This window comes from Phocoena phocoena, chromosome 6, assembly GCF_963924675.1.
Source record: "Phocoena phocoena chromosome 6, mPhoPho1.1, whole genome shotgun sequence".
NCBI classification, from domain to species: Eukaryota; Metazoa; Chordata; class Mammalia; order Artiodactyla; family Phocoenidae; genus Phocoena; species Phocoena phocoena.
The window spans coordinates 111,911,564-111,963,963 of NC_089224.1; the positions used below are offsets into that span (position 1 = coordinate 111,911,564).

At 58.2% G+C, this 52,400-nt stretch overlaps 3 protein-coding genes across 3 annotated transcripts in view; 2 read left to right on the top strand and 1 right to left on the bottom strand.

The window, feature by feature from the left end:
• GTF3C5 (general transcription factor IIIC subunit 5) overlaps window positions 1-210 on the top strand; it is a 14,579-nt gene extending 14,369 nt beyond the window's left edge. Inside the window, exon 11 of the mRNA XM_065879037.1 lies at window positions 35-210. Within this exon, the coding sequence (XP_065735109.1) occupies window positions 35-210 (176 nt within the window). The remainder of the gene's footprint in view (window positions 1-34) is intronic.
• Window positions 211-5,866: 5,656 nt separating this feature from the next.
• Window positions 5,867-14,880, top strand: CEL (carboxyl ester lipase). Its single transcript, XM_065878522.1, has 12 exons — window positions 5,867-5,943; window positions 8,163-8,313; window positions 8,391-8,513; window positions 8,695-8,892; window positions 9,471-9,601; window positions 9,770-9,877; window positions 9,980-10,097; window positions 11,654-11,840; window positions 12,025-12,228; window positions 13,713-13,910; window positions 14,224-14,440; window positions 14,697-14,880. Exons 1-12 carry the CDS (start codon window positions 5,878-5,880, stop codon window positions 14,793-14,795), a joined length of 1,800 nt encoding a protein of 599 aa, XP_065734594.1. The 5' UTR covers window positions 5,867-5,877; the 3' UTR covers window positions 14,796-14,880.
• An 8,238-nt stretch (window positions 14,881-23,118) lies between these two features.
• Window positions 23,119-46,773, bottom strand: RALGDS (ral guanine nucleotide dissociation stimulator). The gene is made up of 18 exons (XM_065879048.1): window positions 46,591-46,773; window positions 36,750-36,860; window positions 35,623-35,816; window positions 35,008-35,067; window positions 34,005-34,198; window positions 33,577-33,815; window positions 32,611-32,826; window positions 32,328-32,431; window positions 31,803-31,887; window positions 30,447-30,515; window positions 29,946-30,032; window positions 29,426-29,458; window positions 29,007-29,128; window positions 28,739-28,834; window positions 28,227-28,428; window positions 27,855-28,097; window positions 25,792-25,906; window positions 23,119-23,294 (listed from the first exon to the last, which is right to left on the bottom strand). Exons 1-18 carry the CDS (start codon window positions 46,771-46,773, stop codon window positions 23,119-23,121), a joined length of 2,529 nt encoding a protein of 842 aa, XP_065735120.1.
• Between the last annotated feature and the right edge of the window lie 5,627 nt (window positions 46,774-52,400).

A 52,400-nucleotide genomic window follows, 5' to 3' on the forward strand; every position in this document is an offset into this window, starting at 1 on the left:
CGACGGGACACACACGGCCTGTCTTTTGGCCCAGCTCTCTTCTCCAGCCCAGCCAAAGCTGACGACGGGAAAGAACAGCTGACCTGCGGATCTGGGGACGAGGACGCAGAGGACGCGGAGGATGAGGACGACGAGGACGACGAGGACGACTTCAAGCCGTCGGACGGGAGCGAGAACGAGATGGAGACGGAAATTCTGGACTACGTGTGATGCAGCCCTGGGCTCCAGGCTGGGCCCCCCGACCGGGCCTGATGAGGGACCCAGGACAAGCCGGGGCCCCCTGCTGCTGCCCACAGAAGCCAGAATGTCCTCAGGCGGCCCTGCTGAGGAAAGCAGCCGGGTACGGCCGACCCTGGGTGCCCGGGCCATCCCGAAGGTGGTGCCCCGGCTTTGCACAGCCGCGAGCCAGCCCGGTGTCCCTCGGGCTGAGCCAGCGCCCAGCGCCTCCCTCTGGCCGAGACCAGCAAGCGCTGGAGGTGGAGATGGTGCGGCGGGGGAGGGCCGGCCCTGGCTGCCGCTGAGGCAAAAGGACGGGGCGAGGAGCCTGGTCTGTGGTCACAGGCGGCCAAGTCTGCCATCGTGTCTGGACCCCATCCGTTTGGGGTAACCTGGCAAAGGGCAGGCCCAGCTGGAATTGTCCGTATTAAACACATTTTCCCAAGGAGCCTTGGTGTCTCAGTGGGGATGTCAGCCAGAGAGGGGTTTCCTCTTGCCTCTGGGCTTGGGCTCCGCGCTGGACGTCGTTTGTCCCTTCAGTCGTTCATTCAGTGACCTCGTGGTGGGTGATGTTGGGATGGTTGAGAACAGGCCTGATGCCCCTCGGCAGTTGGGCCAGGTGAGAGCAGCCAGGAGTAACTGCAGCCCCGGGGGGCCCTACGGCCTCACGTTCATCCCTTCCTGTTCCAAACGGATGTGTTCTTGAGAGGTTCACGGGAGACAGACCCTGTCTCAGGGCTGCCTGGTGTGAAACCAGAGGTTTCCAGGGATTGCAGGGTCCCTGGTAGGGCTGAACCTGCCCTCCCCGGGGAGTACCCCCACACACAGTGCCTGAGCCAGAGATGAACCCCATCACCCACTTCCTCAGCCGGCAGGCTGGGCCACAGAGTGTGACCACAAGCTCCAAAGTCAGACAGAAGCCCCCTCCCACGACAGGTAAGAAACCCCAGTGGCTCACAGTTGGCCTGAAGTGGTGAGTTCTGGGAACCGGCCTTGTAGAGCTGAGCACCCCGACGTGCCTGTCGCTCCCACTGGGGGTGAGGTGCAGCTGCCTGGGCCTTCCCCCTTCCCTCACCTCTGTACCGCTTTCACTCAGGCCGAGGTCTCTGCCGGTGGATCTTAGCTGCGGCTGGTCCCACTTCTTAACCGTGCTGCTAACCTCAAAGCTCAGAGGGAGAAGGTCTGGGTTCTGGCCCCCTCTCCCGGAAGCTGCCTTGGTCCCTGTGCAGAGCTGAGAGAGGCATGCCGAGGGGCAGGGACACTCCCTCTGCAGCTAAGCCCCACCTTACCCAGAACCTGCCTTCTATGTGCCGAATTGGACGGGCTTCCCAGGTTCTTGAAAAGTATTCAGGGGTTCCCTACTTAGAAACCGAAATACCTACACACAGCCCCTTTTAAAAAGCATTTTATCCTGGAAAATAGCAAATATACACAGAAGTTCTGAGTATTGTATAATAAGCCCCTATTTATCCATCATATGGCTCTACCAGTTACCATCCCATACTTCAGTGTGTGTCTAACACATCAGGACTTTTTGTTTTCAAAACACGGTGACGCTGTCATCACACTTAACAAATCAACAGCAACTCAGCTTCGAACGCGCCCATCCAGTTGGGAGGCACCGATGTCTGCTGGGTCCCTTTAGTGACACGAGCGCTGACTGACCCTCAGATTCGGGTGCTGTCCGCCTCATCCACTGGCCTCATTTATGGCTCCACAGCAATGACCAGTGATGACCAGGGGGACGCTTTTAGCTTTGTGATGATCTGTTTCAATCAGTTGCAGTCATGCTTTTTGCTGCCCTACTTGTCTCATGTCTGGCCTGAGAGCAGCCCCGGGTTGGGTCCTGTGTCCTTTGACGCACCCTCTGGTCTTCCAGCCTCCTTGCTTCCAGCCACCATGATGGCCCAGGCTCCTCCACTGCATTTCCTGTCTTAGATCCAGCCTAGCCGTTGCTCCAGGGTGCCACCTTCCTTGGTGTGGGAATGGTGTTTAGACACCCCAATCTGGGCACCAGGGGGTGCTTGTTGCGCCTGGGTTTTCTTTACCTCTAGGGCTTTGGATTACACAGCTAGGAAATGGACACTTTTTTACCCCCCAAAAAATAATGTTATGAGTTCATATAGATATCTCCCAATGAAAATGTAAGATTATAAGGTTTTACTTCTCTGCGCAGCGTGTGGGATCTTAGTACCCCGACCAGGGATTGAACCCACACCCCCTGCATTGGAAGTGCAGAGTCTTAACCACCGGACCGCCAGGAAAGTCCCTCTCTGATCTTATTCATTTCTTTTTCCACCTATGCTGAAAATCTTACACCACTAGCATGATTACTTTTTCTCCTGTAACATACATATATTTTCAAAATAGAAAATATTATAATAGATCATATAAATTATCAAGTATACAAATTTAAATAACAAGTGATAAATTATATAAAGTAATCTTTGATAAAATAATATGACCATCAAAAATCATTTAAGGTTGTGTTGCACTTGCTTTCTCCTTAGGATAAATGCTGCTATGAACATACAGTCACGCCTCCAAGTCACTTGAAGTAACTTTTCTCTGTGGCTAGAACATCTACTGATATAGTTAGGTTCCCTACAACTTAAAATGGACATTTCTCTGCCTGAAAACAAATTTTAAATGTTCCTTTTGAGCACCTTGTAAACAGTAGACCCTGATAATTGTTGTGCTATGAACCTCTCAGACATCGTTCCCTGAGCAAAGGTATCAGTGGGGAAGTTAACAGAGGTAAAGACACATGTCCAGATCCCACAGCTATCGAGTGGCAGTGTCAGGGTTGGACCTGCGTCTGTCTGATTTACAACATCTGCAAATGTTAACACAGGTGCATATGCCCTTACAGAATGTGCTCAGAAAAACATTTAAAAAAGTATTTGTGCCATTAAATCAATTTCGTTAGTTTTCTACTTTGTCAGTTATACCAATTCAGAACTTTTGATACTTCCAACGTAGACTCTTCGGAAGGTCATAGATGCTCCGAGCACACAGTGATAACCGTGGAGTCTTTCTGAAGGAGGATATGCTTACCCACAAATATGTGCATCAAGTTTCAGGGGCATCCAGGCTCCCACGGCCTGTCCTTAAACTTCCTAACAGGCCCATGGACCAGGATTCAAAACTCCCAGTTCAGACATTTGGATTAAGTTTTCTCCACCGAATTACCATAATGCGGCTGATACGTAACAACCACACTGCTCCAAGTTTTGTCTGATTTTCCCAGTTTTCTTTTGTGAGAACCAAGGAGTCAGAAGATTGCCTGAGAGAGGAAAAAGCTACAGCCGAGGCCACGCACAGCAAATCCCACACAATCCACAGCAGGGGGACCGAGGTGGCCCAGGCAGGCAGGCCAGCCCCTCTTCCAGGTTAGAGTCCCAGGGCTCTTGGGAGATCTGTCAAAGAAAAACCAGACTACACTCCAATAAAAATGATTAAACACACACACGGACAGTTGTTAAAGCAGTAAGAAGACTTTTTTTTTTTTTTGGCCGCGCCGCATGGCTTGTGGGATCTTAGTTCCCCAACCAGGGATGGAACCCAGGACCCTCGCAGTGGAAGCCTGGAGTCTTAACTACTGGACCACCAGGTAATTCCCCAAAACAGATTTTATTCAGGATTATTGCGATAGGGAAAGAGAGACTTCCATATAGAGCTGAGCTCAAGTCCAAATACAGCCTGGGCAAGTGGGGTTTCCTAGCCAAACAAGGCTGAGAGAGAGTCTGTGGATGGAAACTTACTAAGAGGAAACACCAGGGCTTCCCTGCTGGCGCAGTGGTTGAGAGTCCGCCTGCCGAGGCAGTGGTAGCGGGTTCGTGCCCCGGTCCGGGAAGATCCCACATGCCGCGGAGCGGCTGGGCCCGTGAGCCATGGCCGCTGAGCCTGCGCATCCGGAGCCTGTGCTCCGCAACGGGAGAGGCCACAACAGTGAGAGGCCCGCATACCGGGGGAAAAAAAAAAAAAAAAGAGGAAACACCAGGGGAGAGGGGGCTTCCGGAGAGACTGACCTAACAGGATTCTTGCTGAAGACAGACCAGGGCGGTCAGCGATCATCGGTGCGGGGGACGGCAGAGGATGGGGACCCCGATCAGAGATCGAGGCAGATATGGAGGGTGGGGCATTCCGGTTAAAGCAATTTAGCGAGATTCTTGCTAAAACCGGACGATGCAGAGTTGAAGAAGAGGTCTGGGAGCCTGAGTAGAGTTTGGTCAAAGAGAGGCTCTTTGTCAGACCTCAGCCAGTGGCCGAAGCTATCTCGGCTGAGATGAACGCCCCTGCAGTTGGTCTCTAACACAGGGTCAAGCAATGCACACATTGGACAGACCCAGCCAGGAAGCCGGGGCGGATTTTTTTACTGGACAGACAGTGTTAGACTCTCCCAGGCACTTCTGGGCATGCTCGTCCTGTGTCTATCGATCACCTATTCTGTGCAGGACCATGTGAGGCCCTCGCTATCCAATGAAGAGGCAGCGACCCCCTATTAGTGAACTGCAGGTCCCCTTCCCTCTCCTGCCCCCTTCCTTTCCTCCTCGGCTACTATAAATAACACTGCACTGAACGTCCTGGAATGTTCCCCTCCCCCCTATTTAGAATTACCTCCTTTAGAACAGATTCTTAGAACTGGAGGAGACGGGCAAAGGTGTGAGTCAACAAGGGCGTTTCCTTGTCACTGGCAGCACCCCTCAACACCTTTACACCCCGGCCCCACACTCGCCAGCCCAGCCTGCATGGCCTCTTCTTCCCAGTGTCCTGACCCCCTCCCGCCTGCAGCCGCCCACCCCTCCCCACCTTTCTCCAGCCTCTCTCCATTCACTCTGCGTCACAAAAAATCTGGGCACAGGAAATGGTAGGCGGACAGGCAGGCAGACAGACGGACGGCTGTGTATCTGCAGGTTCCCTGTGGCCAGAAAGCCCGGCCCTTCCTTTTCCCCGGGAAGCCCTCAAGGCTGGGCTGGATCTCTCGTCCTGCCCTCCCAGGACTGCGCTGCTGACAGAGAGAAGCCCCCATACCCGGAGGGCGGGACGATGCTCAGGTCCCCACCCCACCTCGAACTGCACAGCCAGCCGCTGCCCAGTAGCCCGTGGCCCTCTCTGTTGCAGAAATCACGCGCCCAGTCGCCTATCAGCGCCCACTGCAGAGCTGCAGGCACGGCATGGGGACGAAGCGTGCCCATTTCCCCAGGAGCGAAAGCAAGCCCTTGTCGAGGCGCCCAAAAGCAGCGCACTTAGCACCCAGCCAAGCCCCAGGCCTCCCCACACCCCCTGCACCCGTGCCATCTGCCTCTGTTCCCAGGCAGGCAGTAACCTACACAGGTGCACTGTAGGGACCAGGTCACAGGGCAGCAGCCGACCCTGGGAAAGATGGACTGTCCCCACGTGTGTGTGTGTGTGCGTGTGTGTGTGTGCGTTTGCGTATATATGCGTGTTTGCACGTGACCTTGGCCCAGCCCGACCCCGGCTGAAAACAGCAGGTGTCTCCTGACCCCAGGTACACCACCTGGAGTTCGGCCAGCCTGGAGGAAAGGGTAACGGTAGGAGGCGGGGGAAAGGGTCCCTCCTCAGGCACCTGTGGGCCGGCTCCAAGCCCATAAATACCGCAGGCCCAGAGCGAGGGCCACAGAGAGGCAGCCACACACCATGGGGCGCTGGGAGCCGGTGGTCTTGGGCCTCGCCTGCTGGCTGGCTGTAGCGAGTGCGGCGAAGGTAAGCGAGAGCCCAGCAGAGGGGTCGGGCCAGGGGAGGGGTCCCTCTCTCCTCCGCTGAGCCAGACCTGGAAACTGGGGACAGGGCCCAGCCGAGGGAAGACAGGCAGAGTCACTGGCAGAAAGAGCCAGACTGAGAAAGAGAACCCGACGACAGACTGTCAGCCTCTCCCGGCACTTACTCTGCGTTTCGTGTTTTGCCCTTCGCAGGATGACTCAGGCTGCCAGATAAAATACTGGGTGCCCAATTCAACTTGAATTTCCCATAAACCACGAGTCATTTTTGGTGTATGTTCCACCCAATATTTAGGACATACACTAAAAAAAAAAAAAAAATCATTATTTATCTGAAATTCAAGTGTAACTGGGCAACCTGAACTTTTATTTGCTGGGTCGGCAACCTGACCCACAACACCCCTCTGGCTCCTTCCCCTCTCCAGAGATGTCAACACTGTCCCTCTTTTCCGGAAGGGGAGACAGGGGCCCAGAGCAGACAAGGGGCTTGCCCAACATCACACAGCCACAGGGGCTGAGCAGGAGCCTGGAACCTGGGCTAGTCCAACCCTGGAGTCTGGCTCGAAGTGTAACCTCCATCTCCCGGTCCCCCACCCGCCTGCTTGCTACAGCTCCCCTCCCCAGTGAGAGTCAGGAGGCCCAGCCAACCCTCCTGGGGCAGCCATACCGTCTGAGCTCCCTCACTGCCCTCCTGCAGCGTGAGGGCCACAGGGCGGGGAAACACTTCCAGGGCGGAGCGAACAGCCACGCGCAGAGCTCACCGTGCGGGTCCCACCACCCTTCAAGCTGCTCTCTCAGGCCCTACTCTTTCCACCCTCTGCCGTCCCGAGGTTCGAACCCCTGCTGCCTCGTTCTGGGCGCCGTCTGCCCCCGAGAGAAGGTCACTCTCCTTCAGGGGGAGCTCTTTTCTGGGTGCTGAGGGGGCCCTGGTTCCTTCCGTATTGCTCCAGAGCCAGCGACGCCCCTCCCCACCTGCCTCGATGGATGGCCAGGGTCCCCATGCCCTGCCCCGCCCCGGGGCCCTCAGGCTGATCTCAGTCACACAGAGCCACTTCTGAGCTACTCCCCGCCAGGTGCTGACCTGGTCCGTGCCCTCTCCCAGCAGCCAGGGAGGCTGATCAGGAAAAATGCCTCGAGGCTGGGGGTGTGTGAGGCTCCTCCAGGACAGGAAGCAGGGAGAGAGAGAGACAGGGGCCAGCCTGGGCTTGCCGCCTGGGCCCAACCCCCAGGCACCTGGCAGGTGTTGCTTCCAGCCCCTTCCTCTCCAGTTCCAGCCCACCTGATCCCCACCCAGCAAGGCAGGGGGCCCTTCTCAGCATAGACTTCAGAGGGCAGCTGGGATCCCGCCAGGCCTGGGACGTGGGGCTGCCCTGCCCCTGCCCACCTGGAACCGAGCGCAGGTGAGAGCCAGGAAGCATGGACTTGTGCTCACCCTGGGCCACGGGGTGAAGCGCTGGGAGGGGAGAAGGGCCAGCCCTGAGTTCAGACAGTTTCCCAGCGGCGAATGCAAACAGGAAAGCCTCAGTGTTCCCTCCAGGAACAATGGGTAGATGAGCACCAGCCCCCGGGATGCTGGAGAGGATTGGACGCATTGGTCCGCGGGGGGCCGGCTCCGCACAAGGGCTAGATATGCAGCAGCGGTGCCGGCGGCCTTGGGGGGCAGGGTTCTTTCCCGGCTTGGAGCACAGGGGCTGTGAGGACTTGAGGGGACACCGTCGGGGGAGATGAGCGGAGGAGAAAGGCCCACCGCTCAGGGAGCGCACAGCTGGGCGTGAAACATTCAGTGTCCATGGTGCACCTGTCACTGCTGGCAGCTGGACAAGCAAACGGGCCACGAGGGAGATACTGTCGTCACCCATCTTACAGGAGGGAAAACTGAGGCTCAAGGGCATAGGTGGCCACAGCAAGAATCCAAACCTCCACCCCACGTGTCCCGGCCTTCTTGGAAGGCTTTCCTGAGGACACACTGCTTGAACCAGCCTCCTTTGAGATTCAGGGAGCAGGACACCCAGGGGGCGGGTGGGGAGTGAGCCCCCTCCTCAAGCAATGGGAGCAGGTGGCAGGGGCCTCGGTCACAGGTACAGATGGGCCCCTCCTTGAAGCTGTCTCTGGGGAGCCTCTGGGCACCCGGGGCCTGCGGGTGGGCTCCCTGCCCCCAGGCGCTGACCAGCCCAAGCCCCCCTGATCTCCCGCCTCCCATCCCAGCTGGGTGCCGTGTACACGGAGGGCGGCTTCGTGAAAGGAGTCAACAAGAAGCTGGGCCTCTTTGGCAACTATGTCGACATCTTCAAGGGCATCCCCTATGCCGCCGCCCCCAAGACCCTGGAGAACCCACAGCGACACCCCGGCTGGCAAGGTGGGAGTGGGTGAGGGTGGGGCAGGCCCTGTGGCTGGTGGGCCCAACCTCACCCCAAACCCTCCGGCCGTCCCCAGGAACCCTGAAGGCCAAGGACTTCAAGAAGCGTTGCCTGCAGGCCACCATCACCCAGGACAGCACCTACGGGAAAGAGGACTGCCTCTACCTCAACATCTGGGTCCCCCAGGGCAAGAAGGAAGGTCTGCTCTCCCCACACACCCTCCAGCTCCCCTCGCCCTGCAGGAAGCCCCCAAGTAGCCAGAGGCCCTGTCCCTGCCCCTGGGTTGTGTCTGGGGGCTTCAGAGCTGCACTTCCCTGACATCAGCACAGAGCGGGGAAGGGGCTCATCTGGGGTCCCCGGGCCTGCTCCCCCCGCCTCAGTCTCCCGGAACCTGCCCGTCATGATCTGGATCTACGGAGGTGGCTTCCTCGTGGGGTCCAGCCAAGGGGCCAACTTTCTCAGCAACTACCTGTACGACGGGGAGGAGATCGCCACTCGAGGCAACGTCATCGTGGTCAGTTTCAACTACCGCGTCGGCCCCCTGGGCTTCCTCAGCACCGGAGACTCCAACCTGCCAGGTCCGCTGGGCACCGGGGGCACTGGGTGTGGGAGTGAGCGTGCCCAGCCCCTAAGCTCTGAGCCCAGCGGGGACACCCCTCAGCAGCCCTTGTTCTGAAACAACTCCCGACATCCCCCCAGAAAGGCCCAGAATCCTATCTGCAGAGTGAGGGAGCTGGAGCTGGACCGTGAGACACAGCTGTAGCCAAAGAGAAGAGGTTGCCAGCCAGACCCAGAGAGCGCCGGGGGGAGGGGCAGGGAGCCAAGTGAGAGAGACAGGGGCTGGGACACCGAGGCAGTGACTCGGGACACGGAAGCCCCAGGACAGACAAGAGGGAGCGTGGCCCAGCGGGAGACAGCGGAGCGGCCCTGGCCCTCCGCGCCCCTTCCCGAGCCTGGGACCCGCTCCCACAGCTCCCAGCCCACCAGCCTCCTGGGGACGCTGCAGGACGTAACATCCTGGGGCTCCAGAGGGTCTCCGCACAGTCAGGGACGTGCTCATCCCACCCACACGGACAGCGCACCTTGTGTGGGCCAGGCCCCTAGCACCCCGGTCTGGGCTGAGGGTCCCCGATGAAGGCCCCTGCCCTGTCCCCAGGTAACTACGGCCTTCGGGATCAGCACATGGCCATCGCTTGGGTGAAGAGGAACATTGCAGCCTTTGGGGGAGACCCTGACAACATCACCATCTTTGGGGAATCAGCCGGAGGGGCCAGCGTCTCTCTGCAGGTCTGGGGACCCCTAAGGGGGGGCCTGCCCCCAAGGGTGTGGGAGGGGGTGATGCAGATAGGGAGTAGGGGGGCTGGAGCTGACGTGTGGGGTGTCCTTGGCCGAGCCCTGGAGACGGGGGCGGGGGGGGGGGGGCGAGGTTGGTGACAGGACCTCTGTGTATTGCAGACCCTCTCTCCCTACAACAAGGGCCTCATCAAGAGAGCCATCAGCCAGAGTGGTGTGGCACTGTGCCCCTGGGCCATCCAGAAGAACCCCCTCTTCTGGGCCAAAAAGGTAAAAGGAGGAGCTGTGGGGGGGAGGAGACTTCCTCCTTTCCACTCTCTGTCCTGGACCCCGTGTTCTCTGCCCTGAGCACTGCCTCTCCCCAACCCCCAGATCGCAGAGAAGGTGGGCTGTCCCTTGAACGATACTGGCAGGATGGCCAGGTGTCTGAAGATCACCGACCCCCATGCCCTGACATTGGCCTATAAGATGCCCCTGGCAGGCATGGAGTGTGAGTAGGGGCTGCTGGGCGGGGGACACGGGGGCTCCACATTGGGCGCCACGTCTGATCCTGGCTCTGTCGCCAGCTCGCTGGCGTCCCCATGCAGCTTGCTGCCACCACTGCCCTTGCAGGCCTCAGTGGCCTCGGCCGTAAGGGGAGGAGGGACCGTTCTTTCCTCTTGTCTTCGGTGGGTCACGACCCCTTCGAGGAGCTGATGAATGTTTGGTCTCCATCCCCCAACAACGCACACACGTGCAGTCATCCGTACACAATTTTTGGCAGACTCGTGGACCCCAGACCAAGAGCCTCTGTCCTAGACGAACATTCATTCTTTCCTCCACTCATTCATTCAACAACATTTCCTGAACACCCACTGTAGCATTTGGCCCTTCCAGCTCTGCTACTCTGTACCCCAGGAAGGTCAGGGGGACCCCAGCAGCAAAATCCTATGAGTGTCTGTCTCATCAGCCCAGTAGGTGAGAATTCTCTCTTGCTCCTCCTTCTAAGGCAAAGCATGATGGGACCCTATCATTCGTATTTTACCTAATGTGAATTAAACCATAAGTGCTAGGCAAGATGAAACCAAAGCAAACAACACGGCCCCAAATGCAAACCAACTTCATGTCTGAGGGTTCCACATCTGGGGAGTCAACCAACTGAAGATGGAAAACGTTAAAAAAAAAAATTCCAGGAAGTTCCCAAAAGCAAAACTTGAGTTTGCCTCTCCCTGGCAACTATATACATAACGTTTGCATGGCATTTACAACTATTTACATAGCATTCACATTGTATTAAGTATTATAAGTAATCTAGAAATGATTTAAAGTACGCAGGTAAATGTGGGTAGGTTATATGCAAACACTGCACCATTTTATATAAGAGACTTGAGCACCTGGATTTTGGTGTCCTGGTAGCAACACCCATGGATTTGCAGAAATGCGACTCTATTTCCTTTTGAGCTGAACTGGAGGGAAAACGGGCCAGGCCTAATGAAGGCAGGGCAACCCTCTGCCCTAAGCCAGCCATATGGTCCTTTCCCGGCCAGTTCAGGGGTCTCGCGCCATTTCCGGCTAACACACTGGAACCCAGCGTGGAGAGGGGGCACTCTTTCTCCATCGGTCCCCTCAATGATTTCGAGGTCTTCCTCCCCCCTGATTGAGGCCCAGCAAGAAAAGAGGGACAGGAAAGGGACATCAGCTGCAGCGAGAGGACAGTCTTGGCCCCTGGACCGGTGGTTCTCAACCTGGGCGATTTTGTGCCCAGGGAACACGTGGCAGAGTCTGGAGACACTTTTGGTAGTCGCAGCTGGGGAGAGGGTGTTACCTGGTGTCCAGTGGGTCAAGGCCAGGGAGGCTGCTAAACACCCTGCACTGTGCAGGACGGCCCCTACGACAGAATGATCGGGCCCGAATGTCAGTCGCGAGGAGCCCTGGTCTCCATCAAAGGAGGTAGATCTCCACCGCGGCCTCAGGATGGAGTCAGCTCCTGTCCTGGAGGTTGAGGGGCAGGGCAGGTGGGTACCGGAAGGTGTGAAAACCTGCTGCTCTCCCCCGCCCCCCCCCCAGACCCCATGCTGCACTACCTGGGCTTCATCCCTGTCGTCGACGGAGACTTCCTCCCCAGTGACCCCATCAACCTGTACGCCAACGCTGCGGACATTGACTACATAGCAGGCACCAACGACATGGACGGCCATGTCTTCGCCAGCGTGGAGATGCCGGCCATCAACAAGGACAAACGGGCCATCACAGAGTAAGGGGCGGGGGGTGGCACAGGGACGGTGCCCCGGGGCAGCTGGGGGAGGCATCGACAGAATGAGGAAGGGAGCACCGTGGCAGGGATGGGGGGGTCGCCCGTGGCCTTCTGTGGCATAGGGGTGCAGATACCCTCCTGTGGGCATGGGGTGGAGGATCCAGTGTCAGCCTGGACTCTGCAGGGAGGACTTCTACAAGATGGTCAGCGGGTTCACCATCACCAAGGGGCCCAGAGGTGCCAACGCCACCTTTGACTTCTACACCAAGCCCTGGGCCAAAGACTCGTCCCAGGAGAACATGAAGAAGACCGTGGTGCACTTGGAGACTGACATCCTCTTCCTGATGCCCACGGAGATCGCTGTGGCCCAGCACAAGACCAACGCCAAGTGAGGAGGGGGGCGCGGGGCTGGCCCACCTGGGATCACGCACCTTGCCAGCGAGGTCTGGCAGGTGGGTGGCTCCCAGGTGTCCGAGAGGCCTGGGAAAGGCATGCTCAGTCCCCGCCTGTGCCTGCACCATCTACCAGGCCTGACGGGGCTTGGGAGGGCCCCTCTTCCCCTCCCAGCCTTGAGGGCTTTACAAAACCCTCCCGTGAGCCTCTGCCCAGTGCAGCCCTGCACGCTCTCCCACACCCCATAGCTCTTCCCATCGGAAAGTCCTTGAGTCTGCCTTCCATCCCTCATGCTGTGTAGAAGGAGGGCAACACTGGGTGATGTTCTCTGCTGTGGGTTTCGAATTTGCCAACTTTCAAAATAAGCCTGTGGCCACATTAAAAACCTCCATATAGTAATAGCCGGTGAAAATAAAAAATAAGTTAGGAATGCTTAAAAAGTAGAAAGATAAAATTACACCTAGGGACTTCCCTGGTGGCACAGTGGCTAGGAATCCACCTGCCAATGCAGGGGACATGGGTTCAAGCCCTGCTCCAGGAAGATCCCACATGCCAAGGAGCAACTAAGCCCTAGTGCCACAACTATTGAGCCCGTGTGCCACAACTACTGAAACCAGTGTGCCTAGAGCCCGTGCTCCACAACAAGAGAAGCCTGCGCACCTCAACGAAGACTAGCCCCCCCTCGCTGCGACCTCGCATAACAGTGAGGAACTCGCGCGGCCAAAAATAAATGAATAAATTTATAAAAAAAAAAAAAAAAAAAAAAATTACACCTAGAAGTCTGGGATGAAAGCTTTGCAATAAATTTAGCTCTGAGGTTCCTGTCAGTCAAAGCAAAAAGGGAAACATCTGAGGGCATATACTACCTTGTCCAATCAAATCAAGAACACAAATTCACTTGCAGAGAAAAAGAATCTGTTGTGCTTTTTTTTGGCTGTGCCATGCAGCATGCGGGATCTTAGTTCCCTGACCAGGGACTGAACCCGTGCTCCCTGCAGGGGAAGCGTGGAGTCTTAACCACTGCACCGCCAGGGAAGTCACAAAAACAATCTTTCTTGATACTGAATTGTGAAGGGAAGACGCCTCCCTATGTTTGGTAGAGGCGAAGTATAAATACAATTGAAATCGTAGAACCCGTGAAGTCATAAATTTGGCCACAGCTTTCCTTCCCCCAGGTGTAATGATCCAGATCCTTCCTGAGTCTTTTTTAAAAAAATACTTTATATTTATTTATCTATCTATCTATTTATTTATTTTGTCCATACCACGTGGCTTGCAGGATCTTAGTTCCCCGACCAGGGATTGAACCCGAGCCCTCGGCAGTGAAAGCGCCGAGTCGTAAGCACTGCACCACCAGGGAATTCCCCTTCTGAGTCTTGTGGGAATTCCCCAGACCCTTCCCTGCTCTCCCCATGGCCTTCCCCTGGGGCCCCAGGTGAACACCCTGCCAACGTGGGTGGTCTCCACTGCCCTCCTCAGGAGCGCCAAGACCTACTCCTACCTATTCTCCCAACCGTCTCGGATGCCCACCTACCCCCGCTGGGTGGGGGCTGATCATGCAGACGACCTCCAGTACGTCTTCGGGAAGCCCTTTGCCACCCCGCTGGGCTACCGGCCCCAAGACAGGACTGTCTCCAATGCCATGATCGCCTACTGGACCAACTTTGCCAGAACTGGGTAAGGCGGCGGTGAGGGTGGCCTCCTGCCACCTTGCCCTGCAGGGCTGGGGTCCAGTCCCTCTTCGCTCACTTACACTTAACCTCCCTGAGCCTCGGTACCCCCGTCTGTGTAAGGCTCAGAGCTCCTGGCCGGGCCTCAGGGTGCGTACGTACCCAGCCAGTGCCCAGGAGACAGGGAAGTGCTTACGGGGCAAAGGGTGGAGAACTGCCCAGGAGAGCCGGGGCGGAGCCGGGCCAGGGACCTGGGTCTCCAGCCTGCCGTGAGCCCCTGGGCCCCAGCCAGCTACCCAGCCTTTTTTCTCACTCTGCAGGGACCCTAACATGGGCCACTCGCCTGTGCCCACGCACTGGGATCCCTACACCCTGGAAGGTGGCAACTACCTGGAAATCAACAAGAAGATGGATGGCAGCTCCATGAAGCAGCACCTAAGGACCAATTACCTGCAGTACTGGAACGTGACCTACCAGGCACTGCCCACGGTGACCGGCGAGGGGGCCACTCCCACGCCCCCCACAGGCGACTCTGAGGCCACCCCCGCGCCCCCCACGGGCTACTCTGAGGCCACCCCCGCGCCCCCCACGGGCTACTCTGAGGCCACCCCCGCGCCCCCCACAGGCTACTGAGGCCACCCCCGCGCCCCCCACGGGCTACTCTGAGGCCACCCCCGCGCCCCCCACAGGCTACTGAGGCCACCCCCGCGCCCCCCACGGGCGACTCTGAGGCCACCCCCGCGCCCCCCACAGGCTACTGAGGCCACCCCCGCGCCCCCCACAGGCTACTGAGGCCACCCCCACGCCCCCCGCGGGCGACTCTGAGGCCACCCCCGCGCCCCCCGCGGGAGACTCTGAGGTGGCTCAGATGCCCATAGTCATTGGCTTCTAATGTCCTTGGCCTCCAGAGGCCACAGGGTGTGACCCCACAGCCCACCTTCCCTCCCAAGCTCTTCCTGAATAAAGCCTTATCCCTCTCTGTCTGGCATCTCTTTTTGCTCCCAAGACCCAGCTGGAGGAAGGGGGGCCCTCAGCTCTCATGACAGCACCAGGAGCCCGGCCCAAGGGTTTCACCCTGATCTGTCAGCCCTCAAGCTCCAGGAAGCCGACAGGACCATCCTCATTTTGGAGAGGAGGAAACAGGTTCAAAGAAATGAAGCATCAGGGCCAGGACTGGGATTCCGGTGTGGATCCCTCCACACAAGGCTGCTGGCTCCGAGGGGCTGGGCTCTGCAGGCGGTGGCCGCCTCTGGACCAGTAGAGCCCAGCCACGGCCAGGTCCTCTGGGGTGCGGGGAGGGACCTCTGTGTTCTAACTACAGTCTGCCTCCAGCTGGATGCGAGTCAGTGAGAGGGTAAGGCATTGCACTGGAAGGATCAGAAGCAAAGGGTGCGAGAGAACTGGGCGTTGGGCAGTGCCCGATGTCTCTGGCAGAGTCGGCGGCGGGGGGGAGGCAGAGGTCAGAGTCGGGGTCATCTCCACCTCTGGGAGTCTAGCCCAGGCACATGCCCAAGGTCATCAGAGCAAGATTCAAACCCAGAGACTCCACAGCCAGCGCTTGCGACAACGTTGGGGCTTCCTCTCCCCGCTCCCCTCCATTCTTCAGTCACTGTGGGGTGGGGGTGAGGGATCAGAGATTCCGGAGTCCTGAGCAGCTCAGCCTGGGGAGGGGTGGGGGGAGTGGGTGCAGTAGCACCGGGGGTCAGCCGGCCACCCTCCCTCTCCAGCAACAGATGGAAGGCTGAGCCCGGGCAGCGAGTCCTGCAGCCCCACGCAGCAGAGCTGAACAGGGGGCAAACCTGGCCCCCCGAGGAGCAGGGGTCACCCCAGGCTGGCCTGTGACCACCTTGGCGGCTCTGGGCTTCCTGGCCTGGTCGGGTGTAAAAGACGGAAGGAGACAGCCCCTCGCTGCAGTGTGGGCTCTCCCGGTCACTAGCCCTGCTCTCGGCCGATGGAGCCCAAGGATGCAATGTATCCCTGCTCTGCACGCACGTGACTTCTCTAAGTGTTTCTACGTGCTGGGTCTGCTCTCAGGCGCCTCCTCTGGGCCTGGACAGTGCTGCAACGTGGTACTTCTCTCCCTTGCTGGGGGACAGAACAGTTGTGCCTATCATTCAGGAAATCATGTCCCTGGATGGCTGGGCCACATCACAATGGCCGGCGTCCGGGTGTGTGCTCAGTCCCTAGGCTGCATGGGCCTCCCTGGCAGGGGCGAGCCCTGCTGTGTGTCTGGGTGACACCCGCAGCCGTCGGGACAACTTGGGGAGATGCCTCGTAATTCGTCTGGCTCTTGCCTTTCCAGGCTTTATCCAGGGGATGAAGCTGAAAATACCAAGGTGCAGGCCAGAGGCCTGTCCAGAGTCCTGGAGGCTCCCTGATGGGCCAAGTGGTAACCCTTTAACTCCTCTCATGATGAAGCCCCGGGGGAACACGCAGGTGAGCTCAGGTCAGAGTCTGTTTACCACCCTGACGAGACTTGGTGCTTCAGTATGTCATTGGCAAGGCTGTGCCCAAGCGTGTCTGTGGGTTGGCAGTCTTGGGGTCATCCCCCCTCCCCGCCCCCATGCCTCATCTTTCAACCTTCCCCGCGGGAAAGGTTCAAACAACCACAACCCCCCTCCCCGTGACATAACCACAACACAGACTTGGACAAAAAACGCAGCCATTCTGGGGGACTCTGCAAGCTCTAAGGGCTCCGGCCCAGCTAGCCTTTAGGACATAGTCAGTACCAACACAACTGCCTTTGTAAACTGGTGATTGTGTAAGACGGTGGACCTCAGAACCACACGGCCTCTGACTTTATCTTGGCTAGAGAGGGACAATGCAGGGGTCCTTCACTGGCAGGAATGAGTCTCCTTATCCTGGCAAACCAGCACTCACCCGGGATTCATCAGACGCCAGCCCGGATGAGTGGCCACCACATGCCGGACAGAGAGAGGAAGGACGCCTTCTAGCGAGTTTCTGGGTGAAATCAATTGTGTGAAGAATTGTAGAAAATCCTAGAGTTGCTGGAAATCCTAGTTCACAAGAGCAGAAATGCTTAAGGAACGAGGCCCAGCTGTAGCCTTAAAAGCTGCATCACAAACACTTCCCCTGGATGTGAAACCAGCAGGAAAAGGAATTCTGATGTCAGAGACAAGGATTCCAGGAGGTCAAGGGTCGATCACAGGGCCCTGGAGGATGCAGAGCCCCCATGCTGTCCATAGTCCACTGGCTAATAATGACCCCCTGGCCTGTTCCTTCCCACATCGCACTTTTTGATCTGTTGACAATTTCTGCCCACTTACTGCTAATGAAATTCCAGAGTTTGACCTTGAAATCTACAAGTGGTAGACTGGTGGTCAAGACACTCTAACAGGACAAGGAGAAAATGCTCCCTCTTCCTGGAAAGCTGTAGAAATCAGCTTGTATATGTCAATCCCAGTCTACTATATATAATATAGATAACTAATAAGAACCTACTGTATAGCATTCTGAACTCTACTCAGTGCTCTGTAATAACCTATATGGTAAAAGAATCTAAAAAAGAGTGGATATATGCAGATGTATAACTGATTCACTTTGCCGTACAGCAGATTGCCGTACAGCAGAAACGAACACAACACTGTAAATCAACTATACTCCAATGAAAATTAATTAAAAAAAAAATATTTTGCCAATAAGAAAAAAAAGAAAAGCAGCTTGGGAGGAAGTTATTTTTTAAAAACTGGGATAAAAATATATATAACATAAAAATGTTAATTTTATAAACAAACATTTATTTAAATATTAAATTATTAAATAGATTATTTATTTATTTATTTGGCTGTGTCGGGTCTTCATTGCGGCTCTCGGGCTTCTCTCTAGTTGTGGTATGCAGGCTCCAGAGCACGCGGGCTTAGTAGTTACGGCACGCAGGCTCTCTAGTTGTGGCCCACAGGTTTAGTTGCCCTGCAGCATGTGGGGATCTTAGTTCCCTGGCCAGGGATCGAACCCACGTCCCCTGCATTGGAAGGCAGATTCTTAACCACTGGACCACCAGGGAAGTCCCAAATATTTTATTTTTAAAAGTATGATTCAGTGACATTAATTCTATTCTCACTGTTGTGCAACCATCACCACTATTTCCAAAACGTTTCATCACCCCAAATAGAAACTTTATACCCATTAACTCCCCATTCCCCCCCCACACCTCCACCCCAGTAATCTCTTCTACTTTCTGTTCCAATCAATTTGCCTGTTCCAGATATTTCTTACAAGTGGAATCAGCGTTTTCAAGGTCCATCCACGTTGTAGCATGAATCAGAGCTCCATTCCTTTTTACGTCTGAATAATATTCCTATGCATACCGTTGACGTACAATGGTGCACAGTATTCTCTCATAATCCGTATTTCTGTAAAGTCGGTAGTGATGTTCCCACTTTCGTTTCAGGTTTTAGTAATTTGAATGTCTTTTTCCCCTGTTTTTCCTTTAGTCAATCTAGCTAAAGGTTTGTTAATTTCACGGATTGTTTTTCAAAGAACCAACTTTTGGTTTTGTTGATCTTCTCTGTTTTTCTACTCTGTTTTGTTTCTCTCCCCTATAATCTTTATTATTTGCTTCCTCCAGCTAGCTTTGGGTTTAGTTTGCTCTTTTTCTAGTTCTTTAAGGTGTAGAGTTAGGTTACTGATTTGAAATCTTATTTTTTAACGTAGGCATTGACAGGAGTAAAATTTCCTCTTTGTACTACTTTTGCCGCATCCTATAAGTTTTTGGTACATTGGTTTTGATTCCTTTCATCTCAAGGCATTTTCTAATATCCCTGTGACTTCTTCTTTGACCCACTGGTTGTTAAAGAGTGTGTTGTTTAATTTTCACATATCTATGAGTATTCCAGCTTTCTTCTCCTGTAGATTTCTGGCTTTATTCCACTGTGATTGGAAAAGATACTTTGTATGATTTCAATCTTTTAAAAATTACTGAGACTTGTTTTGTGGTGTAATACGTGGTCTACACTTGAGAACATGCCACATGTTCTTGAGAAGGTGTGTTCTCTGTTATATTCTATACACGTTAGCTAGGTCTCATCTGATGTATGGTGCTGTTCAAGCCCTGTTTCCTTACTGGTCTTCTGTCTGGTTGTTCTAGTCATTATTGGAAGTGAGGTCTGAAGTCTCCAACTGTCTATTTCTCTCTTCAGTTACATCCATGTTTGCTTCATGTGCTTTGGAGATGGGTATATGTTTACAATTGTTCTATATTCTTGATGGATTGAATCTTTAAGTGATATATACTTTCTCTCTTGTTACCTTTTAGACTTAGTCTATTTTGTCTGATAATAACATAGCCGTTCAGCTACCTCTGTTTACTATTTTCACAGAATATCCTTTTCCATCCTTTATTTCAACTTTTTCATATCTTTGTAGATAGGTGGATCAGGTTTTTTAAAAATCCATTTTATCACTCTGACTTTTAATTGGAGAGTTTAACCCATTTACATTTACAGTAATTACTGATAAGCATTTTCTTCTTCCATTTAGCTATCTGTTTGTATAACTGTATGCCTTCTACACTTTTTGCTCCTCAATTCCACCACTATTGCTTTTTAAGGCTTTGATTTTTTTTTTTTAATTAAAAAAAATTTTTGTTTTTGGCCACACCTCGCAGCTTGTGGGATCTTAGTTCCCTGACCAGGGACTGAACCTGGGCCCTCGGCAGTGAAAGTGCAGAGTTCCAATCACTGGACCGCTGGGGAATTCCTTTGGTTGATCTTTTTTTAATAGTGCACCATTTTGATTCCTTTCTTTCCTGTGCATTTCTAAAAAAATTTTTCGTATTGATTGCCTTTGGGATTACAAGGAACATCTTAAACTCGTAACAGTCTAGTTTGAATAATCCCAAATTAGTTTCAGTAGTATACAAACATGCAGCTCCTCTGATCTCCATCCCTCCCCCTTTATGTGGTTGTTGTCACAGGTTATGTCTTTATACATTCTGTTCCCATTAACACACTAATACTTATCGTTTTATGAATCTGCGTTTAAGTCATATAGAAAAAAGAGAAAAGGTACAAACAAAAGTGCAACAATACAGGCTTTTAGAATTACCTATTAGTTACCTCACCCAGTGTTCTTTACTTTTTCACACGGCTTGGAGTTACAGTCTAGTGCTCTTTCATTCAACCCAAAAGGCTCCCTTTAGCATTCCTTGTAGGCAGGACTATTAATAACAAACTGCCTTAACTTTGTTTATCTGGCAACATCTTAATTTCCCTTCATCCTTAAAGGATCGTTTACTACATACAGAATTCTTTTTCTTTCAACACTTTATTTTTTATTGTTTTCGGCCACACCGGTTGGCACGCGGGATCTTAGTTCCCTGAGTGGGGATTGAACCTGTGCCCCCTGCAGTGGAAGCACACAGTCCTAACCACCGGACTACCAGGGAATTCTCATCTTTCAACACTTTATGTCACTCTACAGCCTTCTGGTTCCCATGGTTTGGATGAAAAAAATCAGCTGTTAATCTTATTGTGGAGGGACCCCACCCCACCCCTTGCACATGACTGTTTCTTTCTTGCTGCTTTCAAGATGTCCTTTTTGTCTTTCAACAGTTGTGTTGTAATGTGTCTTGTGTGGCTCTCTTTGAGTTTATCAGGCTTGGAGTTCATTGAGCTTCTTAATGTGTAGATTTATGTCTTTGATCAAATTTGAGATGTTTTCGGCCATTATTTCTTCAAATAATCTCTCTCCTTCTGGGACTCTCTTTATGCATATGCAGTTACATTGGATGGTGTCCCCACAGTCCCTCTGGGTCTGTTCAATCTTCTTCCTTCTTTTTCCTTTCTGCTCCTCAGGCAGAATAATGTCAACTGCCTTAGTTCACGGACTCTTTCTTCTGACGGCTCAGATCTGCCACTGAACCCCTCTAGTGAGTTCTTCATTTCAGTTATTGTACTTTTCAGATCCAGAATTTCCACTTGGTTTATTTTTATAATTTCTATCTCTTTACTAAATTCCCTATATGTTCTTACATTGTTCTCTTGATTTCCTTTAGTTTTTCGTCCGTGGCTCCTTTTCGCTCGCCGAACATATTCAAGACAGCGGACTTAACGTCTTTGACTCGTAATTTTAATGTCTGAGCCTCCTCAGGGATAGTTTCTGTCCAATTCTTTTTTTTTTTTTTCCTGTGAACAAGCCCTATTTTTCTGTTTCTTGATATGCTTTGTGATTTGTTCAGACCTGGATATTGAGAATTATAATATCGTAACTCTGGAAATCAGATTCTCCCCCTCCTCAGGGATCGCTTCTGTTGCTTGAGGGCTGCCATCTTCCGTTTCTGTAGTGACTTTTCCAAACTGTTTTTGCAAGGCCTATATTCCTTGTTGTGTAGTCACTGCAGCTTCTGCCCCATTGTCTCAGGGGGTCAGTGTGTGACCTGACAGAGATTTCCTTAACAGCTGAAGTTCAGCAGCCATCACCCTTCATCAAGCACTCTCCTGGGTGTTGTGTCTGATGAGGTTCCAGAGTCTCAAAAGTGTTGATTCTGATTGTTTTTTTCCCCCAGCTTCATTGTTGTTTCCATGGAGAGACTGATCTTTACTCCACCATTTTCTGTTAAAAACGTTATTTTTATTTATTTAAAAAATATTTATTGGGCTTCCCTGGTGGCGCAGTGGTTGAGAGTCCGCCTGCCGGTGCAGGGGACACGGGTTCGTGCCCCGGTCTGGGAGGATCCCACATGCCGCGGAGCGGCTGGGCCCGTGAGCCATCGCCGCTGGGCTTGCGCGTCCGGAGCCTGTCCTCCGCAACGGGAGAGGCCACGACAGTGAGAGGCCCGCGTAACGCATAAAAAAAAAAAAAAAAAAAAAAAAAAAAAAAAAATATTTATTTATTTATTTGGTTGCACCGGGTCTTAGTTGTGGCACGCGGGCTCCTTAGTTGTGGCATGAGAACTCTTAGTTGCGGCATGCACGTGGGATCTAGTTTCTTGACCAGGGATCGAACCCGGGCCCCCTGCATTGGGAGCGTGGAGTCTTAACCACTGCGCCACCAGGGAAGTCCCCAAAACGTTGTTTTTAAAAACACTGGAATTTCACAGGTTGCTGCTATGCCGTGTGAAAGCACTTCCAAATTCAAATATCAGGGGTTCTGAGGGGCTGTCTCAGCTCATGGCCCAGTTTAATGATACTGAAGTGAACATCTGCTCTGTGAAAGGTGGACTTCTCTGTTTCCTTAAGTGAGCCAGAGAAGGGTGGCTGGCCCTTCTTGCTTTTCCTGCCCTTCTTTATTTCCTGTGTAAAATAAACCAATAACCCTGCAAGATTTCCTATTTGAACATGGAATGTGAGAGTCTATATCTCACTTCAATGAGCACAGGCAATGAAAGAACAATACCACAACTCCCAGGCTATAGTAGAAACAGGATTTTAATATAATATTCAAGTCTAGCATTTGCTATTTACAACAAATAAATATTGCCCCTCCCCAACTGGTAAACATTTTTTTTCACCTTTTATACAAATATTCAATCCCCCTCCCCTCCCCCCGAAACCCTCCTTTCCCACCAATCCCCGTCTCGTGTGGTCTCGTAAAGCCCAGGATACAGTGGTGGATGGCACTTGCAGTGTCATGAAATCTGACATCAGTGGGACTTGGCTGAGACCATCCTCACTCACCGGTTAAGAGTGTGGTCCGTGAAGGGGGTGTCTCTCTCCTCTGCCAGGGGAGGGCTGGAGTGGGCAGTGGGCGAGACTCCCTCACTTTCAGTTGGCCCTGATGATGGAATCTTTGGTGCAGCCTGAGGAAGGCCACAATGGTGGGAGGAGAGAACTGCAGTGGTCAGACCCGGTGGATGAGTAGTGCCCTGGGGTGCCCATGGGCACAGGTGGCAGTGGCCCACACCTGGGAAGGTGTGAGGGAAGTGTATGGAGGGCAGTGCCCGGCGGCATGCAGGGCTCCGTGCCCATTGGCAGCGCTCCTTGGCCAAAGTCAGCTAGTCCTCTGGTTCCAGAGAGCAGAAGGCACCTAAGGCAGCGAGTGGTCCACGGGAGGCCAGGTCAGCCCATCGACTGGCAGGCATCAATCCCGGCAGCAGGAGAGGTTCAGGGTGAAACTGGAGTCTGGGGGTGGCCTGGGCTGGCAGCTTGGGCACAGGTGCCCACCTGGCCTGAGCCACTGTAGTCTGTAAGTGCTTAGTTGCCCAGCCAGCTAGACCCTGGAAAGGGCAGCTCTGTGGCTGGCCAGCTAGGGACGAGTTAGAAGATGCCCTTGGCAATCTTGAGTCCCTTCTGTTTCATGCGCGGGAGGGTAGAGCTGGCTCCATGCCTGACCTTTGCCCCCTTGGTGAAGGTCCGTTTCTTTAGGACAAAGTCATAGTTGGCAGTAGAGTTCATGGCGTAGAACACATTGGCGTTGTCAGGGATCTTCAGCTCTGGTCGGGGAGGGGCAGAGGGTCAGCTGTGCTTATGCGGGCCCCACTGGACACCCCACCACTTGAGAACCCCCAGGAGAGCAGGCCTGATCCAGACACCTGAGACCCCTCAATGCAACTCCAGGACCACCAAGGACCCCTCTTAATGACACCTGCCTGGGACAGACTCTGCTGAGGTACTGAAGGACTTCCCTGGTGGCACAGTGGTTAAGAATCCGCCTGCCAATGCAGGCGACACGGGTTTGATCCTTGGTCTGGGAAGATCCCACATGCCGTGGAACAACTAAGCCTGTGCTCTAGAGCCCGCGAGCCGCAACTACTGAGCCCGTGTGCCGTAGCTACTGAAGTCTGCACGCCTAGAGCCCGTGCTCCGCAACAAGAGAAGGCACCGCAGTGAGAAGCCTGCGTACCACAACAAAGAGTAGCCCTCTCTCGCCACAACTAGAGAAAGCCCGCATGCAGCAACGAAGACCCAGCGCAGTCAAAAATAAATAATTAATTTAAAAAAAAAAAAGAAAAAAGGAACTCAAAAACAAAAAGGATTCTGGGGACTTCCCTGTTGGTGCAGTGGTTAAGAATATGCCTGCCAATGCAGGGGACGTAGGTTCGATCCCTGGTCCGGGAAGATCCCACATGCCGTGGAACAACTAAGCCCATGCGCCACAACTACTGAAGCCCGCGTACCTTAGAGCCTGCGCGTCACAACTACTAAGCCCATGCACTACAACTACTGAGACTGAGTGCCAAAACTACTGAAGCCTGCGCACCTAGAGCCCGCGCTCTGCAACAAGAGAAGCCACTGCAGTGAGAAGCCCGCGCACCGCAACAAAGAGTAGCCCCTGCTCGCCACAACTACAGAAAGCCTGTGCGCAGCAACGAAGACCTGACACAGCCAAAAATAAAAATAAAATAAAAATAAAAAGGACTCCGACTCCAGGAAGCCCCACCTCAGTCTGCAGCTGGCAAAGGGTCATCCCATCCTGCCCCCTGCTGCCTTCACTGATCGGGAGGTCCAGCTGCAATAAGCTTTCTAGAACCTAGATCACCTCCCCGGAATCCTGCACAACTCGGGACAAGGGCTCTGGGGCCAAGTTAAGGGCGGGCTTTGCCCCAGGCCTCCTGCACAGGGTTTCATAGGGTGCCAGGATCCCAGCAGGTACTTGCTCTTGGCTCTGTTTCCCACCCTCTCCTCTGGCCTTGAGCCTGTTACTCTCCACTGCTGGGCTGGAACATGTGTGCTCTGGGCTCCATCGTGTGGCTCTTACTCTGGTCGTTAACCTGTCTAGGTCTCAGGCTTCCTTTTCTGTAAGATGGGGGTCCCACCTGCCTTGCTTACCTCACCAAAATGGTGCAACAAGGTTAAGAGAGGATTTAGAAAACAATTTCTAGCGGTCGTGGCGGGTCATTGCTAACTGTCTGGGTAATGGCTGTGAATGCAGCATGGGAAAGGAAAGAGTGATGATAATCTTTGCAGTTATGGCACATCTACGGCACACGTACACACATGAGCATATAATCCATGTATATATGGATCAACTCACTACCTATTTTATCTCCATTGTGGGGATGGGAAAATAGGCACAGAGGACTTAAGGAATTTGCCCGAGGTCTACAAGCTGTAGCTGTCTGGTTCCAAGTCTGTGCTTGTTCTTGATCCTTTCCCTTTCCCAGTTTTTAGAATACCCAGCTGCTCCCTAGTAGCCTCCGTGTTTAGTATCTACTGTGGGCTGAAAGTTGGTGTCCTCTCTAAATTTGTTGAAATCCTAACCCCCAATGTGATGGGATTAGGAGGTGAGGCCATTGGGAGGCCATTAGGTCATCAGGGTGGAGCCCCACGAATGGGATTCGTGCCCTTATGAAAGGGACCCCAGAGAGCTCCCCACGCCCTTCCACCATTTGGGTTCACAGTGAGAAGTCAGCCACCAGCAACCCAGAAGAGGGCCTTCACCAGAACCTGACCATGCTGGCACCCTGTTCTTGGACTTCTAGCTCCAGAACCAGGAGAGATAAATTTCTGTCATTTAGAAGCCACCAGTGGTGGTATTTTGTTATAACAGCCAGAACGGACTAAGACAGTGTCATACGTTCATGGATTTTCACAAATTCGATGCTTTAATCCACGGTAGTCATGATCTTTTCTGAAGCACTCATTTCCCATCTTAGCCAGAAAACGCACTTTTGTACGGCCTGTGGGCTCGGCCACCTGGCTGCCTGGCCCCAGGAGAACAGCCTTTTCTCTCCCCTCCTCAACCATGCTAGCACTGAACGAGGTCTCCCACTGACTATTCACGGCCACGGAAGGGCAAGGAACAAGGGTCCAGCAGCCACCAGGGGCCAGTGAGGAGACACTGGGGGCATCCAGAGCTGCCCCTAGGCAGGTCTGTGTGTGGAGAAAGCCCACGCCCACCCTGGTGGCATGTCTTCTGGGGTGGTGGGCCTGGGGCACGGTGCTCCCTGCCCCCCAGCCCCATCGCCCGCCTGACCGGCCCTGACTTACTTCGATCGTCCGAAATAACCTGCACCAGCTCGTAGTCTTCTGGCTCATCCTCATCCAGGTTGTGTTTGTCCATGGCTTTGCGGATTACAGCTGGAGCCTTGTCTTGGCTGGTCACCTGGACGGGGTGGGGGACAGGCCATCAGGGCAAGGGTCTGGTGTAGCTTGAGGGTGTAGCAGCCAAGGGCCCTCAGAGCTGCCTCGGCGCTGTGCGCACAGGGGCTCACAGCCTCTGACCCGAGGCTGGGTGCAGGGGGGTTGCGCCTCCTTCTCCTGCCCCTCTGCGGAGGCCTCCATGGACCCCGATCACTTACCCCCCAACTCCTGCAAGCCTGCCACCTCCTCCCAACACCACCTAGGGCAACCGCCTGCCCCCGGGGCTGCTCCCCTTAACCGTCCCCCTTGACCCTGCCCATCCAGGACAACGGTATCATTGCACCTGGGTACAGACCGCATCTAGTCCCAGCCCTGGAGGTGAGAGAGGAGCAGCTGGCTGGATGCCCAGTGGCCGCCTACGTGCCAGGCCTGCACTGGCTGGAGGCTGCAGTGTTGGAGCGTGCAGGCTGAGCCCTGCTGCCTCGACCCCAAGGGCCAGAGCACAGGCAGGGCTTAGACTCGGGGTGACACAGGTGACGGTGTTAATGGGGCATCTGACCCAGTGTGGGAGGATGGGGGAGGATTCTGGGGGTGCAAATGACTCACTGGCAGCCTGAGATCTGGAGGATGAGAGGAGTCCTCCCAGCCCCCAACCCCCCTTCAACATACATAGTGTTTGTGGGCAACTCCCACTGGCAAGATCTCGACACCTCCAACTATCCCCGGTGTCTGACACTGCCGGCCACCTCCACGGCCACCAGCCTGGTGCAGCCATTGCTACCCACCCTGGATTGCAGCCGCTGCCTCCTAACTGGCCGCCCTGCAGCTGCCGGCACCAGCCCATCGCCCACGGAGAGGCCGGAAGTCACTGCTGCCCCTCCAGTGCTCCAACGAACAATGCTCCCACCTGTCTCGCATGAGATCCAGGCCCCCGACGCTGGCCTGCTCTGCTGAGCCCTACTCTTCCCCCGACCCCTGCTCCTTCACTGCGGACCTCCTGCTTCTCCTCCAAGCCCCAGGCACACTCCCGTCCTGGGAGGCTACACGCTGCTCCCTCCTCCCCCCAACACTCAGGCCCTTTATGGGTGAGGTCCTGCCCCACTGCTGCTGTAAACCCCTAGTCAACCACCCCAGCACAGATCACCATCGACACACTAGCTGGTTTTTTTTTGTTTTTTTTTGCCCTACGCGGGCCTCTCACTGTTGTGGCCTCCCCCGTTGCGGAGCACAGGCTCCGGACGCGCAGGCGCAGCGGCCATGGCTCACGGGCCCAGCCGCCCCGCGGCACGTGGGATCTTCCCGGACCGGGGCACGAACCCGCGTCCCCTGCATCGGCAGGCGGACTCTCAGCCACTGCGCCACCAGGGAAGCCCCCACCAGCTGTTTTGATTCCTTTCCCTGGTTGGCCCTCTGTCCTTCCCAGCCCGCCAGGAGAGCAGCTCTGGGAGGGCAGGGATGACCCACGGTGCTCAATACGGGTTTGCTGCCCGGCAGAGGAAGGGGCCCGCGGGGACGCCCGGCAGAGGGAGGGGCCCGCGGGGACGCCCGGCAGAGGGAGGGGCCCGGCAGAGGGGGGGGCCCGCGGGGCGACCGGCAGAGGGAGGGGCCCGGGGACGCCCGGCAGAGGGAGGGGCCCGCGGGGACGCCCGGCAGAGGGAGGGGCCCGCGGGACGCCGGCAGAGGGAGGGGCCCGCGGGGCGACCGGCAGAGGGAGGGGCCCGGGGACGCCCGGCAGAGGGAGGGGCCCGCGGGACGCCGGCAGAGGGAGGGGCCCGGCAGAGGGAGGGGCCCGCGGGGACACCCGGCAGAGGGAGGGGCCCGCGGGACGCCCGGCAGAGGGAGGGGCCCGCGGGACGCCGGCAGAGGGAGGGGCCCGGCAGAGGGAGGGGCCCGCGGGGACACCCGGCAGAGGGAGGGGCCCGCGGGACGCCCGGCAGAGGGAGGGGCCCGCGGGACGCCCGCCGGCTCACCAGGATGCTCTTGTACATGTTGCCGTTGTCCACGTCCAGGCTCACCCGGATGATGCAGCAGTCGCCCACCTGCTGGTTGTAGAGGGGCAGGGAGGAGCTGTAGCCGCAGACCCCCGACACGGAGCGCTTGTGGGTGCGCGTGGTGGCCACGGGCGTGGTGGAGGCTGAGGAGGACGAGGTGCTACTGGAGGCCGAGCTGATGCCGGAGGTCTCCGGGGACGACTGGGAGGTGCACTCCCAGAACTGCGGGGACGGCACGATCAGCGGAAGCCCCGGCCACTGTCCAGCTCCGGGGGCTTCTGGTGTGCAGCGGGGAACTCTGGCCCTAGGAAGGGCTGAGAAGGGCTGTCAGGGAGGGGGTGGGGCAGTCACCTTCTTCTCCTGGCCGTCAGGGGACTCTGGGACAAAGCTCATGGTGATCTCCTCCACGTCGGAGCTGGAGGAGCCGGCCGAGTGGACACTCAGTGCGTCGGCAATGTCCCCGCTGCTGAGGTAGGGGCCGCACCTGAGCTGGTCACAGGACTTGGAGTGGTAGCTGCTGCCGGTACTGAGCTCCGTGCTGGGGGCCTGGCGGCTGCATGGAAGGGCTGGCTGACTTGGGGGAGGCCTCTCCTGGGACACAGCCCACCCCCGTCCCCTACACCCTGTGCCGAGTGCTCAGGCAATCACCCCGTTGGCTCCAGCGTCCGACAGATCATTTAGCATCACCCCATTTCACAGGGGGAAAAACTGAGGCCCAGAGGGGTGGAGCAAGTGGCCCCGTCACAGGGCTGTCGGCGGGGGAGCTGGGATCCCAGTGCCAGCTGCCTGACTCCCGAGCCCGCTCGCAGCCCGAAGCTTCCCTGAGCCCCGAGGGAGCGCCCCTGCCCACCCGGGCACTCAACTCGCTCCAGCGCTTGACGATGGCCGTGCTCTTCTTGACCTTGAGGGTGTTGCTGGCCGACTCGGAAGGGGGCTCCAGCTCACACGACAAGGAGTAGCTACAGGACAAAGCGGCGGCTGTGGGGAGTCGCACCCGGGTCTCCCTCCCGGTGCCGGCCCGGCCGTCAGCAGCGACGGCACCCATGGCTGCCCGGGATCCCAAGCCACAGGCTCTCTGGAGCTGCCCAGGGACAGCCCACGTGTACCCCCCCAGCTCCTGCCCGGACTCACCTGTCAGCCTCGCTGAGCCGCTCCATAGCCCGGAACCAGGCCCCAAAGTGCTCTTCGGCTGCGATGCTGTAATTGTTGCAGGCCGATTGGAGCAGCTTGATCTGGGCGATCACTTCGAACTCCTGGGGCCAGAGGGGAGGATAGGATGCTGACGGTCTGGGTCGGCCGGGCCTGTGCCAGCCTCTGCGTCCCCACTTCCCACCCTGTCCTCACAGCCAGGTTGAAACAGCCCCTCCAGGAAGGTGTCCTTGATTCGACCTCCTGCCCCATCCTCCCGTGGGAAAGGCTCCCCCTCTCTCTGTATCCAGCTCTCCCCAAAAATGTGACATGGAGGGGTCGGAGCCAGCTGTTCTAGCCAGGTGGCTCTCTGATCCCGCCCCCCACACGGGCCCCCTTCCCGTGAGGCTGCGTCTGCTCACCTTCCTCCTCTTCTCGAAGTTGATCAGTCTCCCCTGGAAAGCACACGGCCAGCGTCCATCAGAAAGTGTCCCCTAGCCCATGACCGCCCCTCACGGGTCTCAGGCTGCACTACCCAGAGCACACACCAGGGGGCAGCACAGCACACACCTGGACCTGGGTGGGGCCGGGGTGCCGGGGCGGGGTGGGAGGGGCGCCGCGGCTCAGGGGTCTGAGGACAGTTAGAGAGACTGAGGCCTTGGGCAGGAAGGCCAGGTTGGCCACGTGTGCCTGACCCTGGAGGGCCCAGCCTCTCCACCCATGGCCGCCACCTGAGGGCGGGGCTGTGTCCTGCTGGGTCAAACCCCTTGCAGCTCTGATGAGCCCCACCAGGCGGGCACCAAGCTCTGTTCACTCACTGCCGAGATAGGCAGGTGTCCCCGGGACACAGGGGCGGCCCGGGGGCTCTCGTAAGATGAGGTGCACCCTCTGCTGAGAGCTCGGGGCTCAGGACCCCCCCCCCCCGACCCCGGCCTGACTCACATACAGATAGTCCTTCATTGCAGTGTCCAGCATCACCAGGTCTGTGAGGAACGTGCCCAGGTAGGGGACGGTGCCCTGGATGACACCCTGTGACAACTGGGTGGGGCGGGGGGGAACTGATGAGCAAGGCCCCTCCCCTGAAAACCCCTCAGCCCCACTCAGGCCTCCCACTTGGAGCAGCCTGGGGACCTTTAGCCTTTTCCCCCCAGTCCCCCTCCCAGCGTGCATGGACCCAAACTCCCTCAAGTCACCTTGCAGGCTTGGTATTTGGCAAATCTCCAAAATCTATGGCCCCCGGCCCCTCCCCCCTCCCAAATCCCCACTGGGCCCAGATCTTCCGGGCCCCTGCTCTGGTGGTTACTAGTCCCCCGACACCAGCTGTTCAGGGCGCAGCGCCCCCAGGCCCCGGAGTAGGTCGGTCTAAGGGTCATGTCAGGCAGTGCAGCTACAGGAGCGGGGGCTCGGGGCGGCCCCTCCTCTCCCAGCCTCGGGCACACTCACCACCTCCTTCGGCCGCCTCTGGGCTCTCTTGGGGTTCATCTCCAGGGTGGCAAACTTGGAGGTCCCCTCCTGCAGGGCCGAGGACAGGGTCGGTGAGGCCTTCTGACCCTCCCCCCATCAACCACCAGCAGACACGACCTTGGCCCTGGTGACTGGTGCAAACGCTCCAGCCACCCCAGTGTACTCCATTCCTAGATCTGCACCCCTGCTCGGGTGCTCACGGGGTGTGGGAACGTGGGTCAGCAGCCCGGCCTCCTTGGAAAGTACAGATGAGGATTACACCTGCCCCTCGGGGTCTCCAAGGACTCAGCGCCACACCTCCATCACCGTGGCTGTGCTGTTCCCCCCGACCCCCCGTCTCTGCAGGAGGGTAGGAGATTTCCCTTCCCCCTTGAACCTCACTGCCTCCCCGTGAGGTTGGCACCCTGGGGTCAGCATTTGCCCACTCTCCAGATGAGGAAACTGAAGCCCAGAGACAGGCATTGCCTTGCCTCTGAATGAGCCTCAGAAGGGCTCAGAGCCTCTGGTGTGTGCCGGCCCCCCGCCGGGCGAGCCATCGAGAGAGGGACAGGGAGTCTGGGGGGGCCTGGCTGAGCAGGGTGTCTGCCGCGCCAAGGCCTTCACAACCCCACGGAGCCCCTCGGGATGTCCCCTGCACAGAGCTCTGCCTTCAGCCGCTCAGGAGGGGTCTCCTTGGTGCCACCTCTGAGAGGGTGAGCTGGGGCTGCTGGGAGCACCGGGTGGTGACACTTTGCTTCCTCTTTGTATGGAAGTTTCCGGGGAAGGACCCCTGTGAATGCATCAGCACCCCTGTGCACTTGGCACAAGCTGTCTGGGCCATTTGTCACGGCCACCAAAGGCCCTGTGGTGAGACTCTGAGAAGAGTCCCTGGATTCCTTTGCAGTGTCTGCCCTGAGGCAGAGGGAAGAGCCCCCAGCCCCCAGATCTACCTCCTGGTCTGCTCATTTGGACGACGGCTGGGCGGCCCCTGCAGTGCCATCCCTGGGCAGGCGGGGTGCCTGGCCCTCGGAGGTCAGCGCAGACAGGAACAGCAGGGCCTGGCTTTGTGGGGACAGGCTAGGCTGGTCTGGGGAAGGAAGAGACCCTCACCCTTGACCTCATCCACCCCGAGTGCCGGGTGAGGGACCAGTGAGGACCCAGGAGACTCTAATCCTGCCCCTCACCTGCCCGCAGCTCTAGGACAGCCCAGCTGCCCTGCTCCATCCCTGTACTAGGGCCTCCCATCTCCCAAACTGCCCCCCACCTGCCCACAGACCCGACAGATCTCATGAGAAGTTTTCGAAGAAACTTTCAGTGGGAACATAAGCCCCTCCACCCCGAGCCCCCGGACTCTACCTTGATGAGCAGCTCTCTGCTTAGGGAGTAGTTGTTCTCATCTGAGAAAATCTCCGACAGCTTCTGAAAGATGCGGAGGCTGTCCCTGGGGGAAGGAAGGAGAAAGGAAGGCATGGTGGGGAGGGGTGCGGGGGCAAAAACATTTGAGGACCCAGAGACCCCAACTGCCTGGATGGGTGGTTTCCAAACAGAGTTCTGCTGGACCCTAAGGGCTGGGTAGGCCTGGAGGGGTGGGTCTCATGTGGGTCACCGGGGAACCCCATTCCCAGTCGACTGAGTGGCTCTGTTTTGGCCAGTTCTGATTTTAAGCGCAGAGTCGTGTGGGTGAAGTAGACACATGAAATCCCCAACGTGGCTCAAGCCAGTACCTGCCAGAGAAAGAGACCGGGTCCTGAGGCGGAACTGCTGGCCCTGAGAGACCCCGCCCCCAGGATGCGCTGTCCCTGGGCAGGTTCCAGGCAGCACCCAGCCCCGTGGAAGGCCCCAGGTCCACCCTGGAGCTCCTCCAGGGAGAAGCCTGCCCACCTGGAAACTTCTTCCCACGTCTTCTTCAGCCGGTGGATGGAGTTGCTCTGCAGAGCCGAGAGGATGGCGTAGAGGGACGAAAAGTTCTTGAGGACCCGGCACTCCTGGGAGGGAGGGGCCAGGCTGTGAGAGGGGGCCGAGCTCCCGCCTGCTCCAGCTTCAGTCCCTCTTAGGGGGGCACCCCCCTCCCGGATGGGACAGACGCCCCGGGAGGTGCTCCTGGGGTCGGATGAGATCAACTCAGGGGCAGAAAGGGCTCCCCGGGCCCTTGGCGGCCACGTACCCGGGCCACCTCGATCCAGTGCTCCAACACCCGGGCCCTGGCGCGGGCCGTCACGCTCCGGTCCCCGAGGCAGGTGGTGATGACGCAGTTGGCCACACTGTTGAACTGGGCGACGGTGGCACGGACGGTGGGAGCCAGGTGTTCCTTGCCCCTCTTGTCCCGCTGAGACCAGATGGAGCCCAGGCAGTGGTAGGGCACCACCTTCTTGAACAGCTCCTGGGGGCAAGGGGAAGGTCAGCCGGCACTGCTGCACCCCAGCTCAACGCCCACAGTCCCCCCAGCCCCACCCCCAGGCCTCAGCAGGGTCACTGGTCAGAGCTGGAGCTCTGGAAGCCGGGGAGGCGGCTCGAGCCCGGCCGGGGGAGGCGCGGGGAGGTGGTGTCTCTTGGTTTTGTTCCCTGCCCACTGTGGGCACCCAGCGCAAGGTGAGCCAGAGTGACCCTGGCAGGAAAGAGAGGTGGCCACCTTCCCCAGTCCACCCCAACTCCCAGCACGACATGCGGCTCACACCTGCCCATACAGGTGGTGCTTCTAGCCCTTGGTCATGCCTCAGGCCTGCCCCCTGTCCAGATGCCCCTTCACGTGGGCACTACAACCAGAGGCTGCGTCTGCCACGGCTTCTAGCACGCACCAGGTGCCTGCTAAGTGCCGAAGCTGGTGAGGCCTCCTCAGCAGACGTGGGGGGCAGGGGGGGCGGACCACGGAGTGAGCGACCGTCCGCTACCGGGTGGGCCAGACCCCGCCCAGCTTTCTACCGCTCCACCTCATTCCACCCAGACACCGTGTGCGAGGGATGGGGCCTGGGTCCACAGCCTGGAGGGGAGTCGAGGCCTTCGGGTGAGGAGACCTGCCCAGGTGACGCGGTTTGTCATGGGCTTTGGGGCAGGACATCAGCTCTGGACAGGGCAGGGCAGACGCCTGAAGGAAGGTGCACCCCTGCCCACCCTGCTGAGACGAGCTGCCTACCGCGTCCATCAGCGTGAACTGCTCTGCCACCAGGTTGGGCGGGAACGCCAGGAGGTGAGGCTTCTCCTCACCCAGCCCGTTCTCTGCAGCCACGGGCGAAGGCCAGGAAGGCTCTGTGGCTGGAGCTGGTGCTGGTCCCAGAGCTGGCTCGAGGTCTGGACCTGGCACCGGCCTGGGTGCTAGAGCTGGAGCCGGCACTGGCTCGAGGGCTGCAGTTGGCTTCAGAGCTGGAGCCAGAGCTGCAAAGAAGAGCGGAGCTCAGCAACACGCCTGCCTTTTTTTCCAGGACAGAAACCACATCACTGCCTTCCAGAGAAGCTTCAGCTCAAAAAGCACCCCAGGACGTCTCCCCGCCAGCGGTCCCCACGTGGGCGGTCTGAGGCAGCCCCGGGGACTCCTGCGTGTCCAGCACCGACCCCGCTCCTCACCCTCCGGCTCTGCCTTGGTGAGCTCTGTGCGCTCCAGCTGGGCCAGGAGAAGGTGGGCGCGGCGCTCCAGGTCGGAGCCGGGCATGTTGAGCTGCATGTAGGCCACCAGCTGCTTGAGGCACGGGAAGTCCGGGGGCTGACAGAAGTCCTCGGAGTACTGGTCCAGCCAGGTGCCCAGGATGGAGGAGACGGCACTGGGGGCAGGCGGGCGGGCAGCAGTCAGGGGCCTGGCCTTTCCTTCCACGCGGCCCTCCCCTGGCTCCCCCATGGGGGATGGGCTTCTGGGCCCGCCCCTGCCCCACCCGCACTGGGCTGCCAGGCGGGGGCAGGCCTGGTAGGAAGGGGCCCTCCGTCCCTGGTGACCACCTCTCCCTTCCTCGGGGGAGCCTGACTCTCTCCTGTCTGCCCCCAGCCCTCCGGGCCCTCCCCACTGGGAAGGAAACTGCAGGAGGGCAGGGAGGGCCGGCCCGCTCTGTTCGTCGCGCTGGCCTGGCCGCACACAGTAGGCGCTGCATAAACAGGGGAGGGAGGAGGGGACAAGCAGAGTGTGCCCCTGCCCGGCCTTCACGGGCCTCGCGCACCTGAACCAGAAGCTCGCGCACCGACGGCTGCCTTGGTCTGTGCGCGGAGTGCGGGTCTCGTCCTCCCAGGGACGCTATTCTTGGTGGTGGGGATGTAGCCAGCCCCCTGACCCTGACTGAGCTCCCGTGAGCCCCAGCTGAGCACTCACACTGGGCTGCGAGGCTGAAGTGTCAGCAGCTTGCCCCCCACACCTCCTGTCCTGGGCCCCGGATCTGAGGGGGGATGGATGTTCTCAGGGGCCGGCTCTGAGCCCCCAGCCTCCCCTCTGCTCCCTGGGGACATGGGACCCCAGCCACAGCTCTCTGACTCCTTTCCTCCTGCAGGAGAAGCCCCCAGACCTCAGCCCTCCAGCGGGAATCACAACATATGTGGCAGCCAGGGTTCTGCCCAGCCCCTCCCATCAGACCCAAAGTCTACTCACTTTTTCAGTTGGTCCTGAGGTCCGCCGTCCTCGCTGGAATAAGGGAGGATGCACCCGTATCTAGAGGAGGCCGTGAGGGCGTCACATCTACCGTACCTGCTATGACGTCTAGTGTTACTGGCTGACCCCCCGGCTAGGATGGAAGCCCGGGAGGGCGGGGATTTTTGTCTGCACCGTTCACTGAATTAAGCCAAGTGCCTAGAAAAGTGCCTGCACACAGTAGGCGCTTCGTATGTATTTGCTGAACGAATGAGCCCAACCAGCACCTTACAGATGCCCGAGTGGGCCTGGGCCCTCAGCCGGCCCCCAGCCAGCCCTGCCCTGGCTACTCCCAGGAGGGACCCCTGAGACAGAATCTGGAACCTCCTTTACAAACGGGAAAACTATTCTGCCCAGCGGCTGGAAGCAGAGAGCTTCTCCATGGGGCAGAGGAAAACCTTAATTAAAACCACCCCAGCCCTCAGCAGCCCTTTCCACAGGGCCGGGCGCGGGGCCGCACTGTCCATGCTTATCCAACAGTCCTGGCAGCCCGGCCTTCACGTGAGTAAACTGAGGCTCAGAGAGGTAAAGCGACATTCCCAAGACACACAGCCAGTGGGTGGGCGGGGCGCTCACCTTTGGAACAGCAGGTCCAGGACCCGCTGGGTGGTGGTGAAGGCTCGGTAGGTGCACAGGAAGATGGTGACATAGGAGAGGTCGCTGCCCTGGAAGGCGGGCACCAGGTGCTCCACCAGCTTCTCCAGCGTGCCTGCCTTCACGGTCCGCACCTTGCAGGTCTCATACAGGTTCAGGGCCGAGTCATTTTCATACTGGGGTGGGACAGAGAGGCACAGACGGTCAGCGACAGCACCGTGGCCCACTAGGCGGGCAGGGGCTGGAACTCAGAGGAAGCCCCAAGCACCCGGCGACTTCTGGACGGAGATGGGACGTGAGTGCCCGGAACAGAAAAAGGGTCTCAGCTTTTGAACTGGAGGTGGGGCGATGAAAACTCGCAATACCAACACCTTCAGGTCATTTTATTAGCTGAGTAATGACAGCACCTTGCCGTATTAAGGGCAGAGTCCCTGGGATCCCTGGCAAAGCATCCCCGTTCTAGAGATGAGAAAACAGAGGCTCAGCCTGGGGTGGAAAGGCACGGTATGTTAGGACCCAGAGGCTATTCGGGGCGGCACTGTGGAAATGGCTGCAGAAAGGAATCCCGTCAAGGTTCACGGCAGTGAAGGCTGAGTTATGGTTGCGAACCAGCCTCCCTTCTGAAATGTTACGTATTTGTCAGGCCCCCGCTATGACCTGGAGGGGTCATGGAGTTGTGTTCCGTGACGGCAAGTTGCAGAGAACCATATATAGTAGGCTGAGTCCTTTTTGGGTTTAAAAAAAAAAAAAAAAAGCCCTATTAAGTAAGGTGATGAAAGCCTTGGCGAAGGTGTGGAAGGACAGTCGTTAAAACAAGAAATACTGGGGCAAAATGCATAAGTAATCCCAGCCTAAGATGAAGTGGAAATAGTATGGAAGTGTCTTTTTTTGATGTTCATACAAATAAGTGAACAGAGAACTATGCACTTGGCCCAGCCCAGGGCTGGACAGTAGGGGAGGGCTGAGGGCCCAGATTCCTTTGGGAGCAGGGCTGGGGGCCCCCCAGGCAGGAAAGCCCTGGGAGGGAGCCCAGTGGAGTGGCCAGGGTGGCCCCTGCATCCCAGGCCTTGTCGGGGTTCTGGGCACGGAGACCCCCCATCCACACTCACCCCGAGCCAGCGCTGGCCCTTGTTGGCGCCGTGGTGCACCTGAACCTTGCGCAGGGAGATGGAGTAGATGATGCCGTTGACCAGCTCCTCGCCAATCTCCTGCGTGGAGCTCTGCAAAGACAGCGCCCGGCCACCGGGCGGGGGTGTCGGGGCCTGCCTGGCTGTGTGGCAGGGGGACGCCCCGTGCCACTTCCTGCTCCCTAGATGAGGCAAAGGTCGGTGGCCACAGAGACCTCCAGCCCAGAATTTAACAGGACGACAGCTGGAGGGCCGGGGGTTACTATCGGGGTGGCAGGCACTGCCCCCAGCACCCCCGTCCTCGCCCCACCAGCCATGGCTGGGTGTGAACGAGACGTACCCAGTGGGGTTCCAACAACAGCCTGCCCCTGCCCAGGGGGGTCCCCCCGCTCCCGCCCCCACCCCAAGGCGAGTACTGTTATCCAGTCATTTCACAGGTGACTACACAGAAGCCAAGGGAAGGGCAACCCATCCAAAGCCATGCCGCTGAGGGTAAACAGCGGAGCCGGGACCCCGAGGCCCTAACTCAGCCCACTGCACCTAGGGGGCTCTGGCCCCCCGAGAAGATGCCTCCCCCAGGGCGTGAGGCCGCTGGCCCCCTCACCCTCACGTGCCCAGACGGCACCTGCAACAGCTGCTCCAGCCCTGGAGTCAGCCTCCCGGGTCTGGGGCAGGTGCGGGCATCCTCGACAGCCACAGCCACGGCCACTTCCTTCCCTTTCTGCTCATTCAGTCTTGTGCCTTCTTGGGCAACAGAGGCGTTCCCAGTTCCCTGCTCGTCATCACGTGCATGGGGGCAGCGTGAGAATGACGGCAGTGCTGGCATCCGGGCTGATGCCTGGGGTTCCACAGAACTCCAAAACCACGGGACTTCGGCTAGGCCAGGAGTGGGGTGGGGGGTGTCATCTGGCTGCTTCCTAGACCCCGGGCAGGAAGACCCTTGTTTTAAAAGGCAGTGATCCCTCCTGCTGGGCAGGCTGGCCCGGGGGCTGCATCAAGGCCTGGTCAAGGTCACTCAGTCGTTCTCCACCCCCTCTCCCACTGCCCCTGTCCAGGGATGGGGTGAGCTTGCAGTGGGGAGGGGGGCCTAGGAGTAAAGAGACAGACCTCTGAGAGTTTAGGGAGGAGGGGGGAGGTGCTAGCTGGCAAAGGGCCATCATTCACATGGTCAATGCCAGCAGCTAGGATCACGGGTCACTGCCCCAGCTCAGGGTAGGTGTGGAGCTCACAGAAGGCCCAGTGGAAGTGCTAACTCAGCCTGGGCCCCACCGACAGCCTTTCCCTAAATCCCTTGGCCTAAGCTGGGCCCCTGGGTAGGAACCAGGTGCCCAGTGTCCTGTGGGCTGTACCCCCGGACATCAGCACCCCTGGGGTCAGGGGCTAGGGAGCGGGATGGGCCTGGACCTCCTGCCTCAAGGGCTCTGGGAGGCCTGGGAGCCATCCTCCGGAAATCTACTTCCTCTGACCCAAGGCCGCCCTCCCACTCTGGGCATTGTACCAACAGGAAAGCCAGTGCAATCACACAGGGGCTCCTGACCCTTCGCCTTCTCCGGAGACACAGCCAGGCATTTCTTGGAAGTCAGCAGGGAACCCGCAGGTAGAGGTCCCTCATCTCAAGAGCCCACGCCTGGGGAGGTCCAGCCCTTCCATCGAGGAGGAGAAACTCTTCCTCCTGAGGCAGAACTGAAGCAGATACGCACTTTCCTCCCCCGGGTCACACATCCTTCCCCGGCCTAGAAGAGGCCGCGGTGATGGGTGATGTCAGGGGCCTGCCATCCACCTGTGAGACCAGGGCCCTGTCCACCCACCCCTACCTCTCCTCAGGGGTCCTCGACTGCCTCTCGCAAAGGCTGCTGCCCGCCCTGGAAAGGCCCGTCCCTCTCCGGGGGATTCCAGCCACCTCTGGTCCAGCCTGGAGCCAGACAGTGTCCTGATAGAGTTCCCGTGCTGGACCTGCCTGACTGTGGGCACGGGACTCGAACCCCGTGGGAGCACACACAGCACCTGGCTCCCAGCGGGGCCCCATCAAGGCCTGCTGGACAGAAGCGCTTCCTGGCCAGGCCAACCAATGGGAGGCCTCGCCATCCCTGAGCGGGTCTAAATAGCGGCTCTGCAGTGAGCCATGGGCCTCGCTGGCAGACAGAACAGCTGGCTGCCCTGCCCAGGCGTCATGTGATCCCGAGCCCTTCCCCCACCCCGAGGGGCCCCCTTCTGCCAGCCCGGTGGGGGGCAGGGCAGGACGCTGAGAGCCGCACATGCTGGGCCAGGGGGAGTCACCGCCTCGTGGCACAGATGGAGAGCTGCTCCAGCCCCGCGGAGCTAACCCTGTCCTCTCCGGGCCCTTCACCACAGCCCAGCAGCAGGAACAAAACCAGATCGTCCAAGCAGCGCAGAGAGCAGGCGCCATTTAAACCATCGACCAAGAGACAACGGCGGGGTGGGATCCAAAGACTGCTGCCCGCATCCTGGGCACAAAGCGGCAGAGTGGGGCGTCTGCTCTGCGCTCCCACCGCGCTTCCAGGGACAGAGAAGGACAGCGGCCGACAGCCCTGGCATCTGCCCCGGGACCCTCTGGGGCAGGAAGAGCTGGGCCCTGGACCCCACAGGTGACCCATCCTGTTAGCAGAGCAGACAGCACACAGGCCCGGGAACAGGCAGCCCGTGTGGGCAGCACCAAGCCTCTGGGGGTGCTCTGGAGCTCCCGGGGGAGGGCATGGCTGAGCAAACAGCAGACACCCTGGGGGGAGGCGTCCACAGGGCAGCAGGGAGCTCTTAGGGGGAAAGAACACCAGGTGGGTGGCTGTGTCCTCAGGGGACAGATCCTCCTGTCCCGCCCCAAGCAGGCACCCACAGATGTCCCCAGGGCCCGGGGACGCAGCTGGCAGCTGGGCCTTGCACACAGTGCCGAGCCTACCACCACTTGGGTCTGGAGCGAGGGTGGTAAGATGCCTCCAGGCCCTCGTGAGCAGAGGCTGGCAGAACGGGCACCAGGGTGCCCCATACCCCGCTGTCCCTCAGAGCACAGCCCGGAGCCCCAGGGACAAGGAATCAGCCTGGGTGACATGTTAGTGTGTCACCTGATCAGCCTCCTTGGGGTGATGGGCCAGCAGGATGCCGTGGCCCCAACTGACTGCAGGCCGAGCCCTGATTCCCGCAAGACAGAGTAACAGGGTTGCCGGGAGCCGACCCCACCCTCATTTCTGGAGAGAACAGAGGGGACCTACTGGGCCTTTTCCAGCCCTGCCATCTCCCCCAGAAGGCGGCTCGTGCTTGCACACACGGGGGTGGCGCCTTCTCCCATCCTGGTGACCTCTCTCCTCCCACACAGCTGTACATTTGCTGTGGAAGCTCCAACTAGAGACCACGCGGGGCCTCCAGACCCACAGACGCCTCTGGCTGCAGACCGTCTCCCCCTCACTGGCCAGGGGCTCACGGAGGAAGAGGGCCTGAAGCCACACCATGGTCTCCTCCCTGGGGCTGCACGTGGAGAAACCTGGTCTCACTCAGGCGAGCGGGGGGTGGGGGGTGGGGGGGAGCGGGGGGTCGGTGGCCCCCATGAGATCACCACCCGGGGACCTCATGGCACCCCGCTGAGCTGCTGCTCAGGCCCACTGAGTCACAGAGGTCACCCGAGGCCCTGACCCAGCCACCCGCCAGCACCCTGCAGCCCTGGGCCCACCGGACCCACAGGTACTGTCTTTCCTGCAGGGCTCTGGCTCCCAGCTCAGCTGAGCCCTGCAGCCCTTGGCCTCAGTGAGACTGGCTGGGAGATGGGCGAAGGGCAGCAGCTCTCCAAGGGGACGAAGGCGGCAGGGGTCACGAGAGGGGACATGAGCGGCTCGGCGCCAGGCATACAAAGCACCCAGGAACAGGACCTGAGGGCGCTGTGGCTGGCGAGCTGACAATGGACACGGGGCCAGGGAAAGCCTCCCGGGAGACCTGCCAGATGCCCGGAGAGCTGGAGGAGGGCCAGGTGAAAGGGAGGGCGGGCCATCCTAAATCCGTGCAGAGGAGGAACCAGGCCTGCGGCTTTCCGACCCTTTAGCCTTCTGTCTGAATGCAGGAGCCAAAACACGAGAGGGATCAGGGATCAGACAGGGCTGCTTAGTCTCTCTGAATCCCAGGATCCCGGGACAGTTTGAATACAAAGTCGAGCACCCATTTTACAGAGGTAGAGACCAAGGCCCAGGGGAGACGGTCAAGTAGCAAGTGTCCAAGCCCTGGTTCATCTCTCAGATTGTGTGCCCAGGGAGGGAGAAAGAAAACGCCAAATGTGTGTGGCCCTCCCGGTGGGCGACGGGGCGCCACCCTCGGGCCTGCCCCCACCCCAGGTGGGTGTCCTGCACCCTGAGCCCGAGGACATGAACAGACCCCCAGTGAGGACTCAAGGTCAGCCCTGGATGGGGGTGGCCACGCTCCTGGTCCCCAGGCACTGCAGCCCAGAGGTGGCCTTAGTAGGGGACCACACGAGGTGCGTGGGTGGCAGGGCAACCGGGGAGCTCAGTGACCCCAGAAACTGCAGTTTGGGGACCAGCCTGTGCTGAGCCTCCAAAGAGGCTGACCCATCTCCCCAAGAACCTTCTCGGCCAGCCGGAGCCTGGCTACTCGTCAGCGTCTAGAAGAGAAACGTGCCGCCAGTGGACAGCGGAGACCAGACCTCAGGCTGGCCTTGCCCACCTCGTCCTCCTGCCCCCCCAGGACCGGCTCCTGACCGTCAGGCCTCTAGGGGCCAGGCCTGCAAGGGGGCATGGCTGGTGACAGCTGAGGAGGAGGGTGGCCTCTCACGAGGGGGTGGAGGGAGGGCCAGCTGACATCAACACCACCGGCCACAGCATCCAGCACTTGAGGGCATTTCCCAGGTGTCAGGCCCTTTGCACGCTCATCACATTTAATCCTCCCGACACCTCTCTTGACGGGTGGCGAAAGCCAGGCGGGGAGCTCATCCCCGTCAGGAGCCAGGAAGAGGCAGCCGGGGCAGGGATTTGAACCCTGGCCCGTGACAGTCATGTGCCGTGGAGACACACCTAGGCCTCGCTCCACCGGTGGCTGCCACGGTCACAGCCGCAAAGTGCAGTTAGACCCTGGTCACACACATGCTAGAGGGAGGGAGACCAGAGACAGAACAGGCTTCCTCAGGTCACACAGCCAGAGGGGGGCGGGGGGGCGGGGAGTGGCAGTTCCCTCGCACCCGCACCTCTCCACTGAGAGGGGACTGGTCGGGGCTCCTGCCACAGGATGGCCAGGGCACCCGCAGGCCTGGGGTCAGCTACGAGAACCAGGCCTGGGAAGCACCATGCTGACCAGGCTGGCCAGCGTCCTCCTGGAGCCCTGGGCACGGGCACTCCCCCAGCACCCTGTCAGAAGACACAATCGTGGCAGCCACGGCCTGTCCGGCTCTGACGCAGTACCAGGCGCCATGGGGACCGCTTGCCAGGCCGCCTGTCTCTTTTGGTCCTCACCAGAAGCCTAGGCGGAGCAACTGGCCTCGAGTCCAGATAAGGAAACCAAGGCTCAGGGAACGAGAGCACGTCTAAGGCCGCGAGAGGCTGAGTCGGCCTTCCAGCCCAGCTCTCCTCCCTCCAGAGCCCAAGCTCTGGACCAGCACGTGTGACGCTGCCCCTTGGGTCAAAAGGACATCGTTCCTCCCTCAAGCCCGCAGAGCTGGCTGTGCCAGCATCCGGGGGCCCCCTGGGGAGGAGAGGAAAACGCCGGGCAACACGCGCTCCCTGAGCTCCCAGACTGCAGGCCCATGCTGGGTGCCCTCAGCCTGCTCACCGAGCACCCTTCTGGCAACCATCGGCTCGCCCCCTCCCCCGCCCCCCGCCACAGGCTGGTCAGGGGATGGAAACCGGGGGCTGCTCAAAGCTCCGCTTCTCCTGCACTGGGCTGCAGGCTTCAATTCCCACCTCCTCAGAACTGGGTTGGGGACAGTGGCTTCACTGGAGCCACGTGTCCAGGAACGCGGCACTCCTGAGCCTGAGAGGCCGGACGCCGAGCCTGAGGCAGGGCGGACACAGCATGGTGCCACGCTGTGAGGGCCTTACAGGCAGCCAGTCCTCCACTGGGTGGCTGGGCGCCACCTCCCCAAACCGCCCCCACTGGCCTGCTCGGAGGCTGCAGGTGGCCGGTGCTAAGTCTCCTCCAAACCCTCCTCACCAGCAGTGAAGAAGGGCCCGGAAACGGCTAACTTCCAGGCTGAGGATGGGGCCCCAGTCCTGCCTGCCAGCGGTCTAACACCTCCCAGCACTGAGCCCCCACCCGCTCCTGCCCCAGGGCCATCCCGGAGCCGCTGGGGAAACAGCTCAGCGTGCCCAGTCCGGAGGAGTCCTCCCCGCCAGAGAAGGAACAAGGACCCAGTACCAGCCAGCCTGGCCCCTGAGGAGTAAAGCAAGAGGGGAACCCGAGAGTCCATGGGGGCCCAGCAGGTGGCAGCCGGTCAGGCCCCTCGTGAACCTGACAGGCTGTGCAGTTGCTGGAGGCCGCCCCCTTGGAGCCTGCCGGGAAGCCTGGCTGGAAGATGACAGTACACAGACTTACACACACACACGCACACACCACACACACAGACACACGCACACCACACACACACATCACACACAGACACCAGACACAAACACAGACACACACACCACACACACAGACACACACACACACACACGCACACACCACACACACAGACACACGCACACCACACACACACATCACACACAGACACCAGACACAAACACAGACACACACACCACACACACAGACACACGCACACCACACACACACATCACACACAGACACCAGACACAAACACAGACACACACACACACACACGCACACACCACACACACAGACACACACACACACACACGCACACACCACACACACAGACACACGCACACCACACACACACACACATACATACCCCTACCTCTCAGGTCACGCCTCTTGGCCTAAGGCTAATGAGCCCTGGGGGTTAGACTGGAGCCCTGCACACCGTGAGATCAAGAGACCAGACAACGGGGAAGGAGGCGCGGAGGCTGGAGGGAGACGCATCTCCCCTGCACATCTCTGCTCTGCCCGGGAAGGCTTCCTCATTTCATTCCACCCACATACGCCGCGCTCAGGGCTTGCAGCTCCCTGCCTGGGTGGGATTCCCACCCCTGCCACTCACTGGCTCGGCGAGTTTGTGTAATCTAGCACCTCGGTTGTTCCATCTGTTAAATGGACGACAGATGATCCTGACCCCCAAAAGACATAACGCACGCAAACTGCTCACACACGGCCTCCCACCAAGTGCCGGCTCATGTTACCTATCATCGAAAAACTTCAGGGTCCAGCTGCGGGCTTGTTTCTTCCTTGAAGCTCTGCCCCGTGTCTTGTGGCCCAAAGCACTTTCACCTTCCTCTGGCCTATAAGCACCCCTACCCTTCACCAAGCATGGGGACTTCTGGGCTGCCCGGGCCTGGTTCCGTTCCCCTAACAGCTCCACCATCCTCCTGGGGCACGTGTAATTGTCTCACTGCGAGGTATCCTTCTCTGATCCCTGTGGGCTCTCGTACACAACAGGCGCCCAGCACAGAACACTGCCCAGCTTCAAATCCCGGCTGCGTCCTCGCTGGCCGCGTGTACATTTAGTTCAGGGACTTCACTTCTCTGAGCTCCAGTCTCCTATAAAGTGGGGTCGGCACCTACTCGGGAGGGCAGGTCAAAGCCAGCTGGAACGAGGGGGTGGTGTCTGCAGACAGTAGGTGCTACGGACTCCGGGACTCCTCCTGCCTGGCTGAGGCAGTGGCCTGCACGGAGGCAGGGGCGTGGGCCCGGTGACCTCCAGAAAGCACAGAATTGCGCAGGCCGGGCTGGGTCAGCAGTGGCCTGGCTTAGAAGTACGATGATAAGCAGATGCCCAGATGTGTGAGGACATCTGTTAGCCCAGAGAGGGAAGGACGGGGTGGAGACTTGTTAAGGAAAGGGGGACCGGGGAAGGAAACAGAAACTGCCTAGTGGTTTCCAGACAGGACAGGGACCACAAACAGCCGCTTCAGCTCCGGCAGGCCCCAGCGACCAGGAAATCAGCCCCAGGATGGGAGGGGGTGGGGGTGTTGGCAGGAGGGACAGGGACTTCCCCACCCCCTCCCCCAGCTCATGGTAAATGGTCATTGTGTTTGGTTTCCGGCAGTGGCCTCCTCTCCTGCCAGGACCCTGGTTTTCCTGCCCCAGCCAGAAGCTTCCCCTTTGATTTCTAAATAGCAGCCACGGCCTGGATCTCAGTGCTGGGGCCAGTGAGGAAGAGGAGGGGGGAGAGGGGGAGAGGGGGAAAAAGAGAGAGAGGGAGAGAAGGCAGACCCTTGGGCAGGGGTAGGGCTCAGCTCTGCCTCTCCCTCGGTTCCTCAGGGATACAGACGGACAGACAGAGGGAGGGAAGGAGGGAGGGAGAGAAGCAGCTGAGCGGCCCACCCCTGCGAGCACGCAGGCCGGACCCTCCAGCACACAAAGCCCGAAGAGCTGCCAGACATAATGAAAGTCAGATGAGTGCTGGGCTGGTGTCAGGCCGCCCACCCCCACCCTCCCAGGGGTCTCACTCCAGCCACTAATGAAGACCAGAGCTGTGGGTGGATGAGGGTCGGGGAGTGTGCCTGGCCGGGCCACCGGCCAAGCTCCGCAATAAAGGGTCTCCCCGGCCCGAGGTTCTCCCACCAAGAGCTCCCTCCACCCCCTGCCTTCCCCCCACTCTGGGCAGGGAGATGCGCTTTATCCTCGGGTAAGTATGCATCCCGGCCCCGTCTAGGCACTGGGGACACAGAGGCACGAGACCCAGACTGGCAATTACAACTTACCCGGGCCTAAAGTGACAAAGCAGGGATACCAAGGGGCCCTCGCCAGCTCGGGGGCTCAGGAACCCCGCTGAGCCCTCCGACCCAGGAATGGCCTCTGTCCAGGCCCCAACCCTGGATTCTGCCACCCTGGCCGCAGGGAGTAGGAGGCTGGTGTACAGTCAGGTAGGAGGCGGGGGGGCACTCCTCCCCTGCCCCCCGCTGCCCAAAGCACACTAGAGACAGGAGTCCAGCCCTCACCTAGTTCCCCCAACCACATGCATGATAGGCACACCCCCGTTCTGAATCCTCCCAAATCCTTACAGATTCAGGGTGTCGGCGCATTTTCTAATCAAGAAGTGAGTCACCCCTCCACCTGAGAGGCCCTTGTCCCAACCTCCCCGCCTGGACACCGGGCCCCACTGGTTGGAGGCCTGTCTCCCCACTCCCCCGCTTTGAGCAGCCCAGAACATCGGAGTCCACTTCTGCCCCCAGGGGGGGCTGTCTGTAAGACCACTGTGCTCCCAACTGCCTCTGAGGATTCTAGAAGATTGCCGCCCTAACCACTAGTTCACCACCTGCATTTCGAAGCCAAACTGCCTAAGCCGGCCCCGGCCTGGCCACGGGGACTAAATACGGCCCAGCCCTGCTGTAGGGAAAGGCACAGACGCAAACAGACAGCGACTGCCCGCGGGAGCAAGTCTACCTGGGTTGCAGGGGCGCGGGAGTGGCACACCTGGGCTCGGTGAGGTCACGCACTGGGACGGATAGAGGGGGGCACGAAGACCCGGTTCTGGTCCCGAAACTGTTGGACCGGCTGGCGGCAGCCCCTCCGCCCACCTGGCTGCCTTGGGGTTGGCGCAAGGAGGGGGATTTCTGCGGAAGGACCCTCCCCCCCCCCGCAACCTCCGGACTGGGGGTGGTGGTGACCACCACCACTGACGGTGGGTGACCCGCTAAGGACGCTGGGCCCCCACCCACTCCTCGCTCGGCCGAGCGCCGGGCCAGCCTGGCTCACCCACCTCCAGGCGCGGCAGGTCGGGGTCGAGCTGCGTGAAACTGTGCAGCACCACCGGGCAGCTGTCGGGGCCGCCCACCTCCAGGCGCACGGCGTCCCACACGCTGCGGCTCCGCCGGGAGCCCGGAAACAGCGGCTCGGCGCCGCCCGCAGGCCCGGCCGCCTCGGCCCACATGCGCTGCACCATGGGCGGCTCGCAGCGGTGCGGGCGGCCGGCCGGGCCGCGGGACCCGGGGCGGCGCGGGCGCGGGGCCGGCCCGGCGCGCGGCGGCGTCGGCGGCGGCGGCGGCCCGCGCGGCTCGGCCCTGCCTGCGCTCTGCGCCCGCGGCCCGGCCCCGCTGAGGTCAGGCCGGGGGCGGGGCCGGCTGGCCAGGGGCGGGGACCGGGAGGCGGGGCCTGCGGCGTGGAGGGGCGGGGCCAGGGGCGGGGGTGGCCAGAGACGCCGGAGGGGAGTGTGTACGCCTGCGCGCGCGGAACCCCGGTGGAGTGATGGCGGCTTGCGTTTTAGGGAGTGCTCGTGCGGCGTGTGTCGTGGGGCTGCGGGTTCCACGGTTAGGCCCTTTGTGTGGGTGCGTGCGCGGCCGCAGCGCACGGGTTGTGTAGCTGTGTGACTTGTGTAAGTGTCGACGTGTGGCCAAGCAGTGGGTCTCCACCTCCCATAAATTCCAGTTAAGCCCCTCCCTAGCTCTGTGGCCTCGGACAAGTTGCTTAACCTCTCTGAGCCTCAGTTTCGTCACCCGAGAGGATCACAGTGGGTAACTGACATATATAGCACTCACTCTGCCGATGCCTGTGCCTCGCTGTGTGCTCCCGCGTCCTGGAACCGGGTCCTCAGTGCACACGTGCATTTGGAAGTCGTGAGGGTTGGGGTGTGTATTTGGTGCGGCGGGGAGGGGCCTCTGCCTGCACTGTCTCAGCCCTAAGGCCACCCTGAGGAGGTACAGGCAGAAGGGAGGCAGCAGAGGAGGGGCAGCTGGGGGAAAGGGGGAGAACCCAGACCAGGCATCACCAGGTGGGGCCAGCACTCAAGAGTGAGGAGGGATCAGGAGAGACAAATGCCAGCTAGGCACCTGCCACTGGTCTGGTCACCTGGGGCCACTCACTGGTGGCTTGAGTGCTCAGGGTCTCAGGGCAGCCTTCAGGGTGGATATAGGATGCTGAGGGCTGGGGAGGAAGCAGGGCTAGGGAGCCTCAGCTGTGCTTTCTAGAAGCCAGGGAGGAGGCAAGTAGACAGATGAATGAATGGGACCCTCCCGCACACCAGCACACTGCCCAGGCCTGCCCCGGGCCTCAGCCCTCAGCCCTCACAGAGGCCTGCAGTTGCTGTTAGCAGCCCCGGCAATGCCACCAACCTCCCCAGAACTGGTTCCATACCATGGGCCTCAGTTTTCCCATCTGTAAAATGAGAGGGCAGGTCCAGACTACTCATTCCATAAGCATATCTCGTGCACCCACTGTGTGTCAGGCCTCAGATACCCATGGACAGTGGGGGCCCAGCAGCTCCCACCCACTTGCGTGCCCACGTGGGCAGCTTGAGCACCTGCCGGATGGTTCTCCATCAGGCACAAGGCGAGGCCTTGACAAAGACGCACGGAAAACAACTTGGTGATTCCTATTAAAGGCATTAAAAACGCTCATGCCATGAAAAAGAATGTGTATGTGCATAACTGAATCACTTTGCCGTACATCAGAAATTAACACAACATAAGTCAACTCTGCTTCAGTAAAATAAATTTGGAAAAAAAAACACAAAACGCTCATGGCTTTGATTCGACAATCCCACTCTTGGGAATTAACCTTAAGGAAGCATTCAGAGATGTGGGCATGGATTTCTGTACAACGGTGTTTATGGAAACCTCAATTACAACGCTAACAAAGGAATCAACTCAAACACCCTATGCAGACTTACTGTCAGGACCCCGTGCGCCATTACCTACCACAGTAGGACAATGATACAGGGAGATGCTCAGCTATAACTGTAAAGTCAGAAAACCACGATGCAGAGCATGCTTTTAGAAGCTGACATTCCACACGAACATATGACTAGAGGGACCTACATTGCAAAAGGAACGGTGGTTATTTCTGGGCAGTGCTATACGCTGTTTTCTTTTTACTTCTCAGAATTTGCTAATTTTTCTAAAATATTTTAGTAATCACACACACATAATAAGAAACGCTGGGTTTTGTTTGTTGTTTTCATTTTTAAAGCAAGATGGGTAGATTTGGCTGGGGGTGGAGACCCCTAGGAGGCTGTTGAGGAAGCCCCAGGGGAGGGTGAGGTGGGTGGGACATATTTAGAGGAATGAGGTCTTCAAAGACCAAGACAGGGGTGACCTGGACACTGGACACGGCCTTGGGCTAGAAGCTTCTCTTCCCACACTCCTTCTCCTGGGGCCAAGCTCTCAGTGCCTGGAGAGCCCAGCACCTACCTGTACTCACTTTATCTCTTTTCTCTGCTCCCTTTATCTCTTTCTCCCAGGGAGGGGCCTGGGAAGCAAGCTCGTGCCCGTTTTACAGCTGGGGAAAGGGGGCCATGGAGGCCAAGTGACTCCTGAGTGCACCAAGGTCACTACCTCTCTGACCTTGAAGGTCAAGGGGGCCGGGGTTAGGGGGGCCCAAGCAGGCTGGGGAGGTGAGGACTGGGGAGTTCCATCAGGATGCAACACACCAACACAGTCGGCCTGGCTGCCTCCCATCCGACTACCTGGACATCATTTGCATGGAGGGGGCGATGGGGGGGTTCCCTCTGGTTGGTGTCTGTCTGGTTGGTGCCTGTCCCCCTCCCCGCCTTGTTCCCCCCACTTTGGGGCTCCCCTCCTGGGTCCTGGCAAGCTTGTTTGCTGCTCCAGCTGCGTGAACATGCGCGCACACATACGCACACATCCTTAGTTCCCAGAGGGGCAGGGTAGCACAGAAGCCAGGTTCTGGCACTGAAATACCTGGGTTTAAAGTCCAGCTCCACCCCTTTCTTACTGTGTGACCCTCCCTCCCTGCCAATGCCACCCACCCCTCAGCCCTCGGCCCCCGAAGAGTCACCTGATCTCTAAGGCACAGTTTTCTCCTGGTTAGCAAAGGGAAGACAGCACAGGTAAAGCTCCTCACCAGGGACTGCAGTTCACTGAGGCCCCCCTCCCCGGCCCTCAAGCACGTCCCCTCACGATCCTCCCCCAAAGCTGTGGGGTAGATCTCTTCCCAAGGGCAAAAGAGAGTGGGCCAGGACAGTAGGTGCCACCTGATGGATGAACACAGAGCCACCCACGAAGTGCCCTTGCCAAAAACCTAACCTGAATCCAACCAGGCCTCTGCATGGAACAACCTTTCGGGGGAATGACAGGGCACAGAACATGTTAAACATGTATAAGGATGCACCCCACAAATTCCAGACTCTGGGAATCTTCACAGGACAAACCACCCAGTTTCAACAAATACATTTCAGGGGAAAACACAAAGGAGAAACTGTAGATTAAAATAAAGGTGGGACAGGGACTTCCCTGGTGGTCCAGTGGGTAAGACTCCGAGCTCCCAATGCAGGGGGCCTGGGTTTGATCCCTGGTCGAGGAAGTAGACCCTGCATGCATGCCGCAACTAAGAAGCCCGCGTGCCACGACTAAGACCCGGCGCAGCCAAAATAAATAAATAAATATTTTAAAAAATAAATAAAATAAAGGTGGGACATACGACCAAATGCAACGTGCAGATTCTGGATTGTGATTTGAACAGGGCAACTGTTTTTTTTTTTTTTAAAAAAAAACAAAGAAAGAAAACAAAGAAAACCCTGAGGAACAATTGGGATTATTTGAACACTACTGGATATCTGATGATAGCCAGATGATAGACATCATTTTTTGGGTGTGCTCACAGGATTTTGGTTACTATTAGAGGAATGTATTAAAATATTGATGGATGGGGCTTCCCTGGTGGCGCAGTGGTTGAGAGTCCGCCTGCCGATGCAGGGGACACGGGTTCGTGCCCCGGTCCGGGAGGATCCCACATGCCGTGGAGCGGCTGGGCCCGTAAGCCATGGCCGCTGAGCCTACGCGTCCGGAGCCTGTGCTCTGCAACGGGAGAGGCCACAACAGTGAGAGGCCCGCGTATCGCAAAAAAAAAAAAAAAAAAAAAAATATATATATATATATATAGAGAGAGAGAGAGAGAGAGATGGATGGAATGATGTGCCTGGGATTTGTGTCAATATCGTTTGCTGTGGGGAAGGCGGGCAGGACATGGGGCCAGTAAGAGAAGAAGACGCAGCACGAGTGGCCCCGCACTTGGTGATCACGAGCGCTGCGTGCCTTTATGCCATTTTCTCCACTTTTGTGTCTTTTTGGAATTTTCCATAATAGAAGTTAGAAAAGAAAAAGGACACAGTTTGCAACTTGTCCCCTAATGCTGCTGAGGCTCACGGTAGCCCTGGAGGGAGGGGAGCAACCTCCAGACCCGGGGCCAGCGCAGTGACCACGCCCCCACCGTCACCATTTCCCAGGCTCCACACCCAAGGGGCACTCAGAGCATCCTTACAACACAAGGGGCCCGAGGCAGTGGGCAGCTGGGAAACTGAATCACGCAGCTCAGATGGGGCTGGAGGCAAACCCAGGGACCTCAGGCAAGCCTGAAATCGAGTCTATGCTAACCTGGGCCCTTGGAGAGTCTGCTGGGAGGGAGAGAGAGTACAAAGCACTGTACAGCCTTTCCCCGGAGAGTGGATCTGTCCTTCTCTGGGCGTCACAAGGAGCCCTGGACGACATCGCCATACAGACCGTTCCTGTAGGCAGGACGCTCCTCGCACGGGAAGCTCAAAAGACAGGTCTCTAGCTGACAGCTGGGAAGAGAACCGGGCCAAATCTAGCCCACGTGTGTTTTGGTTGGCTTGCAAAGTGTTTTTCAATTTTTGAGCCAACAGTAAAAGGTCAGGTGATTTCATATAAAAATCCACATTTCTGGCTGCTCCTGTAACTTTGGACAACCCAGCCGCACCGGGTCTGTGTTCCCACGCAACAGGAGACCGGGCGGGAGCTGACAGGCAGCTGTCCTCTCCAGCCGAGCCATCTGCTTGTGGGTTTGCCCCAGACCCCACTGGGCTTCCCCTCACTCCCTGGCTCAGAGGCCCCTGAGTAGCCACCTCCGGTTTAAGGGAAAGGTGTCTCAGGCCAAACCTCTGGGGCCCCTTTTCCTACCCACTGTCGTCTGATCATTGGTCCCCCTGATGCACAGCAACCAGAGGGGTCTTGACCCTTCAAAGCCCCCCAGCCCCTCGCCCTCAGGCAAAAGACCAACTGCTTGGTGCAACCCCAGCTTGCATCTCTGGGGTCCTCTCTCACCACGCCCAGTGAGGCTCACACAGAACAGCTGCGGTCCTCAGAGCCTCGAGCCAGCCCCTCTCTGCCTAGCCCATGCTTCCCACTTCCCACCCATCACTTTGCCCAGCACAGGGTCCCAGAAGATGGGGTTTGGGCCCAGGGTGCAACTCTGGGGAAGCCCGGCAGGCACACGGTGGCTCAGAGCGAGAACTGATTCAAGGAAATGCCCAGATGACAAGGGCTTTGGTCATCACCTCCTCCAGTCTGGGCTCGGCCAAGGTGATGGAGGGAGCTGGTGGCCCAATGAGGAACAGGTACCCGGACTCGGACCAGGCCTTTGTGGAAAACCTTTCACCTCTCACTGGGCAGGTGGAGGTCACCAGGTCTGTCTGTCTTTTCTGGTCTATATTTAGAGCCTGGGGAGGTCATTGAAGGGGTGTGGCCTGGCCAGGCTCCTCGGTCATTCCCCTGACCTGATGTCACCATTCCTGGCAGCCTGAGTCCTGGGGTAGCCCTC

Bases quoted from the DNA above. Each gene is read 5' to 3' on its own strand.
- CEL (XM_065878522.1), top strand. From the start codon at position 5,878: ATGGGGCGCTGGGAGCCGGTGGTCTTGGGCCTCGCCTGCTGGCTGGCT. The intron at 9,878-9,979 runs GTAAAAGGAGGA...CCCAACCCCCAG, and splicing joins CCCTCTTCTGGGCCAAAAAG to ATCGCAGAGAAGGTGGGCTG. The intron at 10,098-11,653 runs GTGAGTAGGGGC...CCCCCCCCCCAG, and splicing joins GCCCCTGGCAGGCATGGAGT to ACCCCATGCTGCACTACCTG.
- RALGDS (XM_065879048.1), bottom strand. From the start codon at position 46,773: ATGGTGCAGCGCATGTGGGCCGAGGCGGCCGGGCCTGCGGGCGGCGCC. The intron at 35,817-36,749 runs GTGAGTGTGGAT...GTCCCACCCCAG, and splicing joins AGGGCCAGCGCTGGCTCGGG to TATGAAAATGACTCGGCCCT. The intron at 29,459-29,945 runs GTGAGTCAGGCC...TGTGCTTTCCAG, and splicing joins CAATGAAGGACTATCTGTAT to GGGAGACTGATCAACTTCGA.